Source organism: Nyctereutes procyonoides, unplaced genomic scaffold, assembly GCF_905146905.1.
Source record: "Nyctereutes procyonoides isolate TBG_1078 unplaced genomic scaffold, NYPRO_anot_genome, whole genome shotgun sequence".
NCBI lineage: Eukaryota > Metazoa > Chordata > Mammalia > Carnivora > Canidae > Nyctereutes > Nyctereutes procyonoides.
The window spans coordinates 23301373-23373461 of NW_026575034.1; the positions used below are offsets into that span (position 1 = coordinate 23301373).

General features: G+C 37.5%; 4 protein-coding genes and 1 pseudogene across 4 annotated transcripts; 3 read left to right on the forward strand and 2 right to left on the reverse strand.

Annotated features, from left to right (window-relative positions):
• Positions 1-10579: 10579 nt before the first annotated feature.
• Positions 10580-11527, reverse strand: LOC129504898 (olfactory receptor 51L1). Its single transcript, XM_055317772.1, has one exon. It carries the CDS (start codon positions 11525-11527, stop codon positions 10580-10582), a length of 948 nt encoding a protein of 315 aa, XP_055173747.1.
• Positions 11528-18680: 7153 nt separating this feature from the next.
• On the reverse strand, positions 18681-22954 carry MMP26 (matrix metallopeptidase 26). Its single transcript, XM_055317773.1, has 6 exons — positions 22856-22954; positions 21128-21348; positions 20202-20350; positions 19513-19638; positions 18860-19021; positions 18681-18781 (listed from the first exon to the last, which is right to left on the reverse strand). The coding sequence occupies exons 1-6, from the start codon at positions 22952-22954 to the stop codon at positions 18681-18683; spliced, it is 858 nt and encodes a 285-aa protein (XP_055173748.1).
• Positions 22955-42095: 19141 nt separating this feature from the next.
• LOC129504900 (olfactory receptor 51A4-like) lies at positions 42096-43016 on the forward strand (annotated as a pseudogene).
• A 9949-nt stretch (positions 43017-52965) lies between these two features.
• On the forward strand, positions 52966-53909 carry LOC129505096 (olfactory receptor 51A4). The gene is given in 2 exon segments (XM_055318036.1): positions 52966-53190; positions 53193-53909. Coding segments are annotated over 2 exon segments (942 nt in total).
• Positions 53910-66008: 12099 nt separating this feature from the next.
• On the forward strand, positions 66009-66968 carry LOC129504901 (olfactory receptor 51G1). The gene has a single exon (XM_055317774.1). It carries the CDS (start codon positions 66009-66011, stop codon positions 66966-66968), a length of 960 nt encoding a protein of 319 aa, XP_055173749.1.
• The last annotated feature ends 5121 nt before the right edge of the window (positions 66969-72089 follow it).

Sequence of the window (72089 nt, forward strand, 5' to 3'; positions counted from 1 at the left end):
TAAGCAATTCTGGTCTTTATATACCTCCCTCCTTGTCCTAGCTTTTTATGGCACAAACTTCTGGTCTGTTTCAACATCACTTGAACAATAACTGTTCATGTTGGCACTTGAGTGTGCTTATTTTCTTCTTCCTTGATACCCTTCCTCAAATATTTCAATATCTTCAGAGACTTCATCCCGCCCAGGTATACCAAGGCTTCCCTCTTAGATCACTTTCTCCTACTATTTCATATTAAAGATTCCTCTGACTTAGGATATTCACAATCCATCTTCCATAAATGAATCTATTAGACACAGCACACTGTTCTCAGTGGCTACTCCTCTAGATCCAGAGGAAGTCTGTTGACAACTATCATTCACTACCTCTATCATTTTGGACAGGTTACTAAACTCTGAGTTTAGTAAAAAACTGGGATCTTTATTACCTTGCTTAAGAGATTACTCAAGAAATGTATCTAAAGTTCTTGGCACAGAATCTGAGACTTTGGGGCTTAAATGAAGAAAAAGTCTTAAGACCTTTGGGAAATATCTTGGGCTTAAGTGAAGCAAAATGTTAATGGAGATGTTGAAGTATCTACAATCGTAAGCATATCAGCCAAATACAATACTAATCCTAAGGTGGGTGTGACCTAGATTATCAGTTATCACTTATAAAGATATTACTCCTGAGGGCATCTCTTGAGAGTTATCTTGCCTAATTCATTTTTTTTGGCTCATAATATTGCCAAATGTGTAGGATATATGTGAGAGTGTAATAGAGATGGTACTCAAATCACCACGAACATCATCATCATCATTTTTAACGATATAATTTTTAGTTAATATCAGATAGCAATGTTTCAGAGAACAGAGATATCAGTACATGGATTCCCATCATGTACACTATCTACATCTGGAGATAAATTTACAATGGCATCCCATTCCAGAGCTCTTCTGAGCAGCCTTTGAAGATGATACTCTGGTTCACTTTTGGGGAATGGCATTCTATACCTTTAACTTAATCTTCAAACTGTGAATTCACATGAACAATGGCCAGTCTTACCTCTTGACTTATCCTTCTACTTCCTGGATTCTTCAAATATATTAGACATTAATCTCTTGCCTATTTTTCTCACTTCAGAAGCCTTCCTTAGGCATACCTGAGTCCTCAGTTTAGACAGCCATTCATCCTGCCACAGATTTGCTGGGTTCTAGCCTGTCAGGCCTAGGGACTCTGTTACAGGTAGAGAAAGCCACTGAACATGGACATAAGAGAAGAATAAAAATCACAATGGCAGATAGCTCTTCAAGAAAGCATAGATGTCCTGAGCGAGGCATTCATTTCTCCTTCAGCAACTCCAGAGCCAAGATAACATGTTTGCTTTCAGCATCTTTGACTCTATCCAGCTAGGTGCTTTATCCACACTACACTTCTTGGCTTTAACTTCTCTAAATTCCATTCCTCCTCTTGACTAACCAACCCCTCAGGACCATTTTTGTTGTTGTTGTTTATGTAAATCTCAGAGAGGATAAATGCCACTGGAGATTTTACCCTGCTCAGAGAAAGGAGATGATTATGTGAAATTCCCAAACTGAGAGTCCAGATTTGAAGCAACAGAACAGTGTTCCTGGGATAATCTGATGGAGAAAAACAGTGGATTTAGTCAGAAGAATGTACTATAAAAAAGACTGTGCTCTGAATAGCCAAAGACAGCAGTTATCTAGCTATTGAATGTTGGTAAAATTATAGTAGTCTCCCCTTACCTGCGGTTTCCAAAAGAAAATATTAGCAAATCTAATCCGGTGATTGCATGCACATGTGCACACACACACGTACACATACACACACTCTATGATTCTTTTGAATTTTTATGATAATACATAATACTAAATAATTTTAGTTTACTAAAATTTTTTACATAATACTAAATATTTACATAATACTAAATATTAAATTTAGTAAAATACTTTTTTCTTCATCAGTCTGGAAAAACAAATGATTTCCTCCTTTTTCTGTGTTTAATTCAAACATCAAGGTTGTTTTTTTTTTTTAAGATTTAAAAAAATTTTTTTGAGAGAGAGCATGAGAGAAAAAGAGATAGAGCACAAGGAGGGAGGCAAAGGCAGAGGTAGAGGGAGAAGCAGGGTGCCTGATGCAGGGTTCAATTCCAGGACCCTGAGATCATGACCTGAGCTGAAGCAGACCCTTAACTGACTGAGCCACCCAGGTACCCCCAAAGTTGTTTTATATGCAAAAATCACCCAATGTAATTCACTATATGTAATATAGTGAAAATAGCATATATAGAAAATAAATACAGTATATATGTATCATAGTGAATATGTTATATATAATTTAATGAATATAAGATTCATGAAATATATTGAATAAAAGGGAAAATCACTTGAAAATCTAGATTGATGAAGAAAAGATATTTGACTAAATTTAATATTGATAATGCTTAATAAAACATATTAAACTAAAAAAATGAGAACTTTCTCTATCTGATTTTAAAAACAACAATAAATTTGATGTCCAGTTTTTTCTGGTTCCTCATGTGAGAAGCCCAGAGTCACCACTCTGTCCTAAGAATTAGGAAAAAATAGACTGAAAATCAACATCTCTTCTTGAATCCATGAGAGAGGAGAGGACAAAGAGCAAATTACCCCCACCAAGAATGGCAAAACAGGGAATATAGGGAATTCCTCTACTCTTACAGAGTAGAGGCTCACAAGAAAGATGGCTTCAGAAACCATAACTAGGTTAGAAAAATCAGAACTAAATTAAAAGGTTGCTGGAGGCTCAGTGTAGACAAGTCTGGGAGTTAAAAACCATAGGAGCACCCAACAATGGCAGGGAGTTTGGGATAAAATTGTGATATTTGCCTCCAAGAGCTTTTCAAAGCTCCCACAGAAACATCAGAGAAAAATATTCTCATGCTCCAAGCAGGTAGAGGGGAAAAGGAAACATTTTTGAACTATATAATGACACTCTGTTCCTTTTAACAAGGCCTTAAGGGAAACTAGTCAACCAGAGCCTAACCTGCTAGGATTTTTTAGCACCTGACCAACCTTGGGAAAGAAGACTACCCAACTCCAACCCCCTCTAGCTTTCCATGTGGGAGAAGAAAACACCCAACTCCAGTCCATCCTAGCCATCCTATTTAATCTGAGGGGGGAGAATTAAAACAAATAAAACAAAACTGAGAAACACTTGTGAAGTTCAAATTCCAGGGAATAGGCTTTCCAGGGAAAGACTAAAATTTAATCATAGGACTATAGGATACTTCCCCTCCCCCATATCTTACCACATATTAATAAAGGCTCATTTAGAGCAGTTCCTTTTACCTGGGATATCATGTCCAGCTGTGGGAGTGGAGAAGAACATGCTAAAAGGCTGAAAATACAATTTGAAGAAATTGAGCAATCATCAGAATTAGGCATGACAGGGATGGTGGAATTATCAGACCAGAAACTTAAAACCCCTATGATCAATATGCTAAAGGCTCTAATGGATAGGGACACCTGGGTTGCTCAGTAGTTGAGCATCTGCCTTTGACTCAGGGCATGATTCTGGAGTTCCGGGATCTAATCCCACATCTGGCTCCCTGCTTGGAGCCTGCTTCTCCCTCTGCCTGTGTCTGCCTCCCTCTGTGTCTCTCATGAATAAATAAATAAAATCTTTTTTAAAAACTAATATAAAATTAGTAAAAAAAAGGCTCTAATAGATAAAGTAGAAAATATGCAAGAACAGATGGGAAAGATAAGCAGAGAAATGGAAATACTAAGGAAGAACCAAAAGGAAATGCTGGAGATCAAAAGCACTGTGACACGAAAATAGATGCCTTGAAGTGCTTCTTAGTACACCAGACATGGCCGAAACTAGTAGAAGATAATATAAGAGAAAAAATACAAGACCTCAGCTATGGTGATGACTTTTTAAAGATGAGATCAAAATTAAAAATCCATGAAAAAATAATTGACAAATTGAACTTTCTTGAAATTGAAATTTTCTGCTTTATGAAAGATAGTGTCCAGAGAATGAGAAAACAAGCCACAGACAGAGAGGATATTTGCAAAGATGCATCTGGTAAAGAACTGATATCCAAAACATATAAAAAACTCTTAAAATGCAACAATAAGAAAACAAACAACCCAATTAGAGAATGAGGCAAAGACCTCCATAGACAGCTCATCAAGTAAGATATGCAGATGGCAAATAAGTATATGTGACATGCTCTACATCATGTTATCAGGAAAATTAAAATTAAAATAACAATTAGATACCACTACACATCTATAAGAAAGGCCAAAATCTGGAATGCTGACAACAGCAAATGTTGCCAAGGATATGAAGCAATAAGAACTATAATTCACTGCCATTGAGAATGCAAAATGGTATAGCCACTTTGGAAGACATTAGCAGTTTCTTATAAAACTAAATATTCTCTTACCATACAATCCAACAGTCATGCTCTTTGGTATTTGCTCAAATAAGCTTAATATTATGTCCATACAAAACCTGCACACAGATGTTACAGCAACTTTATTAATTGCCGAAACTTTGGAACCAACGAAGATGCCCTTCAGTAGGTGAACAGACAAATATTCTTTTTTTTCACTTCAATTTTTTATTTTTATTTATTTTTTTACATATTTTTAATTGGAGTTCAATTTGCCAACATATACCATAACACCCAGTGCTCATCCCATCAAGTGCCCCCCTCAGTGCCTGTCACTCAGTCACCCCCACCTCCCACCCACCTCCCTTTCGACCACCACTTGTTCGTTTCCCAGAGTTAGGAGTCTCCCTTGGTCTGTCTCCCTTTCTGATATTTCCCACTCATTTTTTCTTCTTTCCCTTTATTCCTTTTCACTATTTTTTATATTCCCCAAATGAATGAGAACATATAATGTTTGTCCTTCTCTGATTCACTTATTTCACTCAGCATAATACCCTCCAGTTCCATCCACATTGAAGAAATGGTGGGTATTTCTTGTTTCTAATGGCTGAGGAATATTCCATTGTATACATAGACCACAGCTTCTTTATCCATTCATCTTTTGATGGACACCGAGGTTCCTTCCACATTTTGGCTATTGTGGACATTGCTGCTAGAAACATCGGGGTGCAGGTGTCCTGGCATTTCACTGCATCTGTATTTTGGGGGTAAATCCCCAGCAGTGAAATTGCTGGGTCGTAAGGCAGATCTATTTTTAACCCTTTGAGGAACCTCCACACAGTTTTCCAGAGTGGCTGTACCAGTTCACATTCCCACCAACAGTGAAGAGGATTCCCCTTTCTCCACATCCTCTCCAACATTTGTTGTTTCCTGCCTTGTTAATTTTCCCCATTCTCACTGGTGTGAGGTGGGATCTCATTGTGGTTTTGATTTGTATTTTCCTGATGGCCAATGATGCGGAGCATTTTCTCATGTGCTTGTTGGCCATGTCTGTGTCTTCCTCTGTGAGATCTGTTCATGTCTTTTGTCATTTCATGATTGGATTGTTTGTTTCTTTAGTGTTGAGTTTAATAAGTTCTTTAGAGATCTTGGATACTAGCCCTTTATCTGATACGTCATTTGCAAATATCTTCTCCCATTCTGTAGGTTGTCTTTTAGTTTTGTTGACTGTTTCTTTTGCTGTGCAGAAGCTTCTTATCTTGAAGTCCCAATAGTTCATTTTTGCTTTTGTTTCTCTTGCCTTCATGATGTATCTTGCAAGAAGTTGCTGTGGCCAAGTTCAAAAAGGGTGTTGCCTGTGTTCTTCTCTAGGATTTTGATGGAATTTTGTCTCACATTTAGATCTTTCATCTATTTTGCGTTTATCTTTGTGTATGGTGTAAGAGAGTGGTCTAGTTTCATTCTTCCATGTGGATGTCCAATTTTCTCAGCACCATTTATTGGAAAGACTATCTTTTTTCCAGTGGATAGTCTTTCCTGCTTTGTCAAATATTATTTAACCATAAAGTTGAGGGTCCACTTCTGGATTCTCTATTCTGTTCCATTGATCTATGTGTCTGTTCTTGTGCCAGTACCACACTGTCTTGATGACCACAGCTTTGTAGTACAACCTGAAATCTGGCATTGTGATGCCCCCAGCTATGGTTTTCTTTTTTAATATTCCCTGGCTATTCGGGGTCTTTTCTGATTCCATACAAATCTTAAGATGATTTGTTCCACCTCTCTGAAGAAAGTCCATGGTATTTTGATAGGGATTGCATTAAATGTGTAAACTGGCAAAGAAGAAGTCAAACTCTCCCTCTTTGCTGATGACATGACACTGTATATAGAAAACCCAAAAGACTCCACCCCAAGATTGCTAGAACTTATACAGCAATTCGGCAGTGTGGCAGGATACAAAACCAATGCCCAGAAGTCAGTGGCATTTCTATACACTAACAATGAGACTGAAGAAAGAGAAATTAAGGAGTTAATCCCATTTACAATTGCACCCAAAAGCATAAGATACCGAGGAATAACCTTAACCAAAGAGGTAAAGGATCTATACCCTAAAAACTACTGAACACTTCTGAAAGAAATTGAGGAAGACACAAAGAGTTGGAAAAAGATTCCATGCTCATGGATTAGAAGAATTAATATTGTGAAAATGTCAATGCTACCCAGGGCAATTTACACGTTTAATGCAATCCCTATCAAAATACCATGGACTTTCTTCAGAGAGTTGGAACAAATCATCTTAAGGTTTGTGTGGAATCAGAAAAGACCCCGAATAGCCAGGGGAATTTTAAAAAAGAAAACCATAGCTGGGGGCATCACAATGCCAGATTTTAGGTTGTACTACAAAGCTGTGGTCATCAAGACAGTGTGGTACTGGCACAAAAACAGACAAATATTCTATGGTAAATCCAGACAAGTGACAATTCAGCATTTAAAATAAATCAGCTATATAGAAAATTAATAATAAGAAAAGTTAAAATTAATATTATAGGAAACTAATATTTGGAAAAATTAATATAGAAAGGTAATAATTAAATAAAATAAATAATACAGAAAAATAAAACATTATTTCTCTGCTTTTGTGACTTCTTTTGATGTCTCTGAGTCCAGAGGTCTTCTGGTTCAATATTTACATAGAATACACCTCACCTCTTCTGGCAGAGTAGATTAAGTATTCCAAAATCCACAGGTCAAAACCTAATGATTTTGTAACCCAAATAACAGAGGCTAGGAAAAACAGTAGAGGCTGACTTTTTAAGAAATTATAATTTGAATAAGGTAATTTGACCTAATGCCATTTAAATCTTTGACACAAATAAGCTTAATAAGCAGCAAGAATTTGGTCCCCTGTATATATGAAATTCTTATTCTCAACCTGGCCACATGAGAGCCTCCACACCCTTTTCTGTCTTTGCTTACACACAATACTGGTAAGTATAGGAATAAGAATTATTATCCTTCTCCTAGGCTCATACACAGACTTTGGCCTTTTCTTAAAACTTAGAATAAAAAATCATGGCTCTCTTCTCTATATTGTTCCATCTTCCTGCAAAAGGATGTTTTTGTGAGAATCTCGTTTCATCTTTCATCTTTGTCAAAGGTTTTCTGGAACTTCTCATCTCAGGGTTCTCTGAGAAAGCAGACTTCAAGGTAGATTTTACTATGCAATATACTTCAGGTGGAGAGTCCTTGGGGTACGCATTCTAAAATGAAAAGGGATAAAGTCAGATTGCCAGAAGGACAAACTGAGCTGTGAGTCAGGTCTGATGCCAGTTTTGGTGAAGACCACAGAAAGTTCTCCAGTTAAAATTGTCCAAATGAATTGTTTTACATTAGATTGAGCCAAAAGCCAAATAATAATAATAATAATAATAATAATAATAATAAAGCCCTTTATGCCTTCTAGCTCAGTGATTGGTTAGGTCATGACCTTGGGCGAGGCTCTTGTCTGCAGCTGAGGGAATCCTTGAAGGGGCTGAAAATCAAAGGCTCTCTACTGACACACTTCCAGCAGCTGAGGCTAAAAATCCTATACTGAAGTAAGATCTGGGCATGCTCATGTCATTACAACTCATTTCAGAACCATGTCTCTTTTGAGGTAATGTTTGGGCAAGTCTCAAGTTTCTCCTGGAGATGGAGGTATATTCCTAGCACATGCTCTTTCTATAGTCTTTCTCTTTCTTCATGCCACCTCCTCCTCCTAGAATACCTTGCCCAGTGATGTGCTGGTAAATGCTTAACAATCAACTCTCTAGGAAAAAATTTTAAAGCCCTGGTATGTAGTGTTTGCTTATTTCTGTTGTGTAAATATTCCCATTATGACCCATCTCAAACTACCAGTGTTTTATAGAACATAAATTTGGAACAAGATATTGCACAATTGGCATTCATAAGCCAAAGAAGCTAGCTTCAGCACACCACTTTCTTTCATACTTAGTCTAGCTGGCAGGAATGAATTTGACCCACATGGCACAGCCAAAGTGTAATTACTTCAATCCCAATCTTAAATAACAATATTGTACTATTTACTTATTTCAATGATAGCATCTGTTAACTTTACTAATCCATTTATATGTGTCTCTACTATTAAGCATTAATTATTTAACATTAAGACTATTCATTCTGTATTTTATATATCCACAGTGTTGAAAGCAGTAAGTGCCACAAGAGGTATTTCATGTTTCTTTGTATATTTTTCTTGGATGAGTGAATAGGCCATATCATTTACACTTAATTTTATAAGTAAGTATTTTATGAGTACTTATGATGTTTGGATGAGGCCAGCCCCAGAGTGATGTATTAGTGTAGCTGTCATGACCTCATGCTCAAAAACTTTTCAGTACACCTAAGAAGAAAGTGAATATATATTAAATAATAAAATATCACCAATGAAAGCATATGTGTAAATCATCTTAGTGAGGAAGAAAAATAACAGGTTATTGGCAATAAAGAAATTGATAAAGATGATATTGAAGATCTATACAGATATGTAGAATAAGAGAACATTTTATTAAAAGATAAGGATAGTTACTTTGCACAGTTCCCAACCCAGTCACTGATGAATACATGAAATTCTGTGCTGTTGAATAGGGAATCTACACATTTGCCTAGGTATTTAGATTGTCAGGCTTTCTAGAGCAACTCCCATATGTCTGCCTCAGTATTGGTTATAAATTGAAGAAGCTGATAGATCTAAGGTGGCTAGGGGAGAAAAGACACACCATTGTGCAATGGTGAAGTTAAAACAGTCGATAGCCAACAGTCACAGTAGAAGTTCAAAGTCTTGTAAAGAACTCAAATTCTAGGGGATCCCTGGGTGGCGCAGCGGTTTAGCGCCTGCCTTTGGCCCAGGGCACGATCCTGGAGACCCGGGATCGAATCCCACGTCCGGCTCCCTGCATGGAGCCTGCTTCTCCCTCTGCCTATGTCTCTGCCTCTCTCTCTCTTTCTCTCTGTGTGACTATCATGAATAAATAAATAAAATCTTAAAAAAAAAAGAACTCAAATTCTAGGACATCTGAGTGGCTCAGCTGGTTAAGCAGCCTGCCTTCAGCTCAGGTCATGATTCCTGAGTCTTGGGATTGAGCCCCACCTTGGGTTCCCTGCTCAATGGGGAGTCTGCTTCTTCCTCTCCCTCTGCCTGCTGCTCTGCCTGCTTGTGCGCTCTCTCATATTCTCTTTCTCATTCTCTTTCTCTGTGTGTGTGTGCGTCAAATAATAAATAAATACAATCTTAAAAAAAAAAGAACTCAAACTCCAAACCTGCCCCAAGAAGTCAGAAATCTTCTTTTTTTAAAAAAAGATTTTATTTATTCATTATTTATTTATTTATTTATTTATTTATTTATTTATTTATGAGAGACATACACACACACACACACACACAGAGAGAGAGAGAGAGAGAGAGAGAGAGACATAGGCAGAGGGAGAAACAGGCTCCATGCAGGAAGGTGTATGCAGGACTCGATCCTGAGACTCTAGGATCACGCCCTGAGCTGAATGCAAATGCTCAACTACTGAGCCACCCTGGCATCCTCAGAAATCTCTTCATAAAAATATGACCTTTTGTCATGAGAGACACAATATGAGCAAATGAGAGACAGATTGATTTCTGGATCATCAATGTGAGAAATTATATAAACAGTTGTATTTTATGAAGAAAGTTATTGCTATTATTGGAATTCATATTAATAATATAACATCAACAAATAACATCCAAAGTAATTTTTTAAAATATTTTATTTATTTATTCATGAGAGACACAGAGAGAGGGAGAAGCAGGCTCCATGCAGGGAGCCTGATGTGGGACTCAATCCCGGGTCTCCAGGATCACACCCTGGGCCAAAGGCGGCGCTAAACCACTGAGCCACCCGGGCTGCTCAAAAGTAATATTTTTTGACACACGTTGCCTTTTATAAGTCTCATAATTATTTTGGGGATAGAAAAGAACATATTTACCACAATTTGGCTATGAAAAACATGAATCTCCTAAGAGTTGTTAATGAACTGAGATCACATATGTAGGAAGTAAAAGAATTATAAATTTAAGCAGATGATCAAGTCCCAATTATTTTACTTCTCATCTACTCAGACAGCTGCCTCAAGATTTTTCAGTGGGAAAACCTGAGGAAAGAGGTTATTTAAAGCCTCCTCCCTAGTCTTAACTTGTGGAAAATTCTTATACGAATCTGCTTTGTCCTGACACTATAGACAATAGGGTTAAGTACTGGGGGGAAAAGCAAGTAAATATCAGCCATGATGATGTGAACTATGGGAGACAGATGTTTCCCAAAGCGATGGACCATTGACACCCCAATAACTGGCACAAAGAAAATGAGCACCACGCAGATATGGGACACACATGTGTTGAGTGCCTTTAGCCGCTCTTCATGAGATGCTATGCCCAGCACAGCATTCAAAATCAGGACATAAGAAAGAAGTATGAAGACTGAATCCATGCCCAGTGTGGTGATGACTACATACAGTCCATAGACACTGCTGATCCTGGCATCTGAACAGGACAATTTGAGAACGTCTTGGTGCAAACAGAAGGCATGGGAAAGGGCATTGACATGGCAGTAGTGATAACGTCTCAGTAGCAAAGGTGTAGGAAGTACAACTCCCATGCTTCTTAGCAAGCAGGCCAGGGCAATCTTGCCTATTACACTGTTGTTAAGGATGGTGGTGTAGTGCAGTGGACAGCAGATAGCAACAAAACGATCGAAGGCCATGGCCAATAGCACCGAAGACTCCAGGAATGTGAATGTGTGGATGAAGAAGAGCTGAGCATAGCAAGCACTTGCCTGGATCTCTCTAGCATCCAGCCATAACACAGCAAGCATGGTGGGAAGTGTGGACATGGACATGCCTAGGTCAGTCAGTGCCAAGATGGAAAGAAAGTAATACATGGGCTGGTGGAGTGAGGACTCTATCCAGATGACAGAGAGGATGGTGACATTACCAATAAATGCTACCAAGTACGCAAGACAGAAAGGGATTGAGAACCAAGAATGAACACACTCCAACCCAGGAAATCCCTTCAGAATAAATATGGGCTCCAGAGTGTTATTGTTATTCCAGACCACCATGGTGACCCTTGGCATATAGTGAAGAATGTTTTCTGTTTTCCCTTTTTATCCCTCAAAGTTATCCCTTGTGAACATAAGCAGTGCAATCAGGATACAGTTTATCTTTCCTCCAACCTCACAGAGAAAGGAAGGAGGTACCTCTTATGGTTCTTCTATGAGAAACAGTTCCCAGTAGCAAAGAGCACTAACTTCCAGAACAAAAAGTGCGTACCACACAAATCTGGTCATCTCTGACAAGAATGCTGATGAATTTGCACTGAGGACACTAAAAATTGAAGCAACAGAAGAGTAGATAAAGAAATATTTACCAAACCTTATACAAATTAAAACAGAGAAAAGTCAGAATAAATGTCTATGGATTTGCATAAGTTTCCTGTTAGTGATGCTCTTGAGTTCATCATTTGTGGCTTCTGGCTATCTCTTAATTCATAATTGGGCTATTGCCAAGGACTCAACATGATTTCCCTTCATATTTGCTTTTATACAACACTTTACCATATTTTAAAATTGAGAATATTTAATATTTTAATAATAAAAAATAAATACCACGTTATATTAAAAGGGGACATGTAAAAGAGTAAAGTCCATAATCCTGGCACACTTGCATATTTTTTAGCTTTTTAATATAGCAGTTCTTCCTTAATTCAAATTCCTCACAGTAGGAAGAAAATACATATTATGATAAATATATTGAAAGACCACAATGTAACTATTAAACTCTTTCTATATGCCTTCCCACAAAATAAAACAATATATTTAAATCAGATATTTGTTGGTAATAATGAGTAATACCTACTTCATTTCTGTTGATCTTTTCTTGCACTTTTTTCTTCTCAAAATTATGTTTATAATCTCATTTTTTAAAACACTCAAAGTAAATATTAAATGTTTTCCCAATTTTATGATCCATTTGCACATCCATGAATCCATAGCAATACCGGAGATGTAATCTTTAGCATCCACCATCAATGCCTCTTAGAAACAACCAAGTTCTTTGTCCCTTTGCAAAATAAAATTCTAATATCTGGTTTTACTTTCCCTGAGCAATCTTCACTGTGTTAGCCTCCACTGATGCTGGCCTTGCTATTCCTGGGGCAGATGGCATTGGGTACAGCAGCTAAGCCCTATGGGGTTCTCTGCCCCTTCAGTTCTCTGCTTCCTTATTTTAGCCTTGTCTAATGCCATTGACTATCCTTGAGAAAATTCTTCATGTACCCCATCCTTTTTTTCCTCTCTCTCTTTATAAAGAGAGAGAGAGAGAGAAGGAGAGAGAACGTACATGAGAAGCTAGGGGGAGGAACAGAGAGAGAGGGAGAGAGGGAGAGAGAAAATCCTAAGCAGGCTCCTTGCCCAGTGCTGAACCTGACTTGGGGCTCAGTCTCATGACTCTGAGATCATGACCAGAGCTGAAATCAAGAGTCATAGGCTTAAACAACTGAGTCACCTGAGTGCCCTTACTTACCCCATCCCTTAAAGACAGATATCTCTGCTGCAACATCTCAGGATCTCCCCCATCCTTCCTTGTAGACTCTTATTCTCTGGACTCTTAAAATTCTATACAGATTTCAGGTCCGGCCTGAAGTGAAGATCTTTCTAAATGTAGCACCAGATTGGTCCATTGGCTCCATTTGTCCAGCACTAACCTTTTATTGCCTCTATTTAATTTTTTTAAAATTCTTTTTAGTCTTCAAATTTTCACCTCTTGATGGATTTTTATCTGCATTTTATAGTGTAAACACTGAAAGTCCTCAGCCTGAACAATTTATAATTCCAAAGAAAATTTTGGCTTGGCATCTACAAGCTGGGGAACAAAAGGAAATACCAAACCATCCTCTTCCTGCAGTAGGACAGACTTGCCATTATCTCCTTTTCCCCCCAAATCCAGGCATCCCATTGTCTAGGAGGGAGACACCTCCCTGGTCCTCTTCTTAAGCCCCAAGTGGTCCAAACCGAGCTTTCACTGGGTCCCTTGTCTTAGAGAAAGCAGGCTGCATCTACCAGGGAGACTACCAGTTCCATGCATTTCTCTTTCTTTACCTCCAAGCCACATTTTTCTCTCTAGTCTACTGAAGTCCATAGCTGACTTTCTTTTTCCTCTTTTCACTCAGAAAACTTTTTTTAAAATTTCTGTTCTAAATCTCAGCTCATGAAAACACTCTAGGCATTAGCACTGAAGTGTATAGCACACATGGGCATGTGCACACACGCACACATCCACTCCCATACACACAAAAAGAGACTGTATTGTGGCCACAAAGGAAAAGTAGTTTACTTTACTCTGTCAGGAAATCATCCTATGTTTTCTCTTCACTTTATTTTTTTAATTCTTAGAGAAGTTGCAGAAAATAAAGTGGATCATTGGTATTTTGATATGCCTTTCTCTGTGATCTGAGCCCTCTAAACTCAGGTTGCAAGGTTTAGAAAACTTCAGTTGCAGGCCTGTGCATGTATTTAAAGCTGGAACAGGTGGGAGTATCCCTATTGTGCTCTTTCTTGTCCTTCTCTCTCATTGAGCATGCCATGGCTTTCACTTTTTTTTTTCAGTCCCTTTATGGTTGTCCTTTCTCTGTTCATTTTCTTATGACTCTATTTCTATGTTATTAACAATGATTCTTTGGGGTTCTTGACTTATTTGAACACAATTTAGTCACAGTAAATTGAAAAAGAAATAGTCATAAGAGGGTGAGACTGATATCAAGACATTTCAAGGGCAAAGCATGAAGACTTGCATTACACACTCACCTATTCCAAGTAATTAAGGGAGAGGCACTGAGGGTGAGAACCCAGCCTCTCTGGGGTCTTGCTTGGGGTCTTCAAAACTGTCTTCTCCTCACTGACCAGCCTATCTTAAAATCATTGAAAGAAGATATTATGATATGTCATACATTTCAAGTTGTCTACTTCTAAAGAAAATGACACTCACTTTCCCCTCCTACATAAACTGTGCATTTTCCTAATGATTTTACTCTCTTCAGCCTTTGTAGGTTAACACACACTGTGCCAAAATCTACCTACTGTTTATTGGTAATTTAAAAATTACACTTACCTGAAATTTACACATAAGGTAATCACATCAATATAAACGTCTAATCATGCAATCAGGAGCCAGTTTCCCAAAGGATCCAGTTTCATTGTGTTTTTTCTCTGCCTAGACTTTCCTCTGCTGGAGGTAAAAGCATATTCTCTTTCTGTTTCTATCTCTGGGGCTTTCTCTCTCTCTGCCATTTAATTTACTTTCTAAGCATCTTTATCCTTTCTAATCTTCCCCCTGCTGCCAGTTTCTTCTATTTTGCTTCACCTAAATTTATGTTGTTTCACAAAAAGGTGTAATTAGATCTTTTTCCAGTCCTTTTATTGCTTTTCATTTATCTGCTTTTAGTTCTGTTTTTGGTTTATCTCTCACCTAAGAAGAACTTCCTACTCTTTCTGAAGGTCACTCCTGTACTGATAACTAACAGATGCTACTGTTTTGATTCTTCATGAACCTCAGGTCCTGAAAACCTTTGATTCCATGAATAGTGAGGCTTGAATATTCTACCTCTCTATAAATACTCCTGGTTTCTCCTAGGATAGAAAGTGGGAGTGATGTCAGAATCCGATGGGTCCCCAGAGATGAAATAAACAACCCTAATCACAGCTGTGCCAAGAACATATGATTATGATCCTGAAAATTGTATAAATGGATCCCTCCTTCTCTCTACCACTCCCAGTCCTCTCTTTCAAATGTTACAGTTTTCTCTTCTTGAATGAGCATATGCACAACTACTCCAACCCAGAAGGATACTGAAACTTCAGTTTCATTAGGGGCATCCATATAGAACTGTGGTAATTAAGTGCAGAGAGGCCCCTCTGTTATAAGGTATTTACAACTTCTCACCAAATAGGATGTTCATCGGTTGTGTACTTAATATTCATTTATTAAACAACAATAGGATTCAAGTCCTTATACTAAGTTCTGTAAAGGCAAAAACCATTCATCACTACTTTCACTGTGCTTAATATAGAGCATGGCTTCCTATTACATTCTTTTTTTTAAGATTTTATTTATTTGTTCATGAGAGAAACAGAGAGAGTCAGAGACACAGGCAGAGGGAGAAGAAGGCTCCCCAAGGGGACCCCGATGTGGGATTTGATCTCAGGACCCCAGGATCATGCCCTGCACCAAAGGCAGATGCTTGACCACTGAGCCAACCAGGCACCCCTTTTTTTAGCTTATTACTTGGCTATCCATTTTTTTTTGCATTTACTTATAAATGTTGTCTACAGCTTATCAATTTCCACTAAGCTATATATTGGGATTTTCATTGTGAATGGAGAATTAAAATTTTTAGGTTACCAGGTCTTCCAATTCAAGAACACAGACTTCATTAAGGTAGTCATTTTTTTTCTCAATATTGTTTTATACTTTTAAAATATGATTTATATGATTCATGATTTTCTTTTATTATCCTATTAAAGTGATTAATTATATTGATTGATTTTTAAATATCAACTTCACATTTCTAGAATAAACCCAAATTGGACATGTTACTTTACCTTCCCTAATTTATTGCCAGGTTTAATTTGTTAATGTTCTGTTTAGGATTTTTACATCTATGTTCATCAGTAAGCATGCCCTGAAATTTTTCTTACTTATAATGCTTTTGTCATATTTTGCAATAAGATTATGCAGAGCTTGGGAATAAGCTAGGAAAGTCATTTTTTTCCCAATTGGGAGATTTTGCATATGGTTGGCATGATGTCTTTATTAACTGGCTATCCAGGGGTAGATTTTACATATAGTTTTGATAGATAACAGTTAAAAGAAGGTTCAGATTTTCTTTGTCAGTTTTGGAGCTCCTTGTGAAGAAATATAATTATAGGTTATATTTTTAAACATTTACAGGGCTACCTAGATTTTCTATTTCTCCCTTTGCCTATTTTCATAAGCTATGGTTAACTAAGAATGTATGTTTTAGGTGTATATTTTTATATCTATTAACTAAAAGTTATTCATTATACATCTTTATGATATTTCAATGTCTTTAGAAGCATCCATATATTGTCTTTTCTCATTACTGATGTTGGTTTTATATGCATTCTCTCTTTTATACTTGCCAGTTCGTATAGCAGATAAATAATTTCATTGATCTTTAAAAAAATCAATTGTCAGAGGTTAAGTTCTCCAAAAGTAATATTTTTTAAAGATTTTTTTTTTGTTTATGCGTGAGAGACACAGAGGAAGAGGCAGCGACAATAGGCAGAGGAAGAAGCAGCCTCCCTGTGGGGAGCCTGATGCAGAACTTGATCCCAGGACCCCGGGATCACCACCTGAACCAAAGGCAGATGCTCAACCACTGAGCCACTCAGGCATCCCTTCCAAAAGCATATATTAAGAGAATAGTGAAAGGGATTAAAAGGGAAAGGAGGGAAACTGAGCGGGAAGAAAAATAAGAGGGGAAATAAACCATGAGAGACTCTTAACTCTGGGAAACAAAGAATTGCAGAAGGGGAAGAGGGTGGGGGGGATGGTGTGACTGGGTGAAGGACACTAAGGAAGACGATGTATGAGCACTGGGTGTTATACTGTATGTTGGCAAATTGAATTTAAATAATTTTTTTTCATATTAAGTAATTCTATTTGGGATGTAAAATGTAAAGTGTAGGCATCAAGGCAAGGTCACCCCATAATGTGCCACTTTGGCATATTGATTATTTTATTTTTTAAAGATTTTATTTATTTATTTATTTATTTATTTATTTATTTGTTTATATTTGAGAGAGAGCATGAATGGGGTAGGAGCAGAGAGAGAAGGAGAAGCAGACTCTACACTGATTTCAAAACCTCACATGTGGCTCAGTCTTACAATCCTGAGATCATGACCTGAGCCAACACCAAGAGCTGGATGCTCAACCAACTGAGTCATTCAGGTGCCCCAGCATATGAATTATTTTAAATAAAAGTTACTTAAGGAACAACCAGAACAAAAAGAGCTTTCTGAATACCCTCTACCTGTGTCCCTAGAAAGCAGGAAGCATACCCTTCTCCTTTGTGAAGAGTGCCTTCCCTATACCAAGTTAAGAGACATCTTTATCACCAGAAACTGGGAATTTAGAGCTGAGAAAGATGTATAAACTATCCTTGTTACTTTTTACTAATGTACTGCCTCAGCTCAAATTCTGTTTAGAGTTCTTCACTAATTTGAAGCTCCCAAACATGAAAGTTTTCTTTGTCCTGTCAATTCCTCACAGATTTATATTTTTTTTGTATAGAAAGTGTAAAAGCTACCTGCTTGGGCATTTCTTTGGGTTTCAATTTTATCATTGTGCTTCCATGTACATGTATTTAATCTTTGTTTTCTGTCTCCTGTTAATCTGTTTCATGTCAATTTCATTCTTAGACCAGATGGAAGAAATTTATTTTTTTTTAAAGATTTTATTTATTTATTCTTGAGAGACACACAGAGAGTGGCAGAGACACAGGCAGGGGAGAAGCTCTCCTGCAGGGAGCCTGATGTGGAATTTGGTCCCAGGACCCTGAGATCACAACTTGAGCCAAAGGCAGATACTCAACCACTGAAACACCCAGGTGCCCCCAGATGGAAGAAGTTTAAATGGTTGAGAAAAATTATCCTTCCTCAATAATACCTGAAAACTGTGCTGCCAAGCACTAAAATGGTTTACATTCATTACAGCACTTAGACTTATGACCATAGATAATTACAATGATTTAACAAATGCAAAACTGAGTTATAAGGAAGTAAATAATTTGCTGAAAGTCTCAGAACTAATAAGTGGATAGGTCACCATCCTAACATTTGGTTTCTATAGCTGCAATCTTCAATACAGCATAAATTGCATTCCTCAAACACTACCCTTGTAATAACATATGAATGGTTTATTCCTAATCTTATTTTTTCTTATCTTTTCAGCTAATTTGAGAGTTCCATGACAAAGTTCTCTGCTAAAGTTCTTCATTCTATTATACTCTTCTCTCTCATCTTGATCACAGTGAGTTAATATAGGAAATGCTGAGACATACCAAATTGTAAGAACAAATTTTTACCCCTAAAAACCATCTTTATTGGGACCCAGAATGTTCTGAACTTTGACTCAGCTGCCTTGATGAGGTTCCATTCTTTAGGGGTCTGTTCATGCAGTCTCCAAGGATGTGTTAAGGCTTTGAGTTCTTTGTCTTCCAGTGAAACCACTGAAACCCAGGTTGAATGATTCTTCTGTGCCAGCACTGGGGCATTTCAGATGAACATCTTTCTCCTTATGAGGACAGAAGAAAACAGTAAACTCCAAGTAGAATTTCCTGCCCAGATACCCTCCCTTCCAGCAGGCACAGACCGTAGAGTTGCTGGATTCTTTTGATATCATCACCATCAAGATGGAAGGTTCTAGGGTCCCGATTCACATATCTAGGGTACATTATGGAGTTCAGACTCTTGGAGTGCAGCAGGCCCAGGGAATGACCTAGCTCATGAATGGCAACCAGGAACAGATTAAACCCTGAAAAGGTACAGACAAAAGTATAAATATTAACTATAAATAAATAAGGCAGAAAAAAAGACGGAAGAAAAAAAGAGAGAACAGAAAAGGAGGAAATAACAAATGTTAGAGAGCAAGAAAAGGCAAGCAGACAGGGAAGGAATCTAGATGGGAAATAGAATGGCAAAATAGATGGCCAGATAAACTGGAAGTGAGCAAGAAGCATGCAGAAAATTGAGACACTGATGAATGGAAGCAAAGATATAAAGAGAGAAAAACAAATGTGACAATGTATTTATGATAGGAGCATCTTAGTTCAGAAATGATCACACTTTCTCCCACTCAAATAGGAGAACCAATTCCTCAGCCAAATCTTCCCACCTCCCCTGGCCATGCCGAGTTCTTTCCTTTATTCTCTGTACTACATTCTAAGCCTAAAGGAAAACCATCATTACCAAAACCTGTGCTCCCAGAGAGTTCTAGCATCCCTACCAGGTAAGGTCTTTCTTTACCTCTGTATGAAGTTGACCAATGTTCTCCTCTGTCAAAGTGGATAACTCCTGGAGTTCTAGAATTTGGTAAAAAGGCATGACCTAAGACACCACCTGGTCCGTCAAAGGGCCAACAATCTCCATGGGCTGTGGATAATGACAGAAGCTATTGTCACAATGAGAGATCAGGGAAAGGGTGGGAGTGGTCTTGGTAAGCCTTCGTGCCTTAGAGTACCGTGCAACTGGATACTGTGAGAGGTATGAGAGGCCTAAGGCACCATCTGTGCAGGAGAATGGCGTGACAGCAAAAATCTAGCCACTATCTTCTGTGGTAAAAGAAGAAAAGAGGCAGAGATTGAGTGAAGGTTATATGTGACACAAAAACTCTTCTCAAAATGGAAGGAAAACAGAGAAGGAAACTTAGACTCTGCAGTGTTTTATCAACAGGCTGAACAGGATTTAAACAGATTTGAGGGCTACACAACCACCCTTTTTTACTCTGTTCACACCATGGTGCATCTCCTCTCCTACCTCCTGCTGCATTGTACTAAAAGATGTCTTCTCTGTATTATAGACTTATTGATTTCCATTAGGTTTGCCTGATTTTTTTTTCAAAAGCTAGACTAGATGGACTAGATTTTTGTTTATGGATTGAGACCATTTTCCCTTTACATGGGACACCACACCCTCCCTCTTATGTTGTTTCTTACCTAAGTCCCAAAAAGAAATCTTGATATCTGCATCTTGACTTTTCACTTGCTGGAAAATCAGAGGGGTCACATTACTCCAGATGGAAACTGCATTTTGCATGATATTTTTCACTGTGGATGGGTTTATATCTCTTGGGTAATTGATAATCCTGAAAGAAGAAATCTTTAAGTGGAATAGCTCAGAGTTATGGGAATTATCCTACATCTAAAAAAGAATAACTCTGCTTTAGAGCAAAACACTTAATATTTTGGGGTCTCATTTTGCTCATCTGTAAGATGGAGTAAATTCTCAAAGAGTTAAATCTGCACAATATAGGTTCCTAATAATTTAGATATTTGTTAGATTTCTGAGAATTTATATATATATATATATATATATATATATATATATATATATATATATATATATATTTTATGATAGGCACACAGTGAGAGAGAGAGAGGTAGAGACATAGGCAGAGGGAGAAGCAGGCTCCAGGCACCAGGAGCCCGATGTGGGATTCGATCCCGGGTCTCCAGGATCACGCCCTGGGCCAAAGGCAGGCGCCAAACCGCTGCGCCACCCAGGGATCCCGATTTCTAAGAATTTTATCAAATTTCCCACATTCTTATGTAAATTGAAATGTGAGAACCACAGCCTTACAAAGTAATTATGAAAAAAGAATCAATGTGGATTCAATTGAAAAATGTACAGCATTCTACATAGGTTAGTATTGCTTGGCTTTGGATGTCTCTAATACACTTCAGATCCCCCATAGAAGAATAGAAGTAACTGAGAGAAGGAGCAAAAATATATCAAAATCCTGTGCTATAAACACCGTCCCCTCCACAAACACACATTTCCAAAAAAAGGATTTAACTAGGCAGAAGTCAGTAGAAGTGCCTCCAGGAAGCACTCATTGCTTCCTGGCCCTAACAACAAACACCTGTAGGTCAGAGTGTGCTTATCCCACGTAGAACTTCCTGGGAAAGTGGAGTCCTTAGCCCCATCATTTCCTCCACAGTGGGGCTGACGTGACACAACCAGCATCTGCTCATCCTGTAGGCCTGTCTCGTTCAGATGGAACTGCTTCAGGCGCTGTATCTTGTCCTCTTGGGTGAAGAGTGGCAACTCCCTCTTGGTCAGGAAAAGCTGATGGAAATAGTTCTGGGTGAGAGACAGGGAAGTGATGTGTACTTAGGATAAGGACAGACTTGCACCCGGGGCAGAGCCTTATTTGAGGTTCTGGGAAGGATGGGGCTTTGTGTCTCTGGCCTTCCTCAACCTCTTGTTGTCAGTTGAATGATGGCAAGTATCCCTGATTCTCCTGTCATGGGGAGACAATAAAAGAAAACCTAGAGAGCCTGTTAAAAATTCTTCAGAAACAAAGCATCCAGTGTCAGGATAGAGAGGCCCAAGAACGGTCATAAGATATTAGGTGAGACTTGCCCAGGGAAGATGACATCTTTATTTTTTTTTTTAAGATTTTATTTATTCATGAGAGAGAGACACAGAGAGAGAGAGAGAGTAAGAGACAGAGACAGAGACACACACAGCAGAGGGAGAAGCAGGCTCCATGCAGGGAGCCCTACGTGGCACTCGATCCCAGGTCTCCAGGATCACACCCTGGGCTTCAGGCGGCGCTAAACCCCTGAGCCACCGGTGCTGCCCACATCTGGTCTTTCTGACCCATTGAGGTGTCTTCAGTCCGGACAGAATGAATGATTCCCAAGACATAACATCTGTTTCTACATACCCCATTTATTTGCATTTATGCATTCCATTCCATTAAACTATTCTTTTAAAGCTCATTCATTAGCCACTCCCTGTGGCTCATTGACTCATTCAAGTTCTATTGACTTTCTTACCATCTGGTACTAAATTTCAACTTCTGGTGAAAAAGGGACCTTATATTCTAGTCAGGCTATATGTGTATCTATGTTTGAACTCCAGTATTTTCAGAGCAGTATTTATGTCTATTTTTACCTGACCTACACCACAGTTCTTATGCTGGTGCTTGATATGAACTCATGGTGAATTTTTGCATTTTTGTAAAAAAATTGCATTTTTATGCCTTTATTTTATTGTGGAATTGGCTGGGCACTCAGAGGCACATGATGTAGCACATTTTTCTGGGCTAAGTATGAGCAGTAAATTTTACTCAGTTCCTGAGTAATTATGAAACACACAACTAATGGCAGTTTCAGTTATTTTGGATGCTGAAAATGTCTGAAACAAATTCATAGTTTCTTGAGGAATTTGAAAGTGTGTAATAGACATTTTGGGAAGTTTCTCAGTCCATAGGAAGGACAAATTTATTAGTCCATTTAAATCATTTTTCCTGGTTGTTCACCACCTGCCAGACTCAGAGATATAGACCCTGGGTGTTCATTCTATGCCATTCCAGAAGGCTAAGAGTCAGGGAGGAGAGCACTGCAGTTAAACTATCTACTAGGCACCATAAGCACAGTACTTTAGGGGCCTAAAAATGATTTCATTATTTCTAAAATCAGAAGAAAAAACACTTATAGATTGAAGAAAATGAAAAATGTTTTAATATGTAATTTTAATGTATGAGTTTCTACCATGTGGTAACTGTTTAGATATAACACATAATGGAAGAAGAGCCCATAATAGTAATAATGTGATAAGATGGTCCAGTTAACACACCTACCTTAACAAAGTCCAGTCCTTTAAGGTCTGTAGCAGGGGGCACTGGGAAGGCCAGGCACCAAGGCAGGAAAACAGTAACCTTTAAGATGAAAGTCTGCATGGCGAATGCTCATTTCTCCCCCTGCCTGAATTCATGTACCTAACATTGATCATGGAGCCTTTATAGCCATGCCAGCCACATCCAGTGACTCATGATGCTAGTCTGCCCTTTCTTTGCACTGGCTAGTGTTGTCATTGTCCTTTCTGAACTGAAGGCATAGTGGTCAGCATGACGACAGCAGCCATAGGATTTATTTTCCCATTCATTTCATGCTTGATGGCCCTCTGGATACCTGGTCACAGCCCTGGCAGAGGAAATACTGACATATATCAGGTTATAGGGGACATTGTCATTTAAAAGGGAGGAAAAAAACCTCCAAGAAACAGGAAACAAAAGAACAATTTATTACAGCTTTACACATAGAATAATTTCTTTACTAGTCACAGACAAATATTACCTTACTCCAGAAGCTGAAGAGAGAGAGGATTGTGAAATTGTGGAAGATGGTAGTGTCCACTGTAGTGAAAATCTAGATCAGAATATGAAAAATCTCTGAGACCGATATAGAAGAGTTATAGGAGCACACAGAATGATAAGGTTGCTAAAAATATGTTTAAGAAAATAATTCAATTAATAATAAATTGAGACCAACACAGAGATTTACAAACACAGCAAAAGATTTATATAGCCTTTGAAATCCACAAATATGAGTATGAATATTAACTCTTCTACCTACAAGCTGATCTGCTTTAACAAGTTATTTAATACTGTGAAGCTCCTGTCTTTTTATCTGTAAATTAAGGAAACTAATAATATTACAGAAACTTAGCACTGAGCTTGGTAACAGTAAACCACAATAGATAAAAGCTGTTTTATAAATATTATTACATTCACACACACACACACACACACACACACACAAAATGAAGCAGAAACAAAGGCCTGGAGACACAGAGAGAATGATTCAAATACCACGCTCTGTGGAGCACCTTCTGAGTGCCCAGACCTGAAACTGCTTCCAATGAGGAAGACAAAGTGAATGGATGCGTTTCCATTTCTTGGCCTCAGGAGCTCATCCTTTGACAATCACAGGAACCCCTGCTATATTTGCTCCTCCAAGGACTGCACCTCTCTCCCTCCTATTCCTGACAGTTTCCCCAGATTAACCAAAGGGATAAAATGGTTCCGCAAATAGGATAGAGAATGGATTGGGCAAGTAGAGGTGTTCACCTCCAAAACTCTAGATCCCTACCTCTACATCAATTCCTTCAGACAACTGATTTTAATCAAATTTCTTTCTTCTTATGGGGAGTGCCTACTCCCTAAACATGGTATTATCCAGTCATTGTCCCTGCAAACACAGGCTCAATAAATCAAATTGGTTTGCCTTCTCCTGTGGCCTGAAAACATGCCCTTCTAGGGTAATGAAACTTCCATTGATGCTCTTTTGTAGGATTATAGCCTTCTGCTCCATATCCCCATCCCTATCTTCTTCATGGCTGGGAAAGATACCATATTTGATTGTGGTTTCTCTGCCTTGGAAATATTTGGCACTGGGGAGTGGTGAGAGAGAAGTGTGAGGACTGTGCCAACCATGATCTTGGCATAAGACCAGGTCCACAATTTCATTAAATCTTAACCTGATGGCAAGATGGGATAGAAGCCAGAGTTCTGGGCCTTGGGCCTACAGTTAAAACAAAAATCAAATAACGGGTTTTAAGGATGGAAGTTGAGAATCATATAAGAACTTATAAAACAATTATTGAGTATCTATTATAAAATAAGTCTGTATTTTATGCTTTTGATGAGGATTACTACAATTTTATAGGTATAAGATGGGACTTGAAAATAAGAGATAACATACTAATATCAAGCAGTTAAGGAATAAAGTTAGTTTCAAATTCAACACTGAAATGTGGGATCCCTGGGTGGCGCAGCGGTTTAGCACCTGCCTTTGGCCCACGGCGCTATCCTGGAGACCCGGGATTGAATCCCATGTCGGCCTCCCGGTGCATGGAGCCTGCTTCTCCCTCTGCCTGTGTCTCTGCCTCTCTCTCTCTCTCTGTGTGTGACTATCATAAAGAAATAAAAATTTTAAAAAAATTATATAAAAAAAAAACACTGAAATGTTCCATCAACAAGGGTGAACAAAATTATATATAGATGACAGATAATCAATTGATTGATAGATAATAGGTAGATAGAAGATAGGTACATAGATAATAGATGATAGATAGATAATAAATCAATAGATGATAGATAGATAGATAATAGACAGTTGGATACATAGATGATAGCAGACCACTACCCAAGAACAACAGGAAACCAATTACTGACACATGTAACAAAACAGGCAACATCAAAAACATTACCTTGAGCTAAAGATGTGTGATTATAGCTACATTTATGAAGTTCAAGAAAAGGCAAAACTAATTTATGGAGGGAAAGCTGAGCAGAGATTTCTTTTGTGGAAGGGAGGGAGGATTGATGGTAAAACACACATACAAGGGAACTTTCTCAAGTAATGACACCTATTTCTTAACTAGAATCTGGGTAATACAGGTGGATTCACTTTTCAAACTTGCTAAACTATATTTAGTTATCTGTGCATATGCTAATTATACCTCCCTAAAAATAAGTATTATGGAGGTGCCTGGGGTGCCTTAGCTCAGTTGGCTAAGTGTCTGCCTTTGGCTCAGGTCGATCTCAGGGTCCTGGGACGGAGTCCTGCCTGGGGCTCTCTGCTCAGCGGGGATTCTGCTTCTCCCTCTGTCCTTCCCTCTGCTTGTTTTTTTTCTCTCTCTCTCTCTCTCTCTCTCTCTCTCCATCTCTCAAATAAATAAATAAAATCTTAAAAAATAATTAATTTTTTAAATAAATAAGAGAAATGAATAATACAGGACTATATTATAAATGGCAATATCTGTGGTTATATGAGGACATATATAATTATGTTGATTTTTTTAAAGTGGAAATGTTTTTTTTTTTAATTTTTTTAAATTTTTATTTATTTATGATAGTCACAGACAGAGAGAGAGGCAGAGACACAGGCAGAGGGAGAAGCAGGCTCCATGCACCGGAAGCCCAATGTGGGATTCGATCCCGGGTCCCCAGGATCGCACCCTGGGCCAAAGGCAGGCGTCAAACTGCTGCGCCACCCAGGGATCCCCTAACGTGGAAATGTTAAAACTAGTTTACACTCTAAAAAAAGGAATCTATATTCTAAAGATATCGGTAAAAATAAATAATGAATAATCCAATATAAGAATTAATAAGGGATCCATAAGGGATCCCTGGGTGGCGCAGCGGTTTGGCGCCTGCCGCCGGCCCAGGGCGCGATCCTGGAGACCCGGGATCGAATCCCATGTCGGGCTCCGGGTGCATGGAGCCTGCTTCTCCCTCTGCCTGTGTCTCTTCCTCTCTCTCTCTCTCTCTCTCTCTCTCTCTCTCTCTCTCTCTGTGTGTGTGTGTGTGACTATCATAAATAAATAAAAATTTTTAAAAAAAAGATTTAAAAAAAAAAAAAGAATTAATAAGATTGAAGATATTTGTGGTAAATTTGGAGAAGAGAATACTCTAAATCTGGAAAAGGCAAGGTGGAGTTAAGACTATCTATGGACCAGAGGTGTTTATTGTTAGGTAGGCATGAAGTAAAGACAGATTATTTCTTATGGCCTCTTTCAAATTTGTAAAATATGACTGTGCACTGAAAGCTCCCAGTGACATAAGTCTTAATCTTCATTTCCAAGATGAATAAACTATAGTTTAGGAAATAATACAAACCTCTCCATAGAAATAGTAAAATTCATAAGGTTTGCATCTCTATTTGGTTAACTCTAAAGCAAATTCTATCGAATGGACATGCAGCTTTTCTTTACTGGCAGATATCCATCATTATACAATCAGCACAGACTTGTTTCTTCAACCAGAATAAATTCACAAACCTTGGGGCCAAAGCTCAGGGGAGTCACAATGATGGAAATAATGCCTAACTGTCAAAAATTACTAGAAGTTTTCCAAAATACATTGCAACAATGAAAAAGAAGCACAAAACTTTTTGAATCTCTTATGTCTTCTCAGTTCTCTGAAATACCTCTTTTTTAATCCCTCCCACTCATCAATTCCCAAAATGTTCCTCCATATATTCCTTATATGTTCTTCAGCCCTCGTTGTTCATTACTTTCCTGTCCCCCAGAGTTTGGCTTCTCCATCTAGGGTAGGTATTTCCAAGAAGTGAGAAGTCAAGTCCTCTCCAACCCTTGATAGGACATGATTAGAGTCCCCCATAAAAGGTATTTCTTCAGTTACTCTGACTTGTTCTTAAAATTCTGGTGCAGAATTCTTAATAAATGGAATCCTCCTGTGTTTAGATCCATAAACTACACCATAGATTCATTAAGGATGGACTTTCCCAATTTGCATTGATGTATGTAGCACAATCTTTGGAACCTAGAAGGAACTTACTGTTTGTTAGATGAATAAATGTGTTCAGTGAAAGAAACTCATAGCTGCTAATGAGATTAGAAGTAAGTTGTTTGTATCTGTTTTGCTAGCAGTAAATGGGAGCACATAACTCAAGTTTCTTGACCTAGGGCAGATAAAAATTACAATAATTTATTGAGCACATGTGCTAGGTCAAGCATGTACTATCTTGCTTCATTGATGCAACCACTTTTGAAGTAGGAGTTTTATTACTTTCTTTTTAGAGTTAAGGAACTAAGGCCTTCTCATCATTTGACCATCATTTGAGCAGTCATAATACTCAAAGTGATGTATGGAAGTTATAAAGAGAGAGAGAGAGCGAGAGAGAGAGCCTTACTCTGAAGGCAGAACAGTTAATCACTGAAGTGGAATGCCAGTTTTGGAGAGGTCATTCCATCACTTGTGCTACACGTCATTGCAATGCTGTTTCTGGCATGCCCAGTGTGTAACATACAATTTGACAGGGCAGACTCAGATGAGTAGTCATCTGTAAGACTGACCCAGTACTCAAGTAAATGAGTGCTGGATGCTGAGGCCTCGCTTACCTAAGAAAGTAAATGAGTGACTTATTAACAATTCAGCCAAAGACAAGGAAGTATAGCAGTGTTTCTCAAAATGTGACATAAACATGGACCATTTGAGAATGTTGTTAAACATAAAGATTCTGATTAACCAGGTCTTAGATGGTCCTAATATGTTTGTAAGTTTTTATTTTAATTCCAATTAGTTTACAGTTTTATAATAGTTTCAAGGTTATAATGTAGTGAGTCAACAATTCCATACATCACCTGGTCTTCATCACAAGTGCACTCCTTAATCCCCATCACCTATTTAATCCATCCTCCCCTCATCCTCCCTTCTGGTAACCAACAATTTGTTCTCTATAGTTAAGTGTCTGTTTCTTGGTTTGCCTCTCTCTCTTTCTCCCTTTGCTCATTTGTTGTGTTTCTTAAATTCTACATATGAATGAAATCATATATTTTCTTTCTCTGACTGACTTATTTCACTTAGGATTATTCTCTCTAGCTCCATCCATGTTGTTGCAAATGGCAAGATTTCATTCTTTTTTTTTTCATGGCTGAGTAATAGTCCAGTGTGTGTGTGTGTGTGTGTGTGTGTGTGTGTGTACACATAAACTCCACCTTCTTTATCCATTTATCAATCAATGAGGTCCTAATATTTTTAATTTTAACAAGTTCTTAGCTAATGCCAATGGTGCTTATCTAAGGATCATACTTTTTGACTAGTTAGAAGAGATTTTGAAAATATAAGGAGTGTAGAACCTGTGAATTCAATCAGAAAGCTTTGAGAACGAATGGTAGATTTTACATTTTATTTTTAAAACTAGAAGCTATGAGAAACAGAAACCCATTTCTCCTCCCCTTCCTACCCATACTTTCATCCTATTATTCATCATTCCAATAGCATCTGATGCCTGGAGCTGAAAAATCTGGCTTATGCCCAAAACTTTTCTCAGAAAAGTACGGATTGTTTTCCAACTCCTTCTGGGTACACCATCATAGTATGAGGAGTAAAAGCATTTTGAAAGTAAGTATGGGAATGCATGACTTCCATTTCTGTGATTAAGGGAATGAGGTAGGGTAGGGGGATACAGGGCATTTTCCAGAGCTAGGAAATTGTTGCCTTTGTTATGACCTGGCAACTCTTTTGGGAAAGAGCAACTCAGTATCTTTTTCATCTTGATGTAGAAGAAATGTTTCCACAACAGAACTAGACTTTGGACTTAGACTGAGAAAAGAATTACTAGTAAAGAACATAGGGGACAATCAGAGATGGGAACAAGGGGATTGTACAAGCTCTAAAGAGTTATCAGTATCCCTATGGCAAAATAGAGCAACAAAAATGTTTATCATCATGTTATTTAATTATTATCAATGTATGTTTTCTATCCCAAAACTATTTTGCATTCACATTTATCTTTTCTGTCTGTGAATACCATGTCATTTATGATGGAAAGGTTATTAAGATACAGAACCTGCCTCAAATTAGTTTGCCATCTCTTAGAATGTTCTATCAGTTAAACAGATAATTGTGAGACAGTGCTAAGCCCTGTAATAAATATACACAAGTTAGACTAGGGACTAATTGGAATGAAATGCTGTCCTGGGTTATAACCTGGGTTGGTCAGAAGGAATAGAGGAATAGCTTAGGTCTTGTATTTAAAAAGTATTGTAGGAAAAAAAAATAAATTAAATTAAATAATTAAATTAAAAATAAAAAGTATTATAGGAACTCAGGGTATTATGTCAAATCCTTTTGGTTGGAGTGTAGATTTATACTGATCAAACCTCTTTCATGGATATAAGAATATAGAGAGAAATAGGAAACATACAGGGCTTTAAAAGTCATGTAAAATATTTATACTATTTACATTTTATAAATATACATTTAAATTATCAGTGTTTATTCAAATAAGTATAATAATAACTGTTTTTAAAAAACCCACAATAATAAGAGCAGCTAGCTTGTACTGATTGTTAAGTATCACAAGCTATTTATATGAATTATCTCATTTAATCCTATTTTATAGATTAGGGAATTCAAACTCAAGACAGTTAAGCAATTTATTCAGAGTTAGAGAGCTTTAATTGGCAGAACCTGCAATTTTTACCTATATCACACACATATGTATGTGTTATAAAAACTGTACATGCTTCACCAAACCAACTGACCACTGATCCTGAGGCAGCTCCATGGCCTGGCTCCAAGCTCGTTCAACCATAGTCTCAGGCAGCCCTGACTGGGTGGGGATCTAGGAGGAATTATGCCTGTCCACACCACTAGTAAAAGGCCCACCACCTTAAGCATGAGTGGACTCAGAAGCAGCCTGTGATCTGGCTCCAGCCCCACTCAACCCAAATCCCAGAGGCAGTCCTATATGTCCAGGGACCTGGCAGGAGAAGGCCTTTACCTGCCCAAACTAGTCTGTAAGGACTGGAGGAGGTGACAGCCCCTTAAAATACACAGACACCAATGCAAGGCTATAAGGATCATGAAGAATCAAGAAAACGTCATCAACATCAGAAACTAATAAAACACCAGTAACCAGCTATAACATCAACATCAGAAACTAATAAAACACCAGTAACCAACCATAAAGAAATGGAGACCCATGAATTGCTTGATAAGAAATTAAAAAATAATCATCTTAAATAAACTCAATGAGCAATGATAGAACACAGACAATTAAACAAAACCAGGAAAACAATACCAGAACAAAAAGAAATTCACTAAATAGAAACCATAAGAAAAGAACCAAAAAGAAATCCTGTGGCTGAAGAATACAATTACTGAGCTGAAAATTCAATAAAGAATTTCAACAGCAAACTTGATAAAAGAAAGTTGAGGAAACTCAAAGAAAGATTATTTGAAATTATGCAATTAGACTAACGAAGAAAAGAAAGATGAAAATGGTGAAGAAGTTCTGAAAGCGTTATACAATACCATGAAGAGAACTAATATACATATTATAGAAGTCCTAGAAGGAAAGAAAGGGGCAGAAAACTTATTTAAAGGTATAATGGCTGAACTTCTCAAATCTAAAAAGGTTACTGACATTCATGAATCCCAAGGAAACATAAGTATGTTAAACCCAAAGAAGTTTATACTGAGATATATTATAATTAAATTGTCAAAAGTCAAACACAAAGAAAATTTTAAAACAGCAGGAAAACAGTGAATTATTATACAAGAGAGCCCCTGTAAATCTATCAGCAGATTTCTCACCTTGCAGTCTAGGAGAGAATAGGAGGTTATATTCTAAGTACTGAGAGAGACAAAGCAAAGCTGCAAGCTAGAATGCTTTGTCCAGCAATCTGTCTTTTAAGAATGAGAGATAAAGACTTTCCAACAAGAACTGAGGGTATTTGTCACCTAGACATGCCTTATAAGAATCATTTCAAGTTGTTCAGGTTGAAGAACTTAAACTTGAAAAACAAGTTTTTCAAGTTGAAGTTCAAGTAGAAGAACTTAAAAAAGTTCTGCAGTTTGAAAAAAAGACATTAAACAAAGTAAAAAGTAAAAAATCTCACTAATCTTATATATGAAAATAAAAATCTCACTGCTTAAGATAAAGAGAAATAGAATATTGTAATGACAAGGTGCAAATCACTTTTCACACTAGTATATAAATTTAAAGACAAAAATAGTAGGAATAACGATAGCCACAGAAATTTGCTAATGGAGAGCTAATGTAGAAAGAATAAAAAATTGACATCAATTACATAAAATACACAGGGAAAAGTAAATGTAGGTTATAGAAATATGATTATAGTTAATTAAATAGTTATCAGCTTAAAACAGACTGCTGTATCTATGCCTGCTAGGTGTAAGCCCCATGATAAATACACACGCGCGCGCGTGCACACACACACACCATACAATAGATACACAAAAAATAAAGAGAAATTAAAAAATATTAAACTGACAGAAAACAATTAAAAATGGAAAGAGTAAATCCTTACCTTACTAAATGTAAGTGGACTAAATTCCTCAACCAAATGCTACAAAGTGGTTGAATAGATAAGCAATATCCAAATGTATGCTATCTATAAGAGACACACTTTAGATTTAAGGACACATATATGATGAATTGTTGTGCCCAAGATTGTGAATCTGAGAAACCACCAAGGAGCTGACACCGATGCAAGCGCACGAGGGTTTATTAGCAAGCTCGAGCTTGGGTCCAAGTGTGTCCCACACAGCGGAGCAGGGACTTGGACCCTGAAGTGGGTTACTGCTGGGTTTTTTATAGGCTGGTCTAGGGGATTTTCAGAAGGGATGGAGGAATTTCTCAAGTTCTGTTTACATTTTGATATGGGGCTTTCAAGGGCATTGAGCTCTGTAATCATTCTAATATGGGACTTTCTACCACAGGTGTGTGCTCTATTGTCTTTCTGATATGGGATTCTCTGCCCGAGAGCAATTCTGAACTCTGTTGTCTTTCTGATATGGGATTACCTGCCGAGAACATTGAGGACATTCTACAGTTTTTCCCTTAAAGTTCAGCTCTTATTCACAGGGGCCTAAGATGGCGGTACTTGTGCTAATGCTAAAATTTAGGTGGGATGGCCTTAATTTTCCTCGGCCTCCACAGAATATGAAGTAGTGTTGAAAGATACTTCTTGTGAATGCTAACTAAAAGAGGGCAGAGATGGCTATACTTACATCGGACAAAATAGATTTTTACTTCCAGATTATCACAAGAAACATAAAAGGTTATCATATAATAATAAAAGATTCAGTTCAACAGGAAGATATAATAATTACATAAATATAAAGCACCATAAATCACCTAAATATATAAAACAAATATTGATAGATTTGAAGGGAAAAAATTGACAGTAATACAGGAATAAAAGGAGACTTCAATACCCTACCCACTGCAATGGACAAAAAGTCAATAAAGAAACAGGAGAAGTAAATGACATAATAGAAAAAATGGACCTAATAGATAAATACAGAGCATTCTACCCAACTCTTTCTTCTCATGTGCACATGTCACATTCTTCAAGAGATCACATGCTAAGTCACAAAAAAATCTTAACAAATTTAAGAAGATAAAAATCATTCCAAGTATCTTTTCTAAATACAGTGAAACTAGAAATCAATAACAGAAAGAACAGAAAAATTCACAAATACATGGAAGTTAAGGACACTCTTAAACAATTATTATGTAAAAGAATAAATTTAAAAAGTTACAAAATATCTCCAGACAAATGGAAACAAAAACATACATAACATACCATAACATATGGAATTCAATAAAAGAAGTGCTAAGCAGTAAGTTTGTAGAAATAAACACCTATATTAAAAAAGAAGAAAGCTGCCAAATAAATAACCTAACTTTACAACCCAAGGAACCAGAAAAACAAGCAAACGATAACAAAGCAAACAAACAAACAAAAAAAAAAAAACAAAGCCCAAAGTTAGCAGACAATTTCTGAGTCAGATATAATTCTTATCTCTGTTCCCATATAGGTAGGATGTTTTGTCCCTTTGAATTCTTTTACAATTTTTAAAAAAATCTTTAATTTCCTGTAATTTGAAAATGACAAGCCTAAGTGTATTTTTTTAAAAAAATATTTATCCTGCTAGATGTACTCTGAGCTTCTTCAGTCTGTGGCTTAGTGTCTGACATTGATTTGATTTTAGGCTTCTCTCTTTTTTCTTAGTCTAGCCAAGGGTTTATCAATTTTGTTTATATTTTTTAAAAAGCAATTCTTTGTTTTGTTAATTATAAAATTATTTTTTGGGCAGCCCCGGTGACTCAGCGGTTTAGCATCTCCTTCAGAGACCCGGATCGAGTCCCACATCAGGCTCCCTGCAAGGAGCCTGCTTCTCCCTCTGCCTGTGTCTCTGCCTTTCTCTCTCTCTCTCTCTCTCTCTCTCTCTCTCTCTCTCTCTCATGAATAAATAAATAAAATCTTTTAAAAAATAAAAATAAATAAATAAATAAAATTATTTTTCTATTTTCCATTTCACTTATCTCAAGTGTAGTCTTTAGTACTTCCGGTTTTACTAACCCAGCAATAGTTCCCAAAGTGGTTTCTGCTAATGAATCTCTTTTGCAGTAAACCGTGACTCCCTGTATTCATTTTTCCATCTCTGCAATCTTGGGTGCAGGGGTTTGTTCTCACCTCTTAGTTCTTCTACAAGAGTTGTTGATTTTTCAGTCACTTTAGGAAGGAAAAGCAATTTCCAAGCTTCCTACCTGTGGAGCCAGAAACCAGAAGTTCCTATTCTTCTTCATATGTTTGAATCATTATTTTGAATTCTTTATTGACTATGCTAAACAGTTAAATGATATGCTTATGGTTGTTTTGTTATTCAAAGAAATATAAGCATATATCTTGACTTCTGACCTAATAAAAATGAGGATATTTGTATCCACAAAGTTTCCTTCCACTGACTATATTTTTACTTCCAAATTGTTTATTTTGTTTTGTCACCACAGAAAAACCTTTCATACTTTATCCTTAAAAGTTGAAGATGTACAAAATACTTTTAATTTTATGACTATAGGAATATAGATAGTATGCAAATTATTGCATACCCATTTGCATAGTGACTTAAATTTTCTTCAGTTTTTTAATTAATTTTAATGTTTGAATTATTATTCTAAATTTGCAAGCATAGTACAATTCCTAGGCTTCCACCTACTCCTCTGAATATTGCCCTATTAGAGCTCTCCCCAGTCTTTTTCCAAACTAGACTAAAAACCGTCTAGCTTACTGCACAAGTGAACTCCTGGGACTTACTTTAATTACCTTATGGTTTTGCACTGTTTAATAGGGCTCCTGCATTCTTCCCCTATTAATTCCTTTGGTTTGTTTATTGGAAACCATCCTCAAGTAAGGTCTTAGGTTAAATTAATTACACCTAAGTACTTAGAAAACATCAATTCCTTTGTCTTCTAAATCCTGTCAAGCTATTGCAATTTTTACCCACATCGAATTTTATTTGCTCTGCAGTCAAATTTAAGATGTTCATACATCTTTCTTTAAAATCACTTATTCTATCTTTATCACTACTAATATTTTAAAATTTCACAGCAATAGCTTATTTTTTTTTAAATTCATAATCCTGAGAACACTTAATCAAAAACCTCCCATTAAACTAATAATATATGACCTCCTGGATTAAGTTTTTTGTTTTTTTTTTTCCTGTTTTTTCTTTTCTTTTTTATGTTTTCCATACTCATGTTTTGTTTTTGCTGGAGATTTTCTAATATATTCAATATATACCTTGAAACCAAAGCCTTTGACAACCTCCTCCCAAAAAAGAATGTGTGGGACAGACACGGGATTTTTTGCCTTCTGTCCTCACAACTTTGGACTCTTCAGGATTAGAAGTAGTGATTCCCAAAGATGGTGTAGTCTTTGTTAAAATTGCATGGAGCTCAACTTTTCTGTCCATTAGTTCTCTTTCATTCTTTCCCTACAGGTCTTTAATCTAAGAGCACTCTCCAAATAAACTCTGCACACAAATATTCACCTCAGTGATTCAGAGAGAACCTACCTTGTGATACTATCACTAACAAAGACAAATACAAGTGATTATAAGATGAAAAATTATTTGCACACACATCACAGTAGAAGGCTATATTCTTTAATATAAAAAGCATTCTCACAAACTAATGAAAATTTTTTAAGAGTATGCTAGACTGGCCTCTAAAAATAAAATCAAATGCTCTTGAATAAGAAAAGAAGACTAACATCATCTGTTAAGGTAAAAATTGTATTTGTCAAAAAAAAATTGTATTTGTCAGCAGTAGCAAAACTGAATATGAGAAACCAATTATAGGGAAAAACATAATGGCCTTGGAAAACAAAATGTGGCACTCCTCCAGAGGAACCACATACACACTCCAAAATTTCAGGTGACAAAGGAATCAATTCTGCTTGATGCAATGGGTGAAGCTGCCTAGGGAAGGTCTCCTTGGGCATTGAACATAAATGGTTAATTCATATGCATAATGGGAATTTAGCTAAACATTCCTTGAATTCATTCATTTAAGGACTTACTTGTGGGTCTTTTTAGTCCTTCTGGATAATTTGAGTTCTCATCCCCAGAGGCTTTTGTTATGCTAAAAGATATCCAGGAAGAAGGACTAGAATCCTACTGTCATGATCAACCCTTACTACAAGATCAACCTTAACAACTGGATTGGGGTGGCTTCATCCTGCATTCGTCTCCTTTTTAAACTAAAAATATTGTTGTGCCCAAGATTGCGAATCCGAGAAACCACCAAGGAGCTGACACTGATGCAAGCACCTGAGGGTTTATTAGCAAGCTCGAGCTTGGGTCCAAGTATACCGGACACAACGGAGCAGGGACTTGGACCCCAAAGTGGGTTACAGCTGGGTTTTTTATAGGCAGGTCTAGGGGATTTTTAGAAGGGGTGGAAGAATTTCTCAAGTTCTGTTTACATTTTGATATGGGGCTTTCAACGGCATTGAGGTACTCATTCTAATATGGGACTTTCTACCACAGGTGTGGGCTCTGTTGTCTTTCTGATATGGGATTCCCTGCTGAGGACATTGAGGACATTCTGCTCTTTTTCCTATAAAGTTCAGCTCTTATTCACAGGGGCCTAAGATGGCTGTACTTGTGCTAATGCTAAACTTGAGGTGGAATGGCCTTGATTTTTCTCGGCCTCCACAGTATAAATGCAATGGCCAACACCTTGGTAAATACCTGATAACCTTCATGATCTTATCAGTCAATAACATTAAGATGTGTACCTTTTTGCCTGGTAAAGCTATCGTGACTTTGTTCCTTAATGCCTGCTTCAGTCTCTGCATATGCTCAACACCTGAAGCATTCCCGATGACACCATCCTGACTACATTAAACATCACTCTACCTTTAACTTAAAGAACATGATAAACAACCATTTTTAAACAACTTCCATATAAATAGTAAACTTTACTTCAACTACATCCTTTAAGGACATTCTGTGTCTATTACTTGAACTGCATTTTTTAATGTTTTTGCAAAATACAGAATTGGGTTGGAAACAACATACTGGAAACTTTTTAGTACAGTGTTTTACTCTCCTGTAGACTCTAAAAGTGTAACACTTTAAAGCAAATAAAATAGGGACGCCTGGGTGGCTCAGTGGTTGTGTCTGCCTTTGGCTCTGGGCATGATCCCGGGATCCGGGATTGAGCCCCACATCGTGCTCCCTGGGAGGAGCCTGCTTCTCCCTCTGCCTATGTCTCTCATGAATGAATAAATAAAAAAGCAAATAAAATAGCCCTTCCAGAGAGGTATAGCATAAAGATATGTATATATCTTTATACATATATAAAATATATGTATATATGTGTGTATATATATATACAATTTTCTAAAGATATATATGTATGTATGTATATATTAGTTTTGGAGAAGTAGAGGTTGATAGTGAAGAATAAATAATGTGCTTGTTAAAAACTTTCATACTCCATTTTTCTTGATTTATCAGTAAACAAGTTTTGTTTTATTACATTATGAGAACTATATGTCAAAAATAATGCCAAGTTATTGACAACCTATGAAGTTTGGGAGAAATACAATATAATCTATTATATAATCCAAACTTCCTAGGCATTTCTTTCTGTCTCCTAAACATCTCATTTTTAAGAAGAATAAATGTCACTAAAATGTTTACGGACAATCCAGAGATGGAAGTAGTTTGGGCAGAGGAAAATAAATATAGGAAGTTGGAGGTGGGATTTAGTCAGAAAATCCATTTAGAAAGCAATGAAAGTTTAAGAAGCAACAACAGCCTAGAAACTGCTAGACACTATCCAGGAGGAACCTGAAAGAGGAGTAAATCTCCATACAATCAAGGAAGAAGTGCTTGGAATGAGGTGGAGACATTGATAAGTAAGGCTGATGAAGTAAAAACAGAAGTGGGTGAGTTAAAAGACAAGACAAGCAGAAGAGGGGCTCCAGGCAGCAGCAGAGCAACATTTCTCAAACATCCCATTTGGCTCAGCAAATTTGACAGTAAATATGCTTTGATGCCATCTCTCCTGGAGGGAATAATTTAATAACTGCATTTAACTGTGTGGTTGCACAGACCAAACAAGAAAATTTTGCACAATCCCTATTGGTCTAAAACTTCAGCTTTTCATTAAATATTTGTCTTACTCCTTTCAGATTAGTAGTTTTTTTATATATAAATTTATTTTTTATTGGTGTTCAATTAGCCAACATATAGTATAACACCCAGGGCTCATCCGGTCAAGTGCCCCACTCAGTGCCCATCACCTAGTCACCCCATCCCCCACCCACCTCTCCTTCCACTACCCCTTGTTCATTTCCCAGAGTTAGGAGTCTCTCATGTTTTGTCACCCTCTCTGATTTTTCCCACTCATTTTCTCTCCTTTCCCCTATAATCCCTTTCACTATTTTTATATTCCCTGTATGAGTGAAACCATATAACGATTGTCCTACTCTGATTGATTTACTTCACTCAGTATAATACTCTCCAGTTCCATCCACGTCGAAGCAAATGGTGGGTATTTGTCGTTTCTAATCGCTGAGTAATATTCCATTGTATACATGAACCACATCTTCTTTATCCATTCATCTTTTGATGGACACCGAGGCTCCTTCCACAGTTTGGCTATTGTGGACATTGCTGCTATAAACATCGGGTGCAGGTGTCCTGGCATTTCATTGCATCAGATTAGTGTTAGAAGCAAGTTTGGGGAACTTGAAGACACTAAGTCTAAGGCATAGCCCTCCACTAGTAGCAACATTTCAGTAGCCCTCCTGTTGTGTCAACACAACTGGATGAATATTTAGGCAGATGGATATCACAATAGTTTAGTCACCAAAACTGCATTCTATTCATTGCCTTACTGTCAACTTGTATAAGCTTGCCAAACTCTAAAGTGAACAATATCCAAACACTTGCCAGGATTTTTCCTTTAATATATATATATATATATATATATATATATATATATATATATATATAATTTATTATATAATTCAAAACTTCCTAGGCATTTCTTTCTAATTGTCTCCTAAACACCTCTTTTTAAGGGGAATAAATGTCACTAAAATGTTTACAGACAACCCAGAGATGGAAGTAGTTTGGGCAGAAGGAAATAAATATAAGAAGTTGGATGTGGGGTTCAGTCCAGTAACTCCATTCTGAAGGCAGTGAAAGTTCAAGAAGTAACAGCAGCCTGGAAAAAACTGAGGGTGGATTATAGTGACCTGGGTTTGAAATTGTAGGAGACATGAATTGTAGAAAATAAATAGTTAAGAAAAAAGGAAACATGAGCTTTTAAAAATTATTCATCATGGCAACAGAATTATTGTGACAAACTAGTTGAAGATGTATATAAAGATAAGAATGAAGGTACTAAGAAATGGCCTAAATAGTCCAGATCTAAGGGACATTACCAGATTTCCCATGACAAAGATTGATGAAGAGGTCTGCAATTAACTCTAGTGTATTATTGAATAAATTAGTACATTAACTCATTTTACAAAAGGCAGGTGATCAGTTTTCAAAAAAATCAAATTTTCCTGAACATAAGCTCTAATAGGTTATATTTTTAAAATGGTATTGAGGTTTTGATGGAGAATTTTATTCAACACGGTGTGGTGAGCTGAATCAGGTATGTCAATTTCTACTCTATTGCCAAACATGTACTAATAAATAAAATATAAAGATAATAAAAAGATAGTGCCATGTTCCTTAGATAGCCAAATAGAAAATACATGATAGATGATGATGATAGATGATGATAGATAGATAGATAGATAGATAGATATAAGATATCACATAAAAAAATTTGTTTGCTGAAGTTGAAACCACAAGCCCATGTGGATCCTGGTTTATTTTTATTTTTTTTAATTTTTATTTATTTATGATAGTTACAGAGAGAGAGAGGCAGAGACACAGGCAGAGGGAGAAGCAGGCTCCATGCACCGGGAGCCCGACGTGGGATTCGATCCCGGGTCTCCAGGATCGCGCCCTGGGCCAAAGGCAGGCGCCAAACTGCTGCACCACCCAGGGATCCCTGGATCCTGGTTTAGAGGCATATTGGGGGTTGGCAACTCAGCACTGCACGGGATTCAACATAATAGTGCTCCATACTTGATAAGGGGCCAATCTAAGATACCACACTTGGGAGATGAAATTATTAATCCACATGGAGAGTGAAAATAGGTGTTTTGTCACAGCCCAAGTCTACTCCCCATAACAAGCCATGTCTTGAGATAGTCGGGGGATAGGGAATGGGAATGGCTAAACTATACTCAGCTCTTATTTGAAACAATACCCTTTAACCATATTGAAAAAAAAAAAGTACAGCTGACAAACTTCAGGAAGTAAGAGTCAATTGCTACATCTAATCATGGGCATGAACAAAATAAGTCATCAAACAAACAAGGAAATTTTCACTCAAGGTGAGATTACAAGTAAAATTCTAAAACCTATGTGAAGACGTAAGTCTTCTTTATCAGTGTTCTGATAAAGAAACTGTATGATCTCAATAACAACACTCCTTGATGAAAAAAGAAAAACTAAAGCATTTTAAGAGGAGTTTTGAAGCAGGTATGCTTAAGATCCTCAAAACTTGAAGGCAACATAAGAAAATAAAATCAATGAAAAATTATGGGGGGTAAGGTAGATATAAATTGAAAGCAAAAACATAAATTGTAAAAGAAAAATAGAGTAATTGAAACAAAACTCTAGTTGGAATACATTTGAGACCAGACACCAAAGAAAATAGAATTAGTAAGAAAGTAGTATTAAAGAATGCATCAAAATGCAACAAAAACAAATGAAGAGTTTGAAGATATGAAGCAATCTAACTAGGAAGTTAGATTGAGAAGTTTCAATATGCAATGATATATATTGCTTGATATATATTGTTTATATATCAACAAAGATATAAGATCATATTTAAGATCAACATTGCTTATATATAAGCAATATATCAATGTTGAAAGTTATAATGGCAGAAGGTATTCAAAATTGAAAAAATACATGACTTTTTAGGTTGAAAATACTAAATTACTAGCAAAATAACTTAATTGTAAATCTCCACCTGTGTCCTGTATGTTGCACTGCAGAACATCAGTGACAAAAAGAACAGTCTAAAGACTAGAGGAGGAAGGGCACATGAGTGGTACAGTTGGTTAAGCATCTGCCTTCAGCTCAAGTCCTGGGATTGAGCCCTTCCTTGGGCTTCATGCTCAGTGCTGCGTCTACTTCTCCCTGACTCCTCCCCACACACTCGTTCTCTCTCTTTCTCTGTCTCTCAAGTGAAGAAAAAAGACTAGAAGAGATGAAATTCCTAAATAAAAGAAATGAAAGATCATGTGCCAGCAAGAAACAGAAGCACATGAGGAAGTCAATTGAGGAGTGTTTGCTGAGGGATTTCTTTACAGAAGTGTATACACAGTTAGGGGGCAAAAGAAGATGAGGAGGCACTCAGACATATATGGTAGGAAGGGAAGATAAAAAAAAATAGAATGACCAGCAGAGACAGGCTTATCACAGGCTTCCACAACAAAAATCTGCAGTATTCTACATGACCAGTAATCATCACAAAAAATAGAAAAATAAGAGAGAATAAATGATCCTATAAATAATTGCAACAATTGCATAAGGATTCTAATTTAAAAAAAAAAGATGTAAAATCTTTCTGGAGAAAATGACCAAATATGTCTGAGAGACATAAGAGAAGACTTGAAGAAAGGAAAAAAAATCCATGTCTACATTAGAAGACATTGTGTAAAGATATATTACTTTGTTTCTGAATTTTATGTAAAGTAATTAAAATTTTAACAGTATTTAATTTATAATGTTTATATTTAAAAGTGAAAGTATCAAATTCTCAAATGGGAAAAGAAGCAGCTATAAAATTATCTTAATTTATCAATCAGTCCTTGTATAGAACTTATACCTGTTATAACCTAGTATCTCTTAGTAAGATTCAATTTTGATATAAATTTGTTTTCCTTTTCTCTCAGTTTTTGTTTTCAGTTGGATATTGATGACTACTCTTCCTATCTTTCTCCATTAAGGTTTATATCTAAGAATTACGTGCATATCACTTAGACTCACAAGATCTCAATGATTGCAATAGGTAGAGTCAAGTGTCTGAACTAGTGTATTTGCAGCACTGCAGGAAGCCTCTCCCCAGCCTCTTTCATCTTGATTCTCTCATTTACCTGGCATGTCCACCTTCAACACCCCTGAAATTAAAATTTCTACCTTCTTCTTGTTTCGGATCCCAGGGGTGGAGCATGCCAACATTTGGGTCTCCATCATCATTTGCTTCATGAAACTCGTTGCCATCCTGGGGAACTGTACCATTCTGTTTTTCATAAAATCAGTCATCTCTGCATGCATCCATGAATTACTTTCTTTCTGTGTTGGCTCTCTCTGACCTAGGACTGTCCCTCTCTTCTCTCGCTACCATGCTAAGGATAATCTTGTTCAATGCTCCAAGAATTTCTTCTGATGCTTGCTTTGCCCAAGTATCACAGACTCTCAGCTATGGAGTAATCAATTCTTCTCATCATGCTCTTCAATTGCTTTATTGCCATCTGCCACCCTCTGAGATACACCTCTGACCAGTGCCAGAGTCACCAGCATTGCTTTTTCTTTCAAAAATGCTTTGTTGATTCTCCCTTTCCCTTTCACTCTAAAACATCTAAGACACTCTAAGAAGGACCTCCTTTCCCATTCCTATTGCCTCCATCAGGGTATCATAAAGCTGGCCTGCTCTGACAACAAGTTCAATGTCATCTATGGCTTATTTGTGGCTGTCACAGGCATCCTAGACTTAACATTTATTTTCGTGTCCTACATTATGATACTGAAAGTAGGATTGAGCATAACAACACAGAAGCAAAGGCTCAAAGTCCTCGACACCTGTGTTTCTCACATCTGTGCTGTGCTCATCTTCTATGTGCCCATATTCTCTCTAGCTGTTATCTACTGGTTTGCCAAACACAGTTCCCCAGTCATCAAGATCCTCATGGCTGATGTTTTCCTGTTGGTACCTCCATTGATGAACCCCATTGTATACTGTGTGAAAAGCCAACAGATAAAAAGTATGGTTTTAAGGAAGCTGTGTCAGAAACACAGCTAACAGGAATGTTTAATCACATTGAAAACCCAATCAGCAAATGACAGAGCAAGAAGAACAAATCATTAAGGAATCAGACCATATATTAATTGCTTTACAATATCATCTTTCAACACATTTATTAAGATTAAAGAATCAGCCTTGCAAATATGTTGGTTTAGGATTTAGGATTAGGGCTCATATGTAAACATACATCTATTCTAAGTTTCCATTTTCACCCGGCTTGCTTAACCAGCCTTATGAGCACAGCATATGCTTGCCATTAACATTATATTTAAACTAATACTCTATACATTCATTTCAGAATTAACAGGATACATTTATACGCATAGTAATCAGAAGTGACAGAGGATTGCCTCTTCATTTAAAATAGCCCTCTTTAGCTCATAATTTCCACTTTATGAAATATGCTTATGCTCTCATTCTCTGTGTCTCCTGTGAATAAATAAATACAATTTTTTAAAAAAAGACTAATTTTCATTGATGCCTGGGTGGCTCAGGGATTGAGCACCTGCCTTAGGCTCAGGGTGTGATCCTGGAGTTCCAGGATTGAGTCCCACATCGGGCTCCCTTCAGGGAGCCTGCTTCTCCCTCTGTCTGTGTCTCTGCCTCTCTGTCTGTGTGTCTCATGAATAAATAAATAAAATCTTTAAAAAGAAAAAAGACTAATTTTTAAAAAAAGATAAAATTATAGCTCTCGTAAAGACATAAATGAATATCCATTAAAAATTTAATTTAATTCTTCCACACCCAGCGTGGAGCCCAAAGTAAGGCTTGAACTCATGATCCTGAGATCAAGACCTGAACTGAGATCAGAAGTCAGATTCTCAACTGACTGACTCACCCAGGTACCCCAGATTTAACTCTCTTTTAATGAAAGTACCAGGCAAATGATACAACCAGTTCAAAGAGGCCCCCATATAAAAATTACATTTATAGATAGGAATATTGACATTAATTTGCAAATGAGTACAAATAGTTTCTTCCACTTTGTGAGACACATGTCTATTGATCTTCTACCAGACGGTATTTATTTGTGGGTCTACCTACGTGAAATAATTTATCTACAACTTGCAGAGTTGGAAAATAGCTCAAAGGCATTGAAAACACCTAAGTCCACATAATCAGAATCAGATAACCCATAAAAAAGTGCTCTAGACAATGTAGCTTTCCACTGAAGCACTATAATCTCCCCCATTTAAAGTATAATTTCAAAGTGAGATGATTCTTGATCACAAAATAAGGCTTTCATTTGATTTTATCCCACTATTTACACAGATGGAGAAAGAATGGTAAGATACCAAATAGGCCTTCTTAAGTTTGCAGTGCTGGAGATTTCTACATAGAATCATATTGGATGTTCAAAAGCTGCTATCATATTCTATATCTAGGATAGGGAACTACAACCAAAAAATTGTCTTCATCAAATTACTCCATTGAGTATCTACTCTTGGGCAATATTTTCTTTTTTTTTTTTTTCCTTTTTTTTTAAGATTTTATTTATTTATTCATGAGAGACACAGAGAAAGAGCCAGAGACCTAGGCAGAGGGAGAAACAGGCTCTCCATGGTCAATCTGATGTGAAACTTGATCCCAGGATTCTGGGATCACAACCTGAGCCAAACCAGGCTCCACTCAACCACTAAGCCACCCAGACATTCCTTAGGCAATAATTTCTTTTCTTGGACTCCCCAAAACATCCCAGGATCCTGGTCTGTCATGGAAGTGACCTTCCTTACCAGCTTTAAGTTCTATGCCTATATGTCAAGTAATAGACTAATTTACTTGAGAGGGCTTTGTCAGCACCGATTTTATACAGTCAATTATAGTTATTAATTCTCATTTACAAGGGGGTTGGATGACTCTCCTGGGGTCCAGTCGCCTTTGAGGTTTCACCTACAGGGAGTTTTCTTTTTCTCTGTGTACCCCCTGATGAGCTGGAATCCCCAGTGTTTTCTGGGCCAATAGGAAAGCAGCAGGAGGCAGGACTAGACTCTGCAGGACAGGCTAGACTGTTGTGCCTATATAGCAGTGAAATTCTGGTGACCTCATGCCACCTCCATTTCTTCTTTACTCTGACATGTGGGCCCAATGACTTACCAACTTATGGGTAAGCTTCCTGATGTTCATAGCTACCACTTGCCTTTGCACCAGCACAAGCAAAAAAATTCACATAGTATCTGCCTAGCTGTGGTTGCTGAGTGATTAGGATGGATGCCATTACCCTAACCCTCTAAAAAAGTCCAACAATTCTGTAAATACATAGTAGAAGTCCAGACTCCTAAATGATAGCATTCAATCAAGTGCTAGGCCAGAATCAATGACCGAGCACAGAGAGAAATTTAAAGCCAGGTACTTGAACCTGGCTGGCTCTGAGGTGGCATGTTTGCTGAATGGTCGAGTTATTGCTGTGCATAAATATGAGACCTCTGAGTTTGCAGAAGGCATTGGTAAGAAGATGATTAGGACCATGAGGAGCTATTTTTCCATAGTCTGTCCTAATTCAGCATGCTTCTTCATAGGTTTAAATATCTGTTTTACATTTTCTCTCCTGATGAATAGAAAGCAGTCTTATGATTCTAACAAAAAACTATGAATTTACAGATCTTAAGTAATGATGTGAAGGTGACTTTTCACAAATTTCATTTAATCATTTAATTTGTATATAATGGCCCCCAAATTGAGGGTATAACTTTTCATTCATTTAGTTATGTCAGTATAATCAGATGATATCTGCTTATATGAGATCCTGTGAAGCCAGAGGGAGGACAAAGAGTAACAATGATATCACAGAGCACACAACCACATGTGACAAAAACTTACCACTTAAGTATCCTTCTAAGACTCTTACGGTTTTAGCAATTTTTGTTTGTTTGTTTTAGCTCTTATACTGCATTTTGAGATAGTTTTTGCATAAGATGTGAGATACAAGTCTACACCCATTCTTTTAGTTGTGGGTATTAAGCCTTGATAGCCCCATTTTTTAAAGTAATACTGTTTTTAAGAAGTTAATATTCTTAAATGACTACAAATGCAATTGTATTAAGTGGTGTCCTTCTTTGATTCTGTATTTCTTAAAACAGTCTTCAAACTTAAAGGTAGGACTATCCTTAAAAACAATTGCTGTACGACAACATAATAATTTGACATTTCTATCCATTACTCAGTGTTTACCACAGTAAGTGTAGTCACCATCTGTCACTATATAGCGTTATTACATTATTATTATTATCATTATTATTTTTTGGGGGGGGGAGAGAGAGAGAGCGCACATGTGTGAATGGTGAGGGAGGAGTAGAGGTAGAGAGAGGTAGAGAGAGAATTTTGAGCAGGCTCCATGCCTAGCATGGAGCCCCATGCCAGACACAATCTCATGACCCTGAGATTGTGGTCTGAGCTGAGATCAAGAGTCGGACACTTAACTGACTGAGCCACTTAGGTACTCCCTAAGCATTTTATTTTATTTTTTTAAAGGACTTTGTTTATGCATTCATGAGAGACACACAGAGAGAGAGGGGGGAGGAGGGAGGGGCGGGCTCCATGAAGGGAGCCTGCTGTGGGACTCTCATTGCCCAACACCAAGATGGCTCCTGGGGTGAGAGCAGGTGCTAGCCGACTGAGCCACTCAGGGATCTTCCCCCCACCAGGGGTCCTACCCCCACCTCCCCCCATCCCAAGCATTTTAATTCAACATACTAACCTGGTTTGAAATGATCTTGGAATCCATAATATGCAAATATATTTAAAGGAGAATTTGTTTTATACTTCAGTCTTTCCCAAGATCTGAGTGGACTGTGACTCCATTCATGTCCTTTCTTTTAATTGTTCTCTTCTGCTTTGCCCAATTTCTATTGCCAACTTTGCTTGCTTTCTTTTTAAAATCTTTTTAAAAGTTTTTATTTATTTATTCATGTCTGTTGCCCATTTCATGATTGGATTGTTTGTTTCTTTGGTGTTGAGTTTAAGAAGTTCTTTATAGATCTTGGAAACTAGCCCTTTATCTGATACGTCATTTGCAAATATCGTCTCCCATTCTGTAGGTTGTCTTTGAGTTTTGTTGACTGTATCCTTTGCTGTGCAAAAGCTTCTTATCTTGATGAAGTCCCAATAGTTCATTTTTGCTTTTGTTTCTTTTGCTTTCGTGGATGTATCTTGCAAGAAGTTACTATGGCCGAGTTCAAAAAGGGTGTTGCCTGAGTTCTCCTCTAGGATTTTGATGGAATCTTGTCTCACATTTAGATCTTTCATCTATTTTGAGTTTATCTTTGTGTATGTTGCAAGAGAGTGGTCCAGTTTCATTCTTCTGCATGTGGATGTCCAATTTTCCCAGCACCATTTATTGAAGAGACTGTCTTTCTTCCAGTGGATCGTCTTTCCTCCTTTATCGAATATTAGTTGACCATAAAGTTCAGGGTCCACTTCTGGGTTCTCTATTCTGTTCCATTGATCTATGTGTCTGTTTTTGTGCCAGTACCACACTGTCTTGATGACCACAGCTTTGTAGTACAACCTGAAATCTGGCATTGTGATGCCCCCAGATATGGTTTTCTTTTTTAAAATTCCCCTGGCTATTCGGGGTCTTTTCTGATTCCACACAAATCTTAAAATAATTTATTCTAACTCTCTGAAGAAAGTCCATAGTATTTTGATAGGGATTGCATTAAACGTGTAAATTGCCCTGGGTAACATTGACATTTTCACAATTTTAATTCTGCCAATCCATGAGCATGGAATATTTTTCCATCTCTTTGTGTCTTCCTCAATTTCTTTCAGAAGTGTTCTATAGTTTTTAGGGTATATTTTGAGAACCATTTGAATGGTAAATGGTTCTCCAACCTTTTATTTTCAGGTTGTAGGTGTCCTTCTGTCTAAAATGAGTCTCTTGTAGACAGCAAATAGATGGGTCCGGCTTTTTTATCCAGTCTGAAACCCTGTGCCTTTTGATGGGGTCATTAAGCCCGTTCACGTTCAGAGTTACTATTGACAGATATGAGTTTAGTGTCATCATGATATCTATTCAGTCCTTGTTTTTGTGGATTGTTCCACTGAACTTCTTAAAGGGGAGTTTTAAGAGTCCCCCTTAAAATTTCTTGCAGAGCTGGTTTGGAGGTCACATATTCTTTCAGTTCCTGCCTGTCTTGGAAGCTCTTTATCTCTCCTTCCATTTTGAATGAGAGCCTTGCTGGATAAAGTATTCTTGGTTGCATGTTCTTCTCATTTAGGACCCTGAATATATCCTGCCAGCCCTTTCTGGCCTGCCACGTCTCTGTGGAGAGGTCTGCTGTTACCCTAATATTCCTCCCCATGAAAGTCAGGGACTTCTTGTCTCTTGCTGCTTTAAGGATCTTCTCTTTATCTTTGGAATTTGCAAGCTTCGCTATTAGATGTCGAGGTGTTGAACGGTTTTTATTGATTTTAGGGGGGGATCTCTCTATTTCCTGGATCTGAATGCCTGTTTCCCTTCCCAGATTGGGAAAGTTTTCAGCTAGGATTTGTTCAAATACATATTCTGGCCCTCTATCCCTTTTGGCGCCCTCGGGAACCCCAATTAAACGTAGGTTTTTCTTCCTTAGGCTGTCATTTATTTCCCTTAATCTGTCTTCATGGTCCTTTAATTGTTTGTCTCTTTTTTCCTCAGTTTCCCTCTTTGCCATTAACTTGTCTTCTACGTCACTCACTCGTTCTTCCACCTCGTTAACCCTCGTCGTTAGGACTTCTAGTTTGGATTGCATCTCATTCAATTGATTTTTAATTTCTGCCTGATTGGATCTAAATTCTGCAGTCATGAAGTCTCGTGAGTCCTTAATGCTTTTTTCTAGAGCCACCAGTAGCTGTATAATGGTGCTTCTGAATTGGCTTTCTGACATTGAAGTGTAATCCAGATTTTGTAACTCTGTGGGAGAGAGGGCTGTTTCTGATTCTCTCTTTTGAGGTGAGGTTTTCCTTCTAGTCATTTTTCTCAGTGCAGAGTGGCCAAAAACAAGTTGTATTGGAACACGGGGGAGTATCACTGGTCCGTCCAGCTGGTCTTCTGGGGGAGGGGCCTGCTGTGCTGATTTTCAGGTGTTAGCACTTGGGGGAGCTGCTCTGCCCCTGCCTGCTGCAGGGCTCAGTGGGGGTTGTTTACCCCGTGAGGCCCCAGGAGGAACAGCCGCAGTTGTTACCGCAGCTCTGGAGCCCTGGATTCAGCCCCCGCAGGAGTCTCTCAGTCTGCAGGGCCTGGAGGCTCCGGGGCGGGGCCGCTGATCTGCTCAGCTCGGGGCAGGAGCGTCCTTGCTGTCCTGGGCCCTCCCGGCCTCTGCCTGTCCCGGGGGAGGCCGGATCCTGGGCTGTGTCCCGGCGCCCTGTGCTCCGGGGCCTGCGCTGTGGGATTCGCGCTCCCGCCCCGCAGCCCCCTCCGCGGAGCCGCCGCCCGAGCCCCTCCGAGCTGCTCCGGTCGGTCCCGCCGTGCGCGCTGCAGCCCTTAGGGAGCTCGGCGCACTCTCCCGGGGCGCAGGTGTCTGTTAGTGTCCCCGGGAGCCCGAGGGCATCCCCGCCCTCCTGGGTCCTGCTCTAACTCCCTGCGGGCCCCTTTCCGCCCGCCCGGGAAGGTTGGTGCAGCTCCTGCTCCTCCGGGACGGGGCTCTCCTGTCCTGGGGACACTCGCCCCGGCCTCAGCCCGGCTCCTCGCGGGCCCCTCCCCCTCGGAGGCCTTTTGTTTCTTTATTTCTTTTTCCCCGTCTTCCTACCTGGATAGAAGCGCGGACTCTTCTCACTGCAGCATTCCAGCTGGTCTCTCTTTACATCTCAGGCCGAATTCGTAAATTTTCAGGATGGTTTGAAGGTTATCTAGGTAATTTGGTGGGGACAGGTGATTTGGGGACCCTGCTCTTCCTCCATCTTGCCCCTCCTCCTCTTCAGTGTGGTTTAATGACAAGCTAGCCAAGGAGTTGTGTTTTGTTGTTATTTCAGGTAAAACAATTAATGTTTCAATGATTAGAATTTCAGATGTTAAAAACTAACTACAAGGAAGATCATCATTATACTCTGAAGCTGAATGCTTCAGACACTTGTCTTTAAATTACTATGCAAATCCATGACCGTAACATTGAAATATAATGCTTCAAATCTATATGGTCGAATGTTAATAATTATCATATATATGTATAATTCACCCAATTGTGTCATAATATTCTATATTTGAAATATTTAAATATTCTCTATATGCAAATAAAACTTTCAAAATGATATAAATGACACATACAAAAATAAAATAATGCCAGGTTGCACAGTAAAAATTCATATGAATAGATATTACATTTATCAAAATCTGTCCTTTTACTCCATAGCAAGCATACCCAAATAGGAAAGAACTAAAGATAACAAAGTTAAAAATAGTATAGGATTTAAGATGCCATTTTTTACAATGCAATTTATTCATTCATTCTTCGTTCAACAAACATTTCTAACCTACCACGTGCCATTCAATGTGCTAGAGACTGGACATACCAAAATAATAATAACAGATATGATAATTGGCCTGTTGTAGCTTATTGATATTGTCATAGCACAAGTGGAATCAGTCTCCAAAGTTGGGCAATAAGCCAACAAATACATAACAAACACTACTATCACAATTATGACATACACACATACACACACAATAATAATAAAAAACCCAGATATATCCTGCCATCTCTTTTATGAGAAGTAATTAGAAAGCACAGAGATAAAGCAAGACTTGAAGGTAGAGAATTTCTGACAACATAGCTAAGAGAACTTATTTCCAAGGAGGATGAACACAATAGGACACGGGTCAAACAAACTACCATAAGGTTAAAGAGAGATTATTACAGAGGGTTATGGTAATATTTGTTATACTTTCTCTTTTTGATCAACTCAATATTAGCTCCCACTCAAGACCATGTATTAATGGATATATATATATATATATATATATATATATATATATATCTCAAGACCATTTCCTCTGGAATCCTTAATAAGTATTTTCTTTTCTTTGTTGCAAAGGTCAACGAATGTGAGCTTACATATTCCATATAATTCCCTAGAATTAACAGGCAGTTTAGAATGAAGAAAAAAACTATAGAATTCTACCATCCATTCAATCCACAACTCCATAAATATTGGTTGACCATCCTCATTGCATGAAATATGTTCAGTTATCAGGCATCCAACAGACCTGAGTTCCTACCTTACCTCTCCTGCACAACCACCATATGATCTTGGAGGCACAATCTGATATCCTTGAGAAACATTTTCTTCATCAGTAAAATGAAGTTATTAAGTGTACTTGTCACTATTCAAAAGATTTAAGACTCAAAATCACTATCCATTAATGTGGGAAAGTCCATAGGTGAAACAATTTAAATTCTCAATAAGTGTTGGCTATTACTATGCAAGATGTGAGCCTGAAGAGACTAAAGGGGCCAGATTTGGGGTTTATAAAATATTACATATAAAGGCTTAGTATGGAGATGGTCCCTAAGAAGAGGTCAGAATTGGAAAGGAGAAAATGAAGTCTATTGGAACAAATTAATTTTAATCAATCAAATCAGTTAAGGATTCCTGATGTCTAGGAGTAAGTACCTGGAAGGATGGATCCAGGCTTCAGGAGTTACGCCTAAGCTAAAAATGTATATCATAGGGTGTTTGCCCTTCATCGTCTCCTTGAATGCACAGATTCAACTCACAGCATTTCTGTTTTGACTCTGTTTTGACAGAGCAGAGGAGTAATATCTGAGCCAAATACCCAACAGAAGTGTCAGAGACTTAGCACAGGATTTACCATGTCTTTACCACCTCTGGTTATTAAGGAACTCTCTCCAACCAAAATGGTCCTTAATTCAAAGCCTAGATACTCATTTTATTTCTTTGGTATTAACCATCTCTGTGGATTTACTGCATCTGCACATGTTTATTTTTATTCTCAGAGCAGATTCATCCTGGCTGCACTTCCCCCACCCCCAGGGTTCAATGCCCCCTTGGGATATTGAGACAAGCCTTTGTATATAAAGAGGCACCTTTGGTGACATACTTGTCATTCACTTCTGGGATCCTTCAAGTACTCCCAGAAGTACTCTCCAAAATGTCCACTCTATGGTGAGTGTCCACATAGCTCATCTATTTTGCTTTCGTTCTCTTCCCTGGCAATCAACCACATACAACTTCATTTGGGTGGGCAGAAGCCTTCAAAGGCCACATCTCTAGGAAGACTTTTCCTTTCAGAGACTTGCAAATGGATTATTTACCTTTTAGGGACTCAGTCTTCAACAGAATTCAGATTCTCCTAAATTGTGATACTGATTACTTCATTATTATTAGTCTCAACACCACACAAGTGGTCACAAATTCCAGGCCAGGAGAGCATGAGACTTCATCTCTGCGGTGACTGTCCTTACAAATATTTACATGATTTGAAAATAATGGGAATTTTTAAATGATATTTAAATAACCAACAATTTTCATTTGGCAGGGGATAGAACTAAGGGTAGTTCGCAAAATCATACACCTGTGGGAATTTGAAGAGGTAGGAAGAAATTGAGTTCTGAGACTCCTTTGTCTTCCTTCATAGTGTCATTCTAGAAGTCATATATTCTACCCAACATTTTATCTAGGATATTAAAGCAAAAAATACTAGAGAATTCCATTAATATTTCACAGGGAAAATGAAATTATATTCAAACCTGAATGCAAAATATATTTCTAGTTTCTCTATAGGAAAAACATGGCCAAGGAAATGTTTTGCATTTATTATGTAAGTAGATTTTAGTCTAAATTGACATCCACTTCTCACTATATGATAGCCATGTAAATATTTTGTTCTGCTGAAAAAGAGCTAACAAAGAGCCACAATTTCAACAACTGCATTTTTTTCTACCAGATTTCCAGATATCCATATTTATCAACTCAAGAATATCTGTTTCATTGTGTAGAGCCCTCTAAATGCATCATGTCTATTATTAATACATCAAATGTTGAAATCACCACCTTCTTCTTGGTTGGGATGCCAGGGCTGGAATATGCACACATTTGGATCTCTATCCCCATCTGCAGCATGTATCTTTTTGCTATTTTGGGAAACTGCACCATTCTTTTTGTCATCAAGACAGAGCCCTCCTTGCACGAACCCATGTACTACTTCCTTTCCATGTTGGCAATGTCTGACATGGGCTTGTCTCTCTCTCTTCTCTACCCACTATGGGAAGGATCTTCTTATTCAATGCCCCTGAAATTTCTGCCAATGCCTGCTTTGCCCAGGAATTCTTCATCCATGGATTCACAGCAGTGGAATCCTCAGTGCTTCTGATCATGTCATTCGACCGCTTCCTAGCCATCCACAGCCCTCTGAGATACAGCTCCATTCTGACTCCTGTCAGAGTTGCCAAAATAGGAATAGTATTATCCCTTAAGAGTGTCCTTCTAGTGCTGCCCTTCCCCTTCACTTTGAGAAGTTTGAAATATTGCAGTAAGAGCCAATTATCCCATTCCTACTGTCTTCACCAGGATGTCATGAAGTTGGCCTGCTCTGACAACCGAATTGATGTCATCTATGGCTTTTTTGGAGCACTTTGAGTTATGGTAGACTTTATGCTCATTGCTATATCTTACATCCTGATCCTCAAGACTGTGCTGGGAATTGCATCCCTAAATGAGCAGCTCAAAGCCCTCAATACTTGTGCTTCACACATCTGTGCAGTGATCATCTTCTACCTGCCCATCATCAACCTTGCCATTGTCCATCGCTTTGTCAGACACGTCTCACCTCTCTTCAATGTTCTCATGGCAAATGTTCTTTTACTTGTGCCTCCAATGATGAATCCCATTGTGTACTGTGTGAAAACCAGGCAAATAAGAGTGAGAGTTTTAGCAAAATTATGCCAGAAGCAGATGTAATAATCATATATTGTAGAAAACATATTTGGGGAATGTCTTTGATAGGAGTTTAAAGGTGAGTTGAGTTGACCTAGTATTTGCCACAAATAAATAATACAATTTCTTGTTGTTATCATAAGATTTAAACTGGATACTTAACAAGAACATCAAACAAGAAACAAGAAGTATATTTTCTGAGGTCTCCATCCCAGTAAAAAAAAAAAAAAAGAAAGAAAGAAAATAGATGCCTTATGATGTCATCTGTGATAAAAGCAATACATTCTAATCAAGATAGTGATATGGTAATTTACCTTCTACCAGAAGTGTATTTCTCATCATCATATTCAATCTATCTATACTAAATTATTTTATTCTAGATCCGAATTATATTATAATTCATCTCCTCATTTTATCTCCTATTTAATCCCCTGGTATGTCACCAATATTTCTTTAGTGAATCATTGCAATAACTCTGTATTTCCAAATGTTTACTTTTGTTGCTTTCTCACTGATGTTCTATATAAATGAAAGTTCTCTTTTTAAAAGAAAAATTGAACGATGTACTGTTTCTTTTAAACATGTACTCTAACTTCTTTGGGATTAGAATTAATGTTATAAATACATACTAAAAATCTACACATGTCCTTGGCCCTCTCTATCTCTCCAACATTCGCAGATAAATGACAGCCACAGTGGCCTTCTGAACAATTCTTGAATTTACAAATGATTCTGGTTTTTTTAAGTTTTCACATTTGATCTTTATTCTTAGATGTTCTTGTCCTCCATTTCATTTAAGTCTTTACTATTCACCTTTTAAAGTTTCAACATAATTTCATAATTGATTACCTGAACTCTCAGTTCAAAGTATGACTTTCTTTAAAAAAAACACCTTTTTATTGCTTATTTATTCTCAGGATACTTATTATTATGATTTTCAATTATATAAACTATGTAAATAAAGCTTACGGTTTTTTTTTCATTTCTATTTTCTAAACTGAGTGTGCCATCAATGGGATAGAGATCATATCTATTTTATTTATGTCTCTGTGCCTAATATTTAGGATAATTTTGGCACAGAATAGATCTCCAATAAATAACTGTTCACAAGTGCATGTGGAAATGAGGCCATGTTTAATAAATGGAACTGTTTGTTGAAGAGTTCAAAAATACTCCATTTAGATGGGATACGACTTTCTTAAGTTGTTTATTTCAAAAGTAGGCATAACTACTCAAAGATTTTGAAAGTACGAAAAAATAATATGGGATTAGTGAGGAATTTTTTGTCTTGGGTTTGATGGGTGACTAAGAGTCCCAAATCTCCTCCTAATGTGACCTAAAAACTTTGTGGATCTAGAATAAGTTTCTTACATTTTTTTTTACCCCTATTCATTGACCCAGGTCCTCTCCACTAACCACATCAGTTTTAATCTCCTGCACTTTTATCCTCAAATAAATCATGAGATAACTTCCAGCAGTGACAAAGCTTAAAAATAATCAGCCGGTAAGGTGATAGTGTCTCACAATTAATGGAAAACTTTCAAAAAAAGTATTGCATTTGAAATGTTAATATATGCAACCTATACTTCTAAGCATTTTCAGGCATATTTCTATTTTGATTCTCACAATACCCAATTTTATAGATCATTCTTCCTATTTTTTCAGTTGAAGAGATTGAGGCTCTGAGAGATTGTCTTACTGAATTCCACGCACACAGGACATCAAAAGCTGAAATTCACACCTTATCTTTTATACCCCAGGATAGTACTATTTGGCTACATTTTAGCTTTCATATTCAGCATTGCCTGTTTCCACAATTCTATCATCAGATCAGGTAACTAAGTGCTTCTGTGTCTGAGGTACATAACTTTCCATAACCTCACAGATGTAACCATGGGCATTAAAGTCTATAGCACAACAAAGCACGTGTTGACATACTTTATTAATTGTAAGAAATGGAAGCTTATAGCTTCCCAGTGTGAAGATAGGCAGCACAAAGTGAAGCCTTTGACAGTGTCTGTTAATAAGAGGAGGGATAATAAAATGGATTTGAAGCTATTAAATACTCATAGTTTGTTATATAGTCATGTCATACTCAGCACTCTCAAAGGTAATCTGTTTCATGTTGTTTCTGACCCCCTTAATATAATATGACAGAAGCAAGGTGAAGCTACAAAAATATCCAGTGATGGTGGGAGGACTTTATGGTCACCATGATTATTTCCATATGTTCCTGGAGGAAGGAAAGCCTAACTCTGGGCCTCCTAAAACAATGGCTCTCAACTAGGAACAACTTGTCCACCAGGAGATGTTTAGCAATATCTGGAAACATTTTTGGTTGTTGCAGCCTGGGAGATGAGGTGTGTTATCAACATCTCCTGGGTAAAGATTAAGGATGCTACCAACCCATTCTACAGATGCACGCTACAATGCACAATTCAGTTGCCTACCAAAAATCACTATCCAGTCCAAATATCATAGTGTCAAAGATTAGAAAACCTTGTCTAAATGTAACTGTCAAACAAGAAATGGTTAACCCCGTGGTTACCCAAGGCATTTGGGCATAATCTGCTGTCAGGGAAGTGCTTCAGAAAGGCACTCAGTGGAAAACTGAGAAAACTTCTGGAAAAAGTAAAAGAATTCACTTTTAAGGTGCTAAAAGTACTCTTCCTTTACAATAAGAGACTGCAAAGACATGGAATGCAAATGACCCTTACCAGGGAACAATAGCTTAAAGATTTTAAAAAATTATGATGTTTTATTTTTTGTTGTTTTTGTTTTATTTTTCTGTTGGATATTGGCCAGTTATGAGAGATTTGGGGAAAACATTGCAAGGGATGGTACACTGTATAAATTTAAAAGAGCAAAAAAGAACCTATTTTTCCTAGATGTATGATGACTGAGAATCAGGCAGAAAGGCTATGCCTCTGTGATATTGGAGTTACATGAGCATATTAGTGTAATTTTCAAAATAGATGACTACTTGCCTGTATAGCCTAAACATCTTAGTATTATTAGGACCCTATTTTTAGCATGTTTTCCACAAAGATGACCTTATAAATTAAGACCTCCAGTAACTTGGAAGCTTACTCCTTTCTAGACTTCAATTCTGATATGCAGAAGCAAGTGCCCAGTTGCATCAAATCACAGACATTTACTGATTGTAAATGGCATTCCAATTTCAAAGATCTTAAAATGTGAAGAATATCATCTTAGAATACATAAAATATAGTATTATTTAAATAAGTTGTTCCTGGCAATTTTGTCTAAGGACATTTCCAGAATTATGTGGGTTCTGTAAATATTAAATTCATCAATGGCAGGAGACTAAGAAATAAATGGCTCAATTTCTTATACATATTTAGTTTCTTTGCAGTGTTCTCTTTTTCTAGCTTTTCCCCTCTCTTATAAACACTCTATTTGTGCACAACAATTCATCAACCAGTTGGGTTTTTTCCCTGAAATTTTTCAATTTCAGTTGAGATGTTCTGTTTCCCTTTTGCCATTTCTAGCCATTTGAAAAGTTTTTCATCAAAGAAATAGTGCAGGATTCTCATTATAACTACATCTTAGAGTACTCAATAAAGGCACACATATTTAATTATGTGCCATTATCTTATTCAAAAGCTGTTCGTTAAATATCTACTTTGTTTCAGTCACTTTACTACATGCTTATGCAAAAATGATTGATGTGATGAGAAAATATTCTCTAATACATTTCAAGTACTAGGACCTGGGAAACAGGGGACAATACACTGCAGAGCACTATAGCACCTTTTCTCCATAAGGTCATTACCCTCAAGAGGAACCTGGGTGACTCAGTCCATTAAGTATCTGACTCTTGATATCAGCTTAGGTCATGGTCTCAGGGTTGTGAGATCAAGCCCCACATAGGGCTCTGTGCTGAGCATGGAACCTGCTTAAGATTCTCTCTCTCTCTCTTCTCTCTCTCTCCTTGTCCCCTGCACCCTCTACTTGTAACACAAGCACACTCTCTCTCTCAAAAAAAAAAAAAGAAAGAAAGTCATTACTCTCAAGAGTAGGAGATGTATCTGACTTTCCTAACACAGAAACACAGAAACAGGAACAAAGAAATTAGACAAAATGAGAAGACAGAGAAATTTGTCCCAAATGAAAGAACAGAAAAAGGCTACGGCCAGAGAGCCAAGTGAAACAGATATAAATAACATGCCTAATAGAGATTTAAAGTAATAATCATAAAAAAATAAAAATAAAAATAAAAATAAAGTAATAATCATGAAGATACTCACCGGACTTGAGTAAAGAGTGGAAGACATGCGTGAGACTCTTAACACAGAAATAATTACATAGCAGAGATAAAAGGTTCTATAAACAAAATGAGAAACATACTTAAAGTAATGAACACAGATTGGAAGAAGTAGAGGAATGGATTAATGACTTAAGAAACAGAATAATAGAAAGTAATCAAGCTGAGCAAAAGAGGAAAAAAAAGTTATACAAAATGACAATAGATGTAGGGGATTCAGTGACTCCATCAAACATAATGACATTCATATTATAAGGATCTCAGAAGAGAGAAAAAAGATGGCAGAAAATTTTATTTGAAAAAAATAATAGCTAAAAACTTCCTTAATCTGGGAGCCTGGGTGGCTCAGTGGTTGAGCATATGTCTTTGGCTCAGGTCATGAACCCAGGGTCCTGGGATCAAGTCCTGCATCAGGCTTCTACAGTGAGCCTGCTTCTCCCTCTGCCTATGTCTCCATCTCTCTCTCTCTCTCTCTCTCTTTCCCATAAATAAATAAATAAATAAAATATTTTATGTATATTTTTATTGGAGTTTGATTTGCCAACATATAGTATAACACCCAGTGCTCATCCCATACAGTGCTCCCCCTCATGCCCATCACCCAGTGACCCCATCCCCCACTCACCTCTCCTTCCACTACTCCTTGTTCATTTCCCAGAGTTAGGAGTCTCTCATGTTTTGTCACCCTCTCTGATTTTTCCCACTCATTTTCTCTCCTTTTCCCTATAATCCCTTTCACTATTTTTTATATTCCCTGTATGAGTGAAACCATATAATGATTGTCCTACTCCGATTGACTTACTTCACTCAGCGTAATACTCTCCAGTTCCATCCACATCTAAGCAAATGGTGGGTATTTGTCATTTCTAATGGCTGAGTCATATTCCATTGTATACATAAACCAAATCTTCTTTATCCGTTCATCTTTCTATGGACACCGAGGCTCATTCCACAGTTGGGCTACTGTGGACATTGCTGCTATAACATTGGGGTACAGGTGTCTCAGTCTTTCACTGCATCTGTATCTTTGGGGCAAATCCCCAGCAGTGCAATTACTGGGTCATAGGGTAGCTCTGTTTTTAACTCTTTGAGAAACCTCCACACAGTTTTCCAGAATGGCTGTACCAGTTCACAATCCCACCAACAGTGCAAGAGGGTTCCCCTTTCTCCACATCCTCTCCAACATTTGTTGTTTCCTGTCTGGTTAATTTTCCCCATTCTCACTGGTGTGAGGTGGTATCTCATTGTGGCTTTGATTTGTTTTTTCCTGACATCTAGTGATATGGAGCATTTTCTCATGTGTTTGTTGGCCAGGTGTATGTCTTCTTTGGTGAAATTTCTGTTCATGTCTTTTGCCCATTTCATGATTGGATTGTTTGTTTCTTTGCTGTTGAGTTTAATAAGTTCTTTATAGATCTTCAATAGTAGCCCTTTATCTGATAGGTCATTTGCAAATATCTTCTCCCATTCTGTAGGCTGTCTATTAGATTTGTTGACTGTTTATTTTGCTATGCATAAGTTTTTTATCTTGATTAAGTCTTTACATTTTTTTTTCCTCAGAGATAATTTTAATATGAAAAACTCTTAACAGCAGAGATTTTTGCCTTCACAAATAGTTTATCGTGAGTCCTCTAATGTCTTTCCCTTATACATAGGGAAAACGTTTTGGCCTCATCCAGTAAAAACTGATTATATGGTTAAATTACAGGTATATAGTCAGGTCCCCAGTTATAATTTGAGTTGATTTTTATTTTTATTTTTTTTTTTTTGCACAGCATTTTATTTTTTATTTTATTTGTTGGTAAATTGAACACCAATAAAAATTAATTTATAAAAAAAAAGAAAGAAAGTCTTTACATTTTTAAAAAAAAACTTCCTTAATCTTAGAGAGGAAATGGATATCCAGATCCAGGAGGAGCAGAGAACCCCCAACAAATTCAACAAAAGCAGACCCAGGGATGCCTGGGTGGCTCAGAGGTTGAGCACCTGACTTCATCCCAAGGTGTGATCCTGGAGTCCTAGAATCAAGTCCCACATTGGGCTTCCTGCATGGAGACTGCTTCTCTCTCTGCCTATGTCTCTGCATCTCTCTTTGTCTGTATCTCTCATGAATAAATAAATAAAATCTTAAAAAAAAGCTGATCCACACCAAGATATATTTAAAATTATAATTAAAATGGCAAACTATATTGATAAGGAAAAAAATAAGGCAGCAAGACAAAAAAAGACAGTTACATCCAAGAGAAACATCATAAGGCTATCAATGGATCTCTCAACAGAAACCTTGCAAGCAAGAGAGTGGCATGATATAATCAAAGTTATAAATGGGAAAAATCTGCAGCCACGAATATTCTATTCGGCAATGCTATCATTTGGAATAGGAAGAGAAATAGGTTTCCAAGATTAACAAAAACTAAAAGAGTTCATGACCATTAAACCAACCCTGCAAGAAACATTAGTGGGGATTATTTCAGAGGAAAGGAAAAACTAAAAGTGAAAGTATGAAAGTAGATATTTTTTTAAATTTTTTTTAAATTTTTATTTATTTATGATAGTCACAGAGAGAGAAAGAGAGAGAGACAGAGACATAGGCAGAGGGAGAAGGAGGCTCCATGCACCGGGAGCCCGATGTGGGATTCGATCCCGGGTCTCCAGGATCGTGCCCTGGGCCAAAGGCAGGCGCCAAACGGCTGCGCCACCCAGGGATCCCCAAGTAGATATTTTTTAAAAAATTAGTTAAGTACCTTCAAAATAAAAGGATGTAAAATATGACACCATATATGTAAAACATGGGGAGGAAGGCAGGAAAGAATGGGTTCAAAATTAAATGATCAACTTGTATAGACTGCTGTATGCAGAAGAGGTTATATATACAAATATATTGGTAGCCACAAATTGAAAACCGCTAATAGATATGCAAAGAATAAAGAGAAATCAAAATATATCACTGTAGAAAACCAGAAAATGATAGAGAAACACAAGAAAGGGTCAGAAAAAACTTCAGAAACAGCCATAAAACAAGTAATAAAATGTCAATAAATTCATATCTATTAATAATTACTTTGAAATTAAATGGACTAAGTCCTGTATAGAGTATCATATCATCTGCAAAGAGTAAAAGTTTTACTTCTTCCTTACTGATTCAGATGCCTTTATTTTATTTTATTTATTTATTTATTTATTTATTTATTTATTTGTTTGTTTGTTTTTGGCTATCTAGCTGCTGTGGCTAGGACTTCTAGTACTATGTTGAATAAAAATGGTAAGAGTGGACATCCTTGTCTTGTTCCTGATCATAGGGGAAAAGATCTCAGTTTTTCCTTATTGAGTATGATGTTAGCTGTGGGTTTTTCACATACAGCCTTTATTACGATAAGCCATGTTCTATATAAACTTCTTTATTGAGGGTTTTTATAATGAGTGAATGTTGTACTTTGTCAAATGCTTTTTCTACATCTATTGAAATAATCACATGGCTTTTACCTTTTCTCTTACTGTGATGTATCACATTGATTTGTGAATATTTAATCATTCTTGCAACCTAGAAATAAATCCCACTTGATCCTAGTGAATGATTTTTTTAAATGTATTTTGGCTTCCGTTTGGTAGGATTTTGTTGAGAATTTTTGCATCCATGTTCATCAAAGATATTGGCCTGTAGTTCTCTTTTTTGTGTGTGTGGTGTGTTTTTCTGGTTTTGGTATCAAGGTAATGCTGCCTTCATAGATTTAATTTGGAAGTTTTCCTTTTTCTTCAACTTTTTGGAATAGTTTGAGAAGACTAGATATTAACTCTCCTTTAAATGCTTGGTAGAATTTGTCAGTGAAGTCATCTGGTCCTGGACTTTAGTTTGTTGGGAGTTTTTTTTAAAATTATTATTATTGATGTACATTCATTGTTGGTAATCAGTCTATTTAAATTTTCTGTTTCTTCCTGCTTTGGATGCTTGCTATTGTTTTTCATATATGCCTTTATAATTTTGAGGTATGTTCCCTCTAAACCTACTATGTTGAGGGCTTTTGTCATGAATGGATGTTGTACTTTGTCAAACACATTTTCTCCATCTCTTAAAATGATCATATGATTCTTAACCTTTCTCTTACTGCATCATGTTCATTGATTGTGAATACTGAGCCACCCTTAGAACCCAGGAATAAATCCCACTTGATTGTGGTGAATGAATTTTTAAATGTATTGTTGGACTTGGTTTGCTATGTTTTTGTAGGGGTTTCTGTTTGCTAGTATTTTGTTAGGATTTTTCGCATCTATGTTCGTGAGAGATATTGGCCTGTAGTTCTCTTTTTTTGTGGTGTCTTTATCTGGTTTTGCTATCAAGGTAATGCTGGCTTCATAGAATAATAAAAACCCTCACGTGATAAAAATACTAGCAAATGAATCCAAAATGTATTAAACAAACTGGAAAACCTAGAAGAAATGGATACATTCCTAGAAAGATATAACCTACTAAAACTGAAACAGGAATCATTTCCTCCAATTGTTAAAATCAATTCTGGAAGACCTCTCAATATATATATTGGTAGTTAAAATAGGTTGATGAACTATTTAAGGTATTAAACTGGTATTTGGAGCACAGTTTTCTGAATTATGACACAAACTACAAATGTACTGGACAGAATACACAGGCAATGGTCAGTAGTAATTAAGAAACTCTAGTTTATGACTGAAGGCCAATGTGGACCTTTCTTCTCCCTAAACTCAACCAAATTACAGTAGCAAATGACTCTAAAACATGCTTGATAGTACCAGAGTCTGAAAAAAAAAAAGGGAAGGGAAGGAAATATTTTTTCTGGAAGATTAATTTTTCCTAGGTGGCATGGTCATGTGGTTAGAAACTATCAGAGATTAGGCTGGAATCATCCTTATCTTTTATCTGAATCTGAATCAAAATGCCCTCTCTCTTGTAATTCTGCACTCCAAGCCTAGCTAGATCTTTCTTATCTAGTTTCAGAAAATGAAATCTAGAACTAAAAGCATCCTAACATCTTGAAAATATCCCTTGCTCACATACAGGATTGGGGTTTCTCAGCCTCTCATGGGCTTCATCCTCAGCTAAGCACCTTAAAAACTCTTCAAGGAATTCTCAGTCTCAGCAGAGGTCCCGAGGGAGCAGCTGATGGCCTCTTCAAAAAGACCCTGTATTTTAGAGACTACTCTTGTAACTGTGCTATCACTCATCCTGAGTTCTGACTCGTCTCTCCAGCTGTTGGTATGTTCTTGTGTGGTTTGCAAGAAGAATCTGCAGATGCTCACCAACACACATGCTGATAATCTTGAACCCTTTTGTTTGCAATTATATGAGGAATGAGTCAGAGTAGGTCACAGTGTCACTGAAACCACTGCTCAACCCATCTCTCCTCTTTTCTGCCACAGACCTTAGGACGACATCCTTGGAACCCCAATAACTTAGAATTGAAGGGAGGATTAAGGATGTATGATATATTCTAGTGGAGGAATCTGCCAACACTTCTCTGATCCATTAATCTGGAAATGAGTGCCTTGGAGAGGAAAATGTAGTCACTGCAGTAAAAATTATTCTGTTTAATCCCTACTGCATCTCATATTTTTTCCAACCATTTGTTCACTTATGCATTTATTGAGTAAACTTTATTAAGTTCCAAATTTGTGCCAGAGTTGCAGTGTCTATACAGTTATACAGCAATTTCATCTCTCCACTGCTAGTTATGGTTTGCTTTGATCGCTTTCCCTCCCATATATGGCACCCCTGCCTGTTACTCATCCCCAAAATATAATATGCAAGTAATTGGAAGACCAAATAATAGTAGAGAGATACGATGAATACAACTTCTCACTAAGCAGCAGAATGATCCTTCCCTGTCTGGAAATACAGGAGTGACACAGATCATCTCCAAACATTTCTTCTCTTTCATGAACTCTGAAACGGCTCAGTATAAGATGGATGGAAACCAGCTTCACTGTGAGTCTTCCGGCTGAAAAGCTACACATATATTTAAACTCGTTTGCTTCTCCCCTTAACTGATGGGAAATTCCCCTTCTTTCTTATCATTCCTTTTTAAAAATTCTGTTGCCATTGTCTGTCTTGATGTCAGAGCTAGAATACATGTTTTGCCTGTGCTGCTCACAGCTTCCTCTGCAAATGCCTGATAGTTCCTTTTCTTTCATAGCTTGTCTCCTTCTGGTCTCTACTTCTCTCCTTCATTCTCACTCCTTCCCTGAACTAACTTTGGAATCACAAAATAAGAGGGGTTTTATTATTACATTAATTATTGCACTATTATCTTATTATTACTTGTTTTGATTAACACATGCATGGCAAAACTTAGATATTGAATTTGTTTTGTCTTTATCCTTACTCTTTAATGTCCCTCTACTTTCCTGAGAAAAAAAAGCAGCCTTTTGAAAAAGTACCCTGAACTCCCCATCTTTCCTTCTTAAAATATCCTGGTCTTTTCACTCATCTAAGATTTTCTCTTAGAAGGAAACTACAAACAATATACACTTTTTACTTATTCCTCCTCACCTACTGATAATTTAAGCCCTTAATCTTTCTCCAATCTATTGAAATATTCTCTACACAATTGACGATGCCCTCATCATCATAAGTGCAATGCCTTTTTAGAAACCCTCAACCTACTATCCTTTTTTGTAGTCACAGTGGTAACATGACTTTGGTGATATAATACACTATTAATTTCATCCTGTTTCTCTGATTCTCCATTCTTGGTCTCTTTTAGCTATTTTAAGCTTTTAATGCATGTGATAAACAACATATTAGTCACACTATATTAATATACATAGAACCCGTTATACTATGCCTTGCAATAAATGTAACTGGATAAAAGTTTGAAAGGTAGAAGTTAAACAGAGCCCAGTTCAAGTATTATAGACACAGACTATACTTGTGTGTTATATTGATCCAAACCCCAAAGGCATAGCTTATGCTGAGAGCCTTAAGATTTAGTTCCTCATTATAAGCTAAAGATTAGAGGATTTTCCTGACCATTTTAGGTTTCTCCTCTTTGTTATTTCTGTTTCAGATCTGGTGCATACTTCCTCTGCAACCTCATCTCTACATCTGGTCCCAGCTTAACTACCCCGATATTAGAAACTCACATCTCTTCTGATATCTCTCAGAACTAAGCCCCAGCATACCCTTTCCTAGAATTATTTGTTTGTTTTCTAAGATCCTGCTTCTTCTCAGATATTTCTCAGTTCTAGACTTCATATTTGCACAACACAATTTGCATCCTCAGTCACCAAAGGTTTTTATGTAGATTCAAGAAAGGCATCACTCCAGTCACAAGTTACAAGTTCAAGGAGTTCAACAAACATTTACTCAAGGTTTCCTCTGCATTCCCCTGCAGGCTAGGAATTGTGGAATAAAGCACAATTCCCAGCCATATTAAACATACATTTTAATACATATGATATGCACTTGATCCTAGTACACAATTATGCAAAATGGTATATATGTGATACAGATTCTGAGTGCTTTAGTGATTCAATTGGAAATTTTTCTCAGAAAGGAGTATGAGAAAAAGGTGCCATCTGAGGTGACCTCATTAAACTGTGGAGAGCCCAACACTGGCAGACACACCACTGTAAGACTAAATCATATGGCATCCATAGACTACAGAAATCTCCTGTAAAAGTCCCCATCCTAGACTCTCCAGGAAAGGCTAATAGGTTAAGTCCCCCAATTCTTTCTCATTTCATCTGCAGACCCTTCCTCTCTCACTGTTCTCAGGACACTTAGGTAAGTGAGATTTCAGTTCTGTCACTCTCAAGGAATCCCATTTTATATTGCAAGTTGGTGAATACAAGATTGTAAAGCCATGACAATCTCTTATAATAGCAGCCTCCAAAAAGCCACTTTCTTCCTAACGGGTTTCCAAGGTCTGGAAGATCTCCACGGCTGGATCTCTATTCCCTTCTGCTTCATCTACTTGACAGTTATTGTAGGAAACCTTACCATCCTCCACGTCATCCGTACTGATGTCACCCTCCATGAACCCATGTACTATTTCCTGGCCATGCTGGCTCTGACAGACTTGGGCCTTTGTCTATCTACACTGCCCACTGTGTTGGGCATCTTCTGGTTTGATGCCAGAGAGATTGGCATCCCTGCCTGTTTCACTCAGCTCTTCTTCATCCATACTTTGTCTCTGGTAGAGTCCTCAGTTCTATTGTCCATGTCTATTGACCGCTATGTGGCCATCTGCAACCCATTGCGTTACTCCACAGTCTTGACACCCACACGTATTGTCAGGATGGGGCTGACTTCAATGCTTAGAAGTGCCCTGCTCATCCTACCATTGCCATTCCTCCTTAAACGCTTCCAGTACTGCCGCTCCCATGTGCTGGCCCATGCATATTGTCTGCACCTAGAGATCATGAAGCTGGCCTGCTCTAGCATCATTGTCAATCACATATATGGGCTCTTTGTTGTGGCCTGCACTGTTGGTGTGGATTCACTGCTCATCTTCCTCTCCTATGCCCTCATCCTCCGCACTGTGTTAAGCATTGCATCCCGTCAGGAGCGACTTCGGGCCCTCAACACCTGCGTCTCCCACATCTGTGCTGTGCTACTCTTCTACATTCCTATGATTGGCTTGTCTCTTGTGCACCGCTTTGGTGAACATCTGCCCCGTATTGTACACCTCCTCATGTCTTATGTGTATCTGCTGGTACCACCTCTCATGAACCCCATTGTCTACAGTATCAAGACCAAGCAAATCCGCATTCGCATTGCTAAGAAGTTTAACTTCGTAAAATCTCTTAGGTGTTTTCGATAGACTTGGGTTAGGATGAAAGGAGGGATTTGGGGGCATAAAGCCTATTGATATTTTTAGCTTCCAGTGAATCAGTTAACAGATAACCTCCTCAAGCAGCTTCTAAAAACTTTCTGGTGATTCCAGCTGGTGCCTCAACTGCTCTCCAGAAAGTCAGTAGTAATCCCTATAAGCAGCTTGGAAAATTTCATCAGTCTCCCAGCAGGTGGTTGTCCACCAACCAGCTTCAGTCTAATTGTAGGCCAGCTTTGGCCTAGAACAATCTAGTGAGCTCTGTCATTCAATGAGCTTCATTCACACTAGCCTTGAGGAAAATTCTTCCCCTGAAAACTTGTTTCTTCTTTAAAGACTCTCCCTCAGCCCTAGAGTAACCTTTATGGTTCTTTCTTTTCCACTCTTAGTTGATTTCATTGCTGTAATCTCTTGTTGATAAATCTTTATATGAAATATTTCTGTTAAAATTACTGTGTGGTTTCTTTCTTCTGATTGGACCCTAACTTACACACCACTCAAAGTAATTTCTTTGTTTTATAAGATTTACCCTACATTTTGATCTAGTACTTTAAAGGAAGCAGTCAGCATCTAGGAACTATGATTTGCCAAATGAATCCTATTCACTGTGAAACTCATACTCTCTGGGTCTCAGATTCATCTCTCTTATGCCTCAGCCAGTTGAAGTTAAAGATTTTCTTCCAGAATCTTCCAGAGGCTTTGCGCCACCCTTGAACTCACATCTATTGAAGATTTTTTACAAAGCTAAGTTTCAAAAGGCAGTATGAGAGCAACTTAAAACCAAAGTTGATAAAAAAAATAATATCCTGTGTTGATGCCTGAAGGTACGTTCAAAATTCTGTCAGAGGACATATGTTCATTAGGGGTTTGGGAGCATTCTCTAATATAATATGTATACATTTTAACTTTCAAAATAAATACAACACTCTGTATTTCCTCCCCCTCCCCGGACTGATTAGCTGGGAAATAATGATAAAAATAATAGTGACAACTGTGGCAATAGCAGCTAATAATTATTGAGCATCTACTATATACTAAAGAATGTCTCAAAGCACTTGCATGCAATATTCAATTTGACTCTCCTTTGGAAATTAAAATGGCAGAGTCAAAATTTTAAAATAAGACTTTTGTCAGTTATAAAAACTTACTTCAGGAGGGTGTTCTCCAGGTAGCAGCTATGTGACTGCTATATCTTGATTATTTAATTATCGTCACACCAAAATTAGGACTTTTCTTTTGTACAGCACTACAACCTACCATCTAGATCAAAAATTGGCATGTGTATTTCTGAAGCATGGCCTCCCAGATACTTAAGTAGGGTAGAAAAAACCTCAGTACGAGTAAAAAAGGTATGCCTTATAAAAACTCCGGGAATATTCCTTGAAAAGCATGCTTATAAGACACATTTTTAAGTGGTCATGATTACCTACTTACTTCAACATGGAATATCAATCCTTTTGTTAAAACTTTAGTTTCTCAAACTATTTTTATTCAATGCTATCTTATCACTTAGGATAGCCAATTTCTTCTTAATTCTTATATAATCCTTTTAGATAGGAGGTTCAATGAGGTAAATTACTGTAACCATTATCACATCTAATAAATGCAAAACTACATTCAAGTCTGTCAGATCACAAAAACTAAACTTTTGGCATTGTGCTGTTGAGAGTTTCTGGGCTCCAGTTTTCCCACATATGCTAACATTTCAGATGAATGGGCATCTATTTTCCCTCAGTAGAGACAAAGGTAAAAAGGGATGTAAAACAGCATGCCATGTTCCTGGGAACCTTTGTGGGCATTCTGTAAAGACAGATGGGCAACAACTTTACTCACACTAGGGTGCACCAGAGGAGAAATGTTATTTATTTTCTTTTTACATCATCCATCTTCTTCATAAACATCTACTAACTTGCAATAACCAGAATTTTAAAACCATACTAAAATTTAAAAAAGGCAACATTAATTTTTGCCCCAGTCTGTCTAAGTCCAGTCCATTAATATTCTCTTTTGGCCCTTTTAGTCCCTCCTAGTAGGTCTTTCCTCAAGGGAGCATCCTTACATACAAGGTATTTCCTTACATTTTGCCTCTACCTTGTTTCTTTTCCCTACTTTTTTTCTGAGCTAGGAGATATGAGCTTTTTTTCTTTCCCCTGATCTCTCCCCATATCATATCCCATTTTTCCCTCATAGAAGCTGAATAGCTAAGATTTAAATCAGGCAGGATATCTTCCCTGTAATATAATTAGAATGAAAGCTGTTGGAAGATTAATGCAATCTCGTTCTCTCTTTCCATAACATCTGAAACTCAAACCTATTTTCTTCCAAAACATATCTAACACTACCTCTTTTCTCAATGCTTGGACTCAGAGGCTGTAAATAAATATTGTGTATTTTTATGGGGGCAGTGAGGAGGTATTATTTGTTATAAAATATTTGTTAAATAGGATGCATAGAAAAACAGATGTTATGGGGGAATTGTGCCCCCTCTACTTCGTATGTTGAAGTCCCAACCCTCAGTACCTCAGAAAGTAACTATATTTGGAGGTAAGGTCTTTAGGAGATAAGTTAAAATGAGGCCTTTAGGGTTGGCCCTAATCCAATGTGACTCATGTCCATATAAGAAGAGCAAGAGACATCAAGGATATTCATGCATAGAAGAAAGGCCATGTGAGGACACAGAAAGAAGGTGGCCATCTGCAAGCCAAGGAGAGAGGCCTCAGAAGAAACCAAACCCATCAACACCTTGATCTTGGACTTTGCTGGCCTCCAGAACTGTGAGAAAATAAATATCTATTGCTAAAGCCACCCAGTCTGTGTTATTTTGTTATGGTGGTCCTAGCAAACTGATACAAGAATTAACTGTGTTTTGAAATGAATTCCAGGTTAAAGGTCAAGACTTAATTATAGAGGGAATAAAAAATTCTGGAATCAGAATTGAAAACACATCATAAAGACAAGAATATATGAAAATTCTTATATTTTTGTGGTTGTGACTAATGTCAGTTTCTGATTCTGTATTATAGGGATGAGGCCCAGAAATTTTCATTTTAACAAGCAATACAGTTGATTCTGATCCTGATTAATTGGTGACTCTGATTTGAGAAACACTGCTTCATAACACTTAAATGTGTCTACAATGTGCTTGACTAAAAATTAATGGAATGTGACCACAAGAGGAAGTCCAGAACATTCTAAGGAGATCCTTCAGGCTAATTAATTGGAATAGCCTCTTATGGTTGGTGTGGGAATCTGGGACATTCCTTAATATTTTTACCTTTATATTCCCAAATTAGATTCAATAAGCTAGATACTAATTAGCTGAAATGGCCCTTCATTCCTCTCTCTAAAATGTCTTGCTCATCAGCTTTCAAAGTCCAAAAAATGGATTATTAATTCTTCATATCCCTGTATTGACATATAAAACTCCTTGGTTTAACCATCTTTTTCAGGAGCTCATGTTGCCCAGAAGGCTATAAGAATGAATTTGCTTCTCCAATTAGCTCCTGGATGTCTAGAAACAAAGCGCTGAGTTCTGTGTCTGTGTGGATCAGAGACAGAAGGAAGAGTCCTTGAGTATAGGCAGGAGTCAGAAGCATATAGGGTTACTTGGGACACCAAGAATCAATGCTATCACAAATTTTCCAGGCACTTGGTCTGACTCCTTTCTTCTCTTTTAGTGATAGGCGAAGCATTGAATTAAAAAGCCCATTTTGGGGCAGCCTGGGTGGCTCAGTGGTTTAGCGCCGCCTTCAGCCCAGGGCGTGATCCTGGAGACCCGGGATCGAGTCCCACATCAGGCTCCCTGCATGGAGCCTGCTTCTCCCTCTGCCTGTGTCTCTGCCTCTCTCTCTCTCTCTCTCTCTGTCTTTAATAAATAAATAAATAAATAAATAAATAAATAAATAAATAAATAAATAACCTTTAAAAAATAAAAAGCCCCTTTTGATGTTAAAGTTATATATACTCACAATATACACTGTCATACCTGATATGTATATATTGTTATGATACATCATATATAAAACACTATCAAAACACCCACTCTGCTTTCCTGAAGTTTCAGGGTTGTTCAAAATTTCACAAGATCTTTAAAAAGTAGCTACAGTGTGCAACATCTTCTGGGCTTCCCATGTTGATATCTCAAAAGACTCTTCTCCTCTTTCCTTTATCCCCAGAGTATAAGATAATGAGGTGCAGAGAGCCAGTCCTAGTAGGAAATTCATTAAAGATTCTTGAAAGAATCTCAATGGGGACCTCAGGCAATTTCATAAAAATCAGGGAGTTCAAAATCCATCCTCCAGTGTCTCCACTCTACTCAGAGCCTCTAATTTTAGCCTTTCTTCTTCCCTGTTGCAAGGCCTGACAGCTCTGGATATAACTTTGGTAGGTGAGACAGGTGTCTGGTGCTGAGTCGTGGAGGCGAAAGAGGTCCCAGAAAGTTCCACCTGAGCTCTGGAAAGGGGGAGGGAGGGAAGGGCATTTGAGGCACAAAAGAGTCTATAGAGGGTGCCTGTGGAAGGTGGTGACTACTGCAGTCAGATCTCACTGACCATACCCAGGTCTGGTTTTAGCACTAGTCTAGCAAAGAGACAACAGCTTTCTCACACTCATTCACTTCCTTGACTTCCTGCCCAGAGAGTTGCCTTATGTGTGGCAATGTAGGATTATTACTGAGACCCAGGGAGACAGACATATTAGGCAGACAAAACTGAGATACAGGAATGATATGCGCTATTGGTTGGTCTCTACCCCTTAACCTCAGACACAAGGTTAGCAGAATCAGGAGTTACTTTCAAGAAGCAGAGACAGAAGGCTAGGGAGTAGAGTGGCCTGAAAGAAAAACTTGTCTGTGACATGAAAGGATGTTTTCCTGAGTGACCACAGAATCTAAGTGATAGAATTAGAAGCAGCTATTGAACTTGCCTAAATCCCTCTAAGAAGTATTCTCCAAGAACAACTGTGAGCAGACCATTTGTTAAATTTCCAAAACCCCTCTACTCTAGACAACTGCTTTTTGAACTGCCAAGATAGAATGAAACCCTCATCAAATCTGATATTGGATACTCTGGAGACCTTTAAATAAAAAGCCCTTAGAATAGTTACCTCACTAAA

Coding starts and splice junctions, on each gene's coding strand:
- LOC129504898 (XM_055317772.1), bottom strand. CDS start 11,527: ATGGTGGTCTGGAATAACAATAACACTCTGGAGCCCATATTTATTCTG.
- MMP26 (XM_055317773.1), bottom strand. CDS start 22,954: ATGCAGACTTTCATCTTAAAGGTTACTGTTTTCCTGCCTTGGTGCCTG. Junction 21,349..22,855: donor AAGGACTGGACTTTGTTAAG/GTAGGTGTGTTA, acceptor TCTCTCACCCAG/AACTATTTCCATCAGCTTTT. Junction 19,639..20,201: donor GATTTCTTTTTGGGACTTAG/GTAAGAAACAAC, acceptor CATTATCCACAG/CCCATGGAGATTGTTGGCCC.
- LOC129504901 (XM_055317774.1), top strand. CDS start 66,009: ATGACAATCTCTTATAATAGCAGCCTCCAAAAAGCCACTTTCTTCCTA.